The 72,089-nt window shown below is 35.6% G+C and overlaps 1 protein-coding gene and 1 non-coding gene across 2 annotated transcripts; one reads left to right on the top strand and one right to left on the bottom strand.

The window, feature by feature from the left end:
- The first annotated feature begins 18,354 nt into the window (after positions 1–18,354).
- On the top strand, positions 18,355–37,911 carry LOC131032587 (probable ferric reduction oxidase 1). The gene is made up of 8 exons (XM_057963605.2): positions 18,355–18,965; positions 20,132–20,225; positions 20,680–20,874; positions 30,316–30,553; positions 34,502–34,829; positions 35,790–36,033; positions 36,352–37,079; positions 37,509–37,911. The coding sequence occupies exons 1-8, from the start codon at positions 18,788–18,790 to the stop codon at positions 37,679–37,681; spliced, it is 2,178 nt and encodes a 725-aa protein (XP_057819588.2). The 5' UTR covers positions 18,355–18,787; the 3' UTR covers positions 37,682–37,911.
- On the bottom strand, positions 24,673–24,743 carry TRNAT-AGU (transfer RNA threonine (anticodon AGU)). The gene has a single exon. It is a non-coding gene; the product is annotated as a tRNA-Thr (tRNA).
- Positions 37,912–72,089: the final 34,178 nt, after the last annotated feature.

The raw sequence follows: 72,089 nt of genomic DNA on the forward strand, positions 1-72,089 counted from the left end.
ATCATTTTTCTGATAAGAGATCACATGAAGTGTTGTGAAATAAAAGCGGGTGTCAGAAGTGTCATCTTTGTCGTCACTCAACATGAGTGAATGAGTTGTGGTAATCATAACCATATTTTTAGCCATTTTTATATCGTTTTTGTACAAAAAGATTTGTATCTTCATGAAATAGATTAATCAACAAAGGCAGAGCTTTGGAGTTGGAAGTAATCTTCTCAGAATTAGCAGACACATAGTTGTATGAAAGGTGAGTAGAAAATCTTGGCCATCTCTGTCATTTTCATCTTACAAGGAAGAAACTGTTAATTTTGTTGCAATAACTGTACTGGGTGCAATTGTTGCTTGTTTTAATTGTGAAAATGAGACCCATCCCACCAAAAACAGGGCCAAAATCTCGTCTAGGTTATTCTTTTCTGGAATTTGGGGATACATCCCTAGCTCATGTGGATTTAGAGGAATTTTCTAGAAAGACCTAGAAATCCCTCTAGTTCACCTATCATGGGAAGAATTGTAGATAGCAGGTTGATAGAAGCTTCAGTTTTCCCTTCTGCCTTACATTGCCGTAAATTACTACTTGAGTGTATGAACAAGTATGACATTGTACATAGATGCATCAGAAATCAAAATGGGGGTGTTTTATTGAATATGAATAGAGAAACCATTATGGCAGTTTTTAAGATTCCCGCTAAAGAACCATATGAAGATTGGACAATAACCACCTCATATGGGTTTTTGTCAAAGAAGAAAACCTAGTACAAAAGTGTCATAGCTAGAAATTGACTCCTGAAATTCCAGAAGGGTGGTTCCACATTGCCAAAGCCCTTGATTGAGAGCATTTGATTAAGGAGGTGATGGATATTGTCATATTGTTGCATAAGGTGAAGGGGATTCAACAAGAATTTTATTAGGAAGACTGGATGTATTTATACATTCAAGTTATTTTGGATGAGATGAGATATATTGATTGGGCGGAATTAATTGCTGAAAAACTGCATGAGGGGCTAAGCAATTGCCTTGGAAACAACAATTTCTACATGTCTTCATATTTGTTTTACTGCTTGGCATGTGTCAGACCCTAGCCATGACTGCATCATGCAAAATGGTTTGATGGAATGAAAATTTATGATTACCACTCACACCTCCAGCTACATAAATATCATGAGGATTTCAGAAGATTTCATGATATATTTGCAGGGAGGCTAGTTTAAGAACTGTGAGGAAATGTGAATAAGTGGTTATCTAATGAGGCAATGTAGCTAGTGAGTACCTACGGGAGCTATTTCATTCAGTACCCTCAGTTCACTTATATTAGGTTTGGAGTGTTCAAAGGATAACCATTTAAATTGTCGAGGTTTTCCCTTGACCGCTTTGTGTTAATTGAATTGTGTGGGCAGCTTGCCCATAAAGATAAAAAGACTCTAGCTAGAAAAGATTCAAATATCTCTTTCCCAGTTGAGTTGGGTTACTATATCTGTTATTCTATCTTAGATGCCTTGAATATGGAAATTGATTTTAAGAAGTTGAATCTTCAACACTATGTTGCTCGACCAAACTTTGACAGCAAGGGATATGCTCATGCACATTTAGCTCTTAAGGAGAATTTCTCACATGTTTCACAGCTTGAAGATTTTTGGGAGGACTGTGGAGATTAATTTGAAGTCATATGAAGGACATTCTCCAGGTTCACTATAGAACAAATTATTTCCTTCCAGCTCAGAATGAATATAATAGGAATTGTGGATGATGGGGAGGATTTATTTGACCCACAATACGTAGAAAAACTACAGGGCTCCCCAATTCCTAAGGTAGAATGGGACAAGAAAGAAGATCATATTTAGATGAGTACTTTTCCAGTTATCCATAAGACTGAACAGTGGTTGAGAAAATAGAGACTGGGAAGACTTGTGATCAAGGATTCTTCTATTCAACAAGTTTCATTTAATAAATATGTGAAAACTTGGGATGCAAGTAGTACCAAGATTAATCTTGAGGTAAATACTATCAAAGGTTAGAAGAAGTCCCTTGTTAGTCAGCTTCTTGCTTGTGTTACCAAATCGAGAACCATTAAGGACAAAAAGTTTCTAGAGAGTTCAGTGGTGGTCAATCTGGAAGGGTCTCCAGAAGCTTAGAATAAAATAACAGAATTAAATATCGAGATACCTAATTTAGGGATTGGATATACTGAAGAACTTGAGAAAGACAAAGAAGGCACTGGAAGTGCACTGATTTTAGCCAATGTTGAGCAACCTCAAGTAAAGAAAGATGTAGGTCCTAGTACTCCCCATTGGTTGGATACCGCTCTTAGCAGCAAGAAAAGGAATGTAGTACATGTCTCAATTCCAATCAAGGACATGGTTAGCAAGTGCCTAGGAAGGACTCCAAAATCTAAAAGGATAAAGATGATTTCCAAGATTGATTTTGATGAGGATACAGGAAGTTGGACTACTAAGATAGCATGTCCTATTTCAGGTAAGGAAATAGAGAATCTGTCAGCCAAGGATTTTAATGTTGAAAAAGTTAATTTAGGTGTTGGATCACGTATGGAAGATGTGCACCATTTAGAGGCCTCCACTAAAAGGATAATTAACAGGACCTAAAAAGATGAGAAGGATAACCAAAATCTCAAAGAGACGTTGAGGCATATGGAAGAATATATAGATGTCATTCATAATCCAAATTCTTAGCCAATTTCCCAATTGCCTGTGTCATTCTATCCTAAGTCACTTGATAATCAAAAGCTTCTAGGACAAATCCACAAGAGCGAGATGGTGACCGAAATTTTCCTAGAATGGTTAAATGGGATCGCACAATCTGGCACATAATACTTTAAAAATATAAGCAAGGTATATGAGAATGCCATGGTTCTAATGAAAGAACTTGAAACATAAATTACTAATTGGAAGAAAGAGGAAACCAAATGGAAAGTTGTGGTAGCTCAAATGGCTGATGTATAAAAATATGTCATCATTAAATTTATGTCGGAAAAACTAGTAGAGGACCTGAATGATAACTTCTTTATATGTGAAGGACAAACATTGAATGACAGAATTTTGTGGTGGAACAAGGGTGAAATGAATCTAGTAAGTTGCGAGATGAGTTATCTCAACACGTTTTATCAATGCAAAATGATTTGAAGTGTATAGGGATTAAATGCCTGAAAGAAGATGGAAAGACCATAGAAAGCTTAGAAGTCATTACTCAATCATTTGAATGGAAAATTGACTATGTTAGAGAAACAAAGGCTCTAACCACAAACGACTTCTCAACGGTGGCAAAGATCAAATCCCTCCTTTTCCTGTGCATAGGACACTTGGGGAATCATGCAAATATTATGGCCTAGGTTCGATGAGATAAAGACATGTGGTGCTAGAGAATTTCACATATCGGAATCCCAAACTTTGTAGTTATACAGAGCTTCTCAGCTACTCACCTAAAATGGCAATGTGTCTCCAGCACAACACAAAACCAGCACAAAGATCCTGCCTCGTAGCTACAATCTCAGCCATGTTGGCCATTGAAATTGTTTCATGATGAACTCTAGGACAATTTTCTTTTAAAAGGTTAGTTTTCTAGTTACATTTCAAAAACCTAAATCTTGACTTAGGTCTAGAGTTATGTAACTCTGTGTTACCCTTAATTTTAGTTAGCCCATGTGTGGCTGTTTATATGTTCTCAACAGACTATGGAAAGGTTCGAATTTTGATTTTTCTAAAAAGCTTTCAGACTTGATACATTTTCCTTTACCTAATATTTCATACAGAAATACTCATTTATTTGTGAATGAAAGGAGATGATTATTTTGGAAGATTCATATCTGTGTGTTTGATGAAAGAATTGAATTTCTATTGGGGTTCATTTCTATCAAAATAAACTTTATTTATGATGAAATATCATATGTTTATGAAGAAAATTATATTTGAAAGTTTTGATGAATGTGGAGTGTGAAATATAGCAAAGTCTATGAAATTTGTCATTTTAGAAATTGATTAAAAAAATTGCATTTACAGCATAGTGATGTGTAGATGTGAAAATACCTCTTCGTACTTTTTGGTGAAAAGTATATCCATAGTTATTTTCTTTCTTTCATTCATTGAAGATTCAAAGAGGGAGTTGTACCTCAAAAAAATTCAGAGGGAAACTTTCACAAGTTTACCCAATTGTTTGGTTAATATTTTGTTCTTTAAGGGGCAACAAAGTGGTATTATATTAATTGCATCAAAGGACAAATCCGTTAACCAACATATTTTTAACGGCTCTGCTAGGGAAAAATAAAAATAAAAATTGAGTCAATAACAATCGCCTAGACATGAAGAAAATATTACAAGAAAATAGGACCAGTGAATGCAATTAAATTGGGAAGGGAGATTAATTAAATAATTGATAATTTAATTAATTATCTTCAAACCATTTTTAGGTGTATACACTAATGATATTTGGATCATGGAATTTGATGGTAGTTGTTCTACAACGGGCTCAAGAGAAGGAGTTGTTCTAATCTCTCCTAATGATGAGAAATTCCCTTTTGCTTTCAAATTGGAGTTCAAGAACACTAATAACACAACATAGTACGAAGCTTTATTATTGGGTTTAGAGGCGGCTAGAAAGAAAGGAATAAAGATTCTTTGAGTTAGAGGAGATATCGAGTTAATTGTTAAACAGGTGAGAAGTATCTTTACCATGAAGAATGAAAGGTTAAAACATTACATAAATAGGGTATGGGACCAAATTGAAAGCTTTGATGCACTTTCAATAGAGGCTATTCCTAGATAACAGAATACCCGAGTTGATTCTCTCATTGTATTGACTTCTCTTATGCTCCCTCATCCTAATTTTAAGGAGGAAACATATAGAATTGAAATAGTTTATCGCCCTTATGTGCCTGATATTTCTGAATCTTGGCAGGTGTTTGAGAGTGATAAATAGATTGATAATTTTTTGTAGAGCACAAGTATGTTCATGACAACTTTCTTTGAAGGTTCTGGCTCTAAATTTAGGGAATTTTGTCCTGATCCAAGAGATAATTTGGGTGAAAATATAATTTAGCTCAAAGGGAATAAAATTCCTAAGGGGTTAGTCTTTCTTGAAAAATTATTTGATAGGCATGATGGGTATAAAGGAAACAAAAATGTACCCAGTTCTAATGAGTCGGGAGATTATATAGGAGATGAAGCTGATCTAAAGTTTATTAATTTGGAAAAGTGTTGCACGCCTGAGGAGAAGCGTAGATTTATTAATCTCTTTCTAAGCTATAAAGATATTTTTTCTTGGTCATATGATGATTTGAATAATTTCAAGGATGGCCAGTTTCAGCATCATATTCCTTTAAAAATAGGAGCAACACCCTTCAGACAGAAATTGAGAAACTACAATCCTAAAGTTGTTGATGTTGGGATCTAAGAACACTGAGAGGGGGGTGAATTAGTGTTCTGCTGGAATATACAGTTTTTAACTTTCTACACTATGCATATACATACCGGTAAACAAATAAGCATACAACAAGAAGCAAATAAACCATCCACATAAATGAACATATAACAAACAAAATTTATACGTGGAAAACCTCAATGAGGAAAAACCACGGTGGGATTTGTGACCCACAATATCAGTTCACTGGCCATATGAAAAGATATTACATAAAACATGAATTACTTTGGCAGAAAGCTTGTAGTCAGTGAGACTCTTTAGCGATGAGCAGTATGCTCTAGACAGTGTGCCTTCCTACAAGTGCAAGATTCAAAATTATCGAGCACATAAGGGCGATAAACTATTTCAATTCTATGTGTTTCCTCCTTAAAATTAGGATGAGGGAGCATAAGAGAAGTCGATACAATGAGAGAATCGGCCTGGGTATTTTGTTATCTAGGAATAGCCTCTATTGAAAGTGCATCAAAGCTTTCAATTTGGTCCCAAACCCTATTTCTGTAATGTTTTAACCTTTCATTCTTCATGGTAAAGATACTTCTCACCTGTTTAACAATTAACTCGATATCTCCTTTAACTCGATGCATCTTTATTCCTTTCTTTCTGGCCTCCTCTAAACTCAATAATAAAGCTTCATACTATTTTGTGTTATTAGTGTTCTTGAACTCCAATTTGAAAGAAAAATGGAATTTCTCATCATTAGGAGAGATTAGAACAACTCCTGCTCTTGAGCCCGTTGTAGAACAACTAACATCAAATTTCATGATCCAAATATCATTAGTGTATACACCTAAAAATGGTTTGAAGATAATTAATTAAATAAGCAATTATTTAATTAATCTCTCTTCCAAGTTTAATTGCATTCACTGGTCCTATTTTCTTATTACAAGAAAAACATTTCAAAGGTAATTTTCCATCATACTTACCGGCTCCCTTAGGCAATCTCCAAGCAATAAGGGCTTCAAGTTCATCCAATTCTCTTTCTTTCTCTTCCATCTCTCTCTTTTCTCTTTCATATATGGATACCCAACATGAACTTTCTCCCAGATCATACTTCTGCTTCCCAGATCTAGAAGCTTTGAATGTGGTTTCAAATTTACCATGTGATTCTCCAAATTCACTCAACTCAAATGGAGCAAGCTTTTCAACCAACATGTCTCTGGTCATAGTAGTCACACTTCGGATTTCATCAATAGCGACTACTTTATGTTTGTAAGCAGAGGGAAATGGTCTCAACACCTTAGCAACAATCTCATCTTCTTCAAGAGTTCCACTAGCACATCTGATTTTCATGACAAGCTCGTTCACCTTAGCCATAAAGGATGTTATGTTTCCATCTTCTCCCGTCTTCAATACTTCATACTTCCCTTTCAAACTCTACAACTTAGCTACTTTGACTTGTGCGTCTGCTTCATACAAGATCTCTTACTTCTTCCATATCTCATGTACAGTCTTCAAACCCATCGCATTAGTCCTCTAAATCATTCAAGGTACTCAACAATGATTCCTTATCTCTTATGTTATGTTCAACATCTTTGATCTTAGCAATAGTGACTAGTCCATTATGAGGAACATTGTAGACATTCTTTGTAATCTTCCAATTCTCATCTCTAAGGCACTTCAAGTGAACTTCCATCTGGTCCTTCCATACAATATAATTGCTTCCATCAAATCTCAAAATCTCCTTCTTGAACACATAAGTTGTCATCCTAGATCTACTCAAGCAATCAAGCTTCTTACGGGGGATCTAGCTCTATTACCAATTGTTGGCAATAATAATGAAGGAAAATGAAGAGGGGGTGAATTAGTTTTCATAAGTACAATCTCAGATTTCAATCAACTGCAACAAGAATAAAGATAAACACAATGACAACAACACACATAACACACAGATTTTTTATGTGGAAAACATGGTTAAGGGAAAAACCACAGTGGGAACCTACCCACAATAAGATAATACTCTACAGCAGTATGTGTAAATATTATAATGGGGAATGCACATGCATTCAAGCACACTGCCCAGAGCTCATTGCTCAAAATGTAATGACCCAGAAGATTCCAAACCTTAGGGAAGGTTCACTACCTTACAATAATATTCAGACTACAATCTGGATTACATGAATTGCAAAGATAGCATCTGCTAATGCTTGATGACAGTTCCGGTTAAGCTCATGTATCTGTCCTGGAACAATCTCTGCTCAATACACCATACCGAAGGATAAATTCACTTATGTGCACATACACCACTCTCTGATAATGCAGACACCACATCAACACACAAATTACACGAGTATAATGCCTATTTATACATTTCATCAACCTTGGCTACAAGGTTGCCCAAACCCTCAACCCTCAATTACAAAATTACATCACACGATACATAAATAAACCACCAGACCAATGAAATGCCATAGATGACATAGCATGGACCTAAACCAAATCTCCAAACACTTTCTTGCCAAGATCAACTGCAACATGCTACACCACCAAAAATATCGCATAACACGAAAAATATCACTAGATCAACAAAATCACCAATGTCATGCACAAGGATTAATGTGAACCATCAAAAACACTCTCCTAAATCCACAACCAAAGATATGATCATACCGAAGCACAACAGATCAAATACCAAACTCTGCCAACTACAAGTCAAAAAGACCAAATCTCAAACCGGATCAAATGATATGATCAAGTGAACTTTCGGATCACTGAAATCAATAAAGATGGAGTAGAGATACTTCATTCCTAAGCCACAAATCCTCATCACCAAAACAAATCAATTCTATGTAATCATCAGAACACCAAACATGCAGGAATACGTTGACATCAATGACAACAACATATCCTAGCAGTAGCAATATCCAACATATATGTATATGCATATCCCTCTCCTCTTTTTCTTGTCTTAATATCTTTTTTATTTTATTTTTATTGTGAGGTTTGCTTATTATAATAATAAATTTTCACCTGCTCCTTTACCTTGCTCTATGTGCCACCTATCTTTCCCCCTTTTCCTAGATTTGCAAATAATCATCTTTATGCTTCTTAGCTATCTTGCATCCTAATGATGGATCACATAGTGTGATTTGAAATGTTGATAAAAAAGAAAATAAAATCACACACAATCAATTCACTTACAACTATGAATTGTGAAAATTTGATATTTTTAATAAACCATGTGCTCAAATCAACTCATGATGACTAGTTAGATGAAACCAACAAAATCCCAAATTAAATTTAAATTTTAAAATTTAAAACATTTTTTTTATACTTATAAATTTGACTCAAAATAAATTAATTAATTAATTAAAAATGAAAAAAATATATATATATAGAAATAAAGATAAACTTATCTATTTACACTTATACACTAATCATTATTCGAAAAACCACTCAACAAATAAAAAATACAAACATTTCCCCATACATAAGCGTGTGAGTGATGCCATATTTGTTAAATACTGACCAAATAGAATAATAATAAAATAATTAGGAATTGTTTTTTGCCAATCCATAACTAACAATTAGCATTGACAATGAAATGTGAAAAGATTCGGTTGCCACCTAAAACGTAATATCATTTACAATTTGATAAAGTGTCTTTCAAGAAATTAAAATGTTGATCAAACTTCAAATCAAATCAAACTTCACATCATATTACCCGTCAATTTAACAAACTTCTAGTTAGAACATCACAAATTTAAGAATCTTTACCTTATCTTAATACTTTAAATTATAAACCAACAAATTTGTCGTTACTTCGATTAAATTTGGAGAGAAAAGAATCCATCTTTTAGTCACTTTCACAATAAATATCATCAGAATGTTCTTCAACCGAATTTTGGGCTTATCTTTATTTTTTTTATTTTTAAAATATATTGCAGAGGCTTGTATTTACCTTAGAGATACCATTAGTTGTCAATGTGGAGCCACTTATTTTTCAATGCGAAAAGGCTAAAAACTTTTTAAAAAATGAGTGTGTGTGAGAAAGAGATTTTTCTCTAGAGAGTAAGCTAAAAATTATTGTTGATAAATAAGGTTAAAGTATAAGGAAGGAGGCTAATAGGTATCATAAAATTTTAAATGGTTTTAGTATTGGTTTCTAAGTAAATATAGTATGATCAAATGCATATAATTAGACAATCAATAAATTAGATAGGCAATATGTTCATGAAAATGATAAGATGATAGTAAGGCACGAGAATATTTAAGGATCATATACGGGCAAGGGGGAATAAAAAAGTTATCACTTAATCTAGTGAAGGAAACAATTCAATGTACGAGAGAGGAAAAGGAAAAATAAATGGGCGAAAAAAGCAAGGAGGGTAAGGACATGAGTCGGACTAGCAAAGGATGAGAATAAGGGGAAGAAAAAAAAAACCTAGGAAATTATCAACTAGGGTACAAGATTAAAAGTGAGACAAGTGAATGGAAGGCATGCGAAGGATTAAGGAGAATTAAAGCACGTGAATGGAAGGTGCTTGGAGGATTGAGCAGAATAAAAGAAAAGATCGAAAGTGCAAGAGGAAAAAAAAAATTCAAAAGGCTAAGCGACACCAAGAAAAAAACCTATACCAATATGGAAACTTGGTAAAAGCCTCCATTGTAGGAAAAACAAAACTCTCAATGGAAATAACACCATAACTTTTTCAACATTTCTATTAGAAACAACTAAACAAGCTATTCTGAATAGAAATTGTCATACTATATAGATTTTCATGTATGTTTATCATCCTCCCAACTATGCATATAAAGGAATAAGAACTTTGCATTAACCTATATCATTTCCCACATGCACATAGGACTGAAAATAAGCTTGGAGGCACATCTTTTCTAGCTAATCAACCACTTTATTATGCTCTTTCTTAACATGTTCAAAATAAAATATCTTAAAATGCCCTTTCAAAATCTTGCCTTCCTCAATAAAGCTACAAATATGCCATTTTTTATTTTTTCCTTTTTGTAACTTATTGATGACAATATTAGAATCTCCGTCAATGATCAAATTCTACATTCTCACATGAATCCCCAACTCAAGACTCAAGTTGATACCTTCAACTTTGACAATGTTGTTTTAGTTGAAGCTAGCAAATTATGTTCCAAAAGCAACAATATTTCCCTCATGATCCTTCATAACAGAATCTATTTCTAATCTAGGATTTAGAAGTAGAAATATTATGAAATTTTCTAATCTCAAACTAGCTCTTCAAAATATAAACCTTTGAAGGATTGGCCTTTTTAGATTTGGAAACTTTTAACATAGTGATACTATAGGAACATGTCTTTGAGATCTCCTTCGAAATTGGATCTTCATTCATTTATGTTGCATTGCATATTATATTATTCTCTCTAAACCACAGTTTTGAAGGTATGAATATTTGAGCCATATTCTATAACTCTTAAAGAATATATTTAGAGCCAACAAATAGTTCCAAGCTTCAAAACTATCATTGAATGGTTTCCCAAGCACCCATTTAAAATTAAAGCTATTAATGAGTCTAACAAAGAAATTAGTAGTTAGGACCTACACAATCCCTCCTTTAGAGTTGTTCCTATGTGAGAATCGTAGAATTAGAGGTTATCTATAGGAAGAAAGTAGCTTTGGTTTTATCCTTAGAGTGACAAATATTCTATCAACAAACATAATAAGGATTATTATAAGTGAAAAGCTTTTCTATCCTTTATTGTCCCAATAATTATCCATCTCTTTCTAGTGCCAATCGAAGAGATCTTCATCCTTGTTCCAAATAGGCTTGAACCTTCAGAGAATATAAAAGAGCTAAAACCTAGCTTCTCCTAAATTTTGGGAGACTAAGAAATAGGTTCCCACTTTCTTGAAAATCTAAATTCTTATACCTTCTTATCTTAGTAATCTTTCACCTTGATTCCCTAGGAAATCTTAAGAAGAGTTGCCAAAGTGAAAATTCATTTCACCTTTTTGAGGTAAGCTCAAAACTAATACTCCTCCCAAAAAAAAGTCTATGCCATTTTCAGTGATCTAAAAGCCAATTGATTGATGAAATTTCTAACTCCCTTCATTTCTTCCTCAATCAAAAACTATTTGGGATATTATCCCTTGAGAGAAACCTTATTTGGTTGTCACCAAATAAATAGTTATCTTAAAGGATTTTTTTTATCTTGGAGATAACTATTACTAGTGATCTATGTATCCAGAAAAATAGTTAGAAGGAACTAAATGAAGAAGTCAACTTCCTTGAGGCCAAGACCATCTACTTCTTTACCTTTATAAATTAAATTCCAAGAGAATATGATATTTAAACTAATCTCTAGTACCTAAAGGAAACTCTTACATAGTATAAGTAACATTGGATATGGTGCTTTTCGGGCCAATAATCAGAGAGAACCTATATATAAATTTTTTTTTTAAAGGACAACCCAACTAGTTGTAGAGAGCCATCTTCCCATACATTAATCCATTGAGGAGTTGATTGATGCTTAGTTTGACTTTTTGCATTACCAATGTTCCATGTTCCAACTTTGGGTGCTCACTTTTGTACACATGTTTTTTTATAGTCTATGGAACACACTTATAATGATTTATGTATGAATATGAAAATATTCTACACGATTTCATGCTATTTATATATTAAAAGATCTTATGGTCAACACTTTCATGTTCTTGACTTATGGTGTATGTTATATACCATGATTGTAATCTTACTACAATCACTTGGATCCTTATGATGTTTATGATGTCAATCATTCCTCTCATGCTTAAATTGCATGTTTATGATGTCCACTTATTTGTCTATGGTCCATATCTTGTTCAAAACATGTTATGTAATGCCTCGTGTTTGCATTTTGATATCATTATTTTTGACCCATTATCAATTTGTATATGTTATTATTGGATTGTGTGTATATTATCGTTCATTTGTATTAGCACTTGCATAGTGCATCCTTTGATATAGAACTATATCATTTTGATCATGTGGATATTACATTTTTACCATTGTACAATTGATTATACATGTTAGACTCAATTATTTATGATGCTTATGATGATATGATTATATTATGATGTATTAACCATAGTTAGGATGTTGACCCTGATTGGGGAGTTTTTATATGTGCTTCAACTATGATTATATGAACAAGTACCCATGTGATTTCTTGAGTGATGTGGGTATCAGATATTGACTCCACCTGGCTTCACAAGTCTAAGCATACCCTTTCCCAACTGCGATTAACAAAAGATAGCACACTAGTCATTATGTCACCTAGCCTTACCCATCGTACCGCATTGAAAATGATTTCCTTGTGTTTATGCATATAGCCCTCACTACAGTAATGGTAATGTTTGGAATAACCCATTACTCCCTTATGATCAACCAATAAATATTTTTTGTGCATATTTTCTTATTTGCAATTCATCATCAATTTTAATTATGAAAATGAGTTTTTATGTTAATTTAATTGCAATTTGATATTTAGTATTAAAGGGGTGCCTTATGTATATCGAACTTGTTTGCAAATGCATAATTAGCACAATGGGGTCATTTGGAAAATTTTAAAAGGTAATAGTAATTGAGTTTTGTATTGTGAAAATAAAAGACATTTTCAATGCTTAGTTTGTTTTGCATTTTCATCCTCTGAAAACCCTCCTACATTGAGATTTTGATTTGTCAATTGGGGGAGATCTAAAAGGAATAATTTATGGGTAGGAGCTTATTGGATTTGTCTTGGGGAAAATTGCTTGCTTCTTGAAGGATTCATCCATCAAAATGGTGTGTGCAAAAAGATTTAAGTTTAAACTTTTTATGAGATTTTGAGGTAGTCGCTTGATTTCTTCATTGATTTTCATTTTTATTATAAATGGTTGCATTTGATTTATAATATGATTTATAACACTTCTACAATTGAAACCAAAACCTTTCATTGATACAACAATTACATGTGAACAAAATTTGAAAACCTTTGTCCCAAGAAATGTTATGCTATCCAATTTTTAATTGAATGGTCCAAATGTGAATTTAATTGTGGAAACGTGTTGTTGGGTGCATGGGATCCAAAAGGTTATCCTTGGGTTTTTTATTCTTTCACTTTGATTATTTGGTGTTCTTGAAATTGCATCCATGGTGGAATTCCTTCATCCCTAGTTTTGTGAATTTTGTATGATATGAATCAAAAGTGGAATTTGATGATTTTGAGTTTACATTATGATAGGGAATAATGGAAAATATGTATGATATTTTAATCAGATATGTTTACATATGGATATGGTTAATTGAGCATTTGTGCATAAAATGGGAATAGTGACATTGTGTAATATTGCATTGAGTTTCATTTTGTTTCCTCATTCGTGTAGAATGGGATGAGCTCGGGGTGTGGATGTAAGAGTCTATTAAGGGGGTGTATCTCAATGGGGGTTGACGCCCAAAGTGGCCGCTAGGGTAACTCATTGGAGAGTTAGAGAAATAAAAGTGAAAATTTAATTAAATTACTAGGGTAAAATGCTTAATAAGATAATTTGGATGCCCCTCACATGTCTTGAGCACTATTTTAGGCTAAGGATGTATTGGGAAGGCTTTGTTGTCCACACGGTGTTGATCTAGCATGATCAAGTCTCCTCATCTTGATGAGAGGACCACTTACTTCTACATGAGCCATCACTTCGAGCTACATGATGACACTATCATTTCACAACCTCTAATATCTAGCCCTTAAGTAGAAATGAGTAGATCCCTGATATGGATGTATGGACATTGAATCTCTCTCTATTATTGATATTACTCGTATGATTCGTATGTCATATATGCATCATGTATGGCATGTGTGTAAGCTTAACTATCTTCGCATATATTATTGCATGAGTGTTTGGGTCATGGGACTATCTCCCTAAGAATAGTGGGGTGGATGTAAGGGTTCCACATGGTTAGGTGGCATTGAAAACCAACGTTGGGGATTGATGGACTTGGTTTTTTGTGGATCAACATCAAGGCACAATATCACTCTCTCTCTCTCTTTCTCATGCTTTCACATTCTTCATCTCAAGCAAATGTAACGTATGAATTTTAATTCAAAGCATTGTAAATATTATTTAATTGTATATTGGACACTCCTTGTGGAGATTGATGTAACCAAATAATATTGAAATGGATTTGAATAATTTATATGTGTTGATGTTGGTATTAGACAAGATTTGTGAGGTTATATTTCTTTTTTATCAATGTTGTAACTTGGTTAAGTGTATAGGAACACTTCAATTGGTGCTTAAAATGTACATATTTGTGTCATGTGGTATTTTGGAGGGTTTTTTTGTCCCCTCAAAGTGTTGTCATGTGATCTTGTAAGGATTTGAGTGGATTCAAGTCAATTTGGGCTCGTTTGGGGTACTCTGGAAGCATCTTGTAAAGTGTTGTAAAGTATAAAAGTGGTGTAGATTATGGTTATTATTGTGTTTAGGATTAGGGTATGAGGTTATGGTGTTTTTATGGTTATTGGCTCCCTCTCCACCCTCTCCTTACATGTGTCCTAGGTGCCTAGTGTTTGAGAGACTAGTTTGTCTACTATGTCTCTAAGTCTTTCAAGCATTTTCAAGTTCATCAAGTGTCACTAGGAATTTTAGTAAACTCCAATTCATCCTTGATGTCTAAGTGATCATACCCTAGCTTTAGTTCTCTAATTGGCTAGGATAGATGAACATTTGAAGGACTACAACACATTTGACTAGCAACCATTGACATTAACACCCAAAAAGGACACTAGCATTCCCAAAAAACACTAGCATGCCCAAATAAATAGGGAATACCATGCTAGTGTCCTTCTAGTGTATAGGTGTCCTAAAATGACACCCTAGTCCCTTAAGGGCACCCTTATCCAGTTAAGTTGTCCAACAGGGTTTTTGGGGTTCCAAAGGCTCAGTTTGACCTTAATGAAGATACTTGTTAGGCTTGGCCTATTGAGGAACCTTTGAGATGTCCTAACTATGTGTTGGAGTGAGTTTGAGTGGTGTCAATGGCATCAGTTTGTGATTTAGTGCTCATTGAAGGCCATCTATGAAACCTATGACCTAGGAGAAGGCCTAGTTGCCGAGTAGACTCTTGTAACTTCTTGGATGGTCTCATATGTGTTGAATAATCTTGTATAACTTGACTAATGTGTTTTGAGACCTTTCCCTATGCTCAATAGATATTTCCCAGTTCAAGTCTTTCACTTGTGCATAGTCACATGTAGACAAGTTATTGTAAGTTGAGGTTTGGTCTAATGTTATCCTATTTGTTGCATAATTTAAATGTTTCAAAAAATAATTATTCCATGTATTCTTATGTCCTTTTATCTCATATCATCAAGTGTTCCTTGGTGGGGCATTACATCTTGCAAGCTACATGTGCACCTATACATACCTTAACTAGTCCATGTGATATTCCTTATTCTATGACTTACCTATATTATAGAATAATATTTTTTATGCACATTTGTGTCTATATTTTATTCATTTTCTCCCACATTATCTTACAATTACAAATTTCTTGTTTTTGAATACTCATCACCCCAATAAATGATTACATACTTGATGTGCTTATAATCCCCTTTATCTTACCTTTAGAGCCATCTTCGTCTTATTATCTTACTCATATTGGGGACAATCCATTTTATGTGTACTTTCATACTTATATCCTACTCATTTAGGTTCACAATTCTATCTTTCAATTTGATTAAATTCTCATAGTGCATATGATCTTTGTTTAGCCTCTAAGATTATCCTTATCTCATGATTAGCCTATATCGGGGAGACACTTTGCTTTGATGATTATCACCAATTTGTGAAATTGCATGATTGTTATATGATGACACATATCTACCTATCTCACATGCTTACAAGCTTTATATACCCACACACTTATCATGTGATATCCATTTTTCACTTGTCACACAATTATAGTCATTATGCATAGTTTCACATTATTTATGATGCTATATGTTCTTGCATGCTTGTTTACATGCTACATGATGTGCTTACATGATTCAATTTCTTTATTTTTTTAATGTGCATCATTTATTCTCCTTATTCAATTCATTTCATATATTCAATTCAACCAATTGAAGGGGCATATATGATCACTAATGATTTTCATGATTGAGATTTTATTTTTTGACTTACATTAGATAGTGACTCATCACTAGATGTGGCCAAAACTTGATAGCGTTACATGCCCATAACTGAATGAAGTTCTATTGCATGCTCTATGTTTGAGTCACATTTCATGGTGATATTAATGTGCCATAATGCATTTTGCCATATTGGAGTTACATAATATGGTCATATCACATATTCCATAATTGAGTGGAGTTGCATCACACATGGCCATTTCAAGTATGCCATATTATAGTACCAAATTGAGTAGACTATTATCATCACTTGTTTTTGTATAAGAATAACTTTGAAATCTTCTCTATCTACTTTCATTTTCACATAAAATCAAATTAGTTTATAATTTATGCCTATTTCGATTATGTGATAGAAGCTACTTATTTAATATCTTTTTATGTTTTGCAAGTTTCTATGGAGCACTCACACAAAGGAGCATACCTAGAATTTTAGAATAAATTATACTTTAAATGAATCATATTTCTTTTTTATGAGTGTCCAAATAGCCACTTTTTATGTTGATAGAGTTTTCCCATGTATTTTGAAATTCATGCTCATGAAAGGTTCACTCACATCAAGAAATCAAAATGTAATGGTGAAATTTGCATACCTATGCTATTCCCATTTATTTTTGTGCCCCCCATGATGGAATATTTTCAATACAATTAAGAATTAACAAGTTGCACACTCTTGTGCTAAGTTTGACTCATGTCACAATCCCTATTTTCTTCCCCTAACACTCATCCTCAAACATTTGTCATTCATCCCCCACTTACTCCACCCCATTTGTGCATACCTCAATGTATTCATTCTCCTCCTCAAGATTTACCATTCCATTTCTAGGTTCATTTTTTAACCACTCGAGGTTAACTTTGCAATGTGTAGGAATGAAATTAAATTTCAAGGATTCAAATTCAAATATCTTTTTCCCTCATTTTTTCACTAGTTATTGCAATCCAACTTGGTACACATTTTTGGGACATGTTGCTATTTGTTGGTATTTAATGACAATCATTGTACCACTACTTCATATGTTGGATTTTACGAATAAAAAGAATATCTGGGGCACATTTCAATATCTAAGGGACACAACATTATATATTGTCCATCTCCATGTTTGCATACAATTCTTCAAACATTTGCTTGAAGTTGTAAATCCAATCAAATCAGGGGTCCGCCTTGGGAAAACTTAATCCTGACGATCTTGTAGATTCTTGTGAGGTGTTTATATACACCACAATTCTTATGAACACATCATACACCACAATTAGACGAATTCAATATGCTTTATAGAACAATTCAAATGTGTGTATCAAAGATCAATTTGATTACAATGAGAATCAAATTCATTGTACTTGAGATTGAACCATACAATTTTTTAGACATCTTTGAAATCTAAAATATTGAATGTATGATAACACATTTTTTATACCAAGACAAATAATTCAAACATAATGACAATATAAATATTCTCCTAATTCTGAAAACAAAATACCTTAATCTCAATATTATATCACATTTATTCTTCATTCATTTAATATTCAAAATTTAATTTCAATTATTTGTTCTTAAACAGAAAAAATCAACCTACACTTCTTTTGTATAGCAATTTACTCCTGTACAACTAAAACATTTGATTAAATGATTGTGCATTTTATATAATTAAATAATTTACCGCTTAAGGTCTCTGTAGCTAATTACTGAAAAAGAAAACCAAAAATGTAGGTTGAGATTTGACAAGTTGGTAGATTTAAAAATGGATAAACCAAAAAAAATACCAAAAATTGTTGCTATTTGGGGTTTTTATAATTCGAGATTCTGTAAATGTAGTTTTCAAACAATCCCAACAAAACATCATCGACCTTGACCCCACACGTCAAGCATGGTAACGAACGAGGCTTGCCTGATATTGTCCCTCAAAAACTGGAGAACGTCTACGTTACAAAATTTATGCAGAGTAAAATCAGACTGGCCATACATTGATTCAATGGAAACGGGGTTTTACACAAGTAGGACAGGTGAAAAAGTTCTCACCACCCTTTTCCAACTTGTAAGCAAGGGAAATGGAAGCCTTGTTGTTTATAGTAGAAACACGTGAGTGAACCTCGGGCGTTCACTATATAATGCAGGTACCCATGGAGTTATCACTGCTTGAAAGCACTTCAACTTTGATTGGGAGCTTTTTCATCTTTCTTCCCAACTTTCTGTTTCCGCCATTTTGCCTTGTGCTGGTGGAATTCAATTGGGAAGATGAAGGTGAAAGCTTTAAGCACCTTCCGAAGGACTATTACCCATTTGCTGAGACTGGTCATGTTCATACTTTTTGTTGGATGGATGGTTATCTGGTTTCTGAGACCAACGAAGTTTTGGGAGAGGTCTTGGGCGACTTTCATGAGCAAAACAAGTACATCCTATTTTGGAGTGGTTGGTAAGATTTCATAATCTTTTTCTCAGAAAACAGTATATTATTAGTTAATCATGTTTACTAGGGGTTGGTTTTCTGGAAGAATTCTGTTTGTGCTTCGTGGAGGTCTAGCAATTCATGGAGGTTAGCGTATTCTAGAAATTTCAACTGCCATTTCCTCTTCTTTGAAGGTGATATATTTGGTGTTGGAGATTATACTTCCATGTTAAGAAACTAACTGATTGATTCTCTTAAATGATAATTGTCAATTAGAACAATGGAACAAGGCCACTTCCCACTTATGGCAATGCCTAAGTACACCCATGTAATATATTATAGACCCAAACCCACCCCATGTTCTCTTCAAGTTCTTCTATGGGTTTGTTTACCTTCGTTCACTGGGTGATTCAAATCTTGGTGAACTATTGCCCCCATTATTATGCAATTGCTACTGATGATAATGCTGGTGTTAATGTATTTGGCTTCTTGGAATAAAAATGTCTCTTTCCATGGAATTCTATGAGCTCCATAACCTGTAGAATCACACTTGAGTTCTTTCTCAGACTAATTAGTTGTGAAGTGTACAGAGCTTCAGAGCAAAATGGAAATTAGTTGATATTCTGCTCAGAGCAGTATGAGGCAAAGACCTTACATGTCTTTTTTCCATAATTAAAAACACCCCTTCACTCAACCTAGGCCCTCTGATAGTAACTCCTGGTCGAATCCTCTTAGATGATAGCCAGAGAGATTACCAGTTCATGTATTTGTTTTAACTAGCCAAACGATCTTGAGGTTTACTTTGTAGGACTAAGAAGATACAAGTTCTGTCAGAATTAAAAGCTGCTATTCTTTGGTTGAAACTTAGTAGTTTGGCAGCAGGAGGTTTTGCTTCCCGGTTGTTTAACTCCCATGGAATAACCATCTAGGACAAGCGGCATCTGTATTAGAGCTCTATTTATGTTGTGTAAATCAAATCTTTAACTATCTTCATCATGATATAAGTTTAGTTTTTGACTTGACCTTCTTCATGTTGTAAGTTTTTTTTTTTAACTTGATCTTACCAGTTTTTAGGCTACTTCAAAAAAGCATAACAAATAACAGTAACATGCTGTATTATCTAACTGCTGAAAATTACGAACAATTATCATGCATTATTTGGTTAAGTTATTTACTATTTTTGGTTTATACAGGTCCAATCAACATTCTGCTTTCAGCTCCTATATTTTTGGTAGCTATTTTGGGGTCCATCTACCTCCACATATCCAGAAACCAGCAAACTATTAAGTAAGATTTCAACCAAGCTCATAAAGCTCTAAACATTCCTTTTGTTAGATTTAAACAACTGAATAAAGAGAAATAAAGGTAATCTCAATCTAATCTTGGGCTTAGGAATATTGGCGAAAGGCTTCTTACAAGATATGTTATGCATTGCAACACGAGCAAGCTTACAAACTCACAATTCAATCAGTGATTTAATTAAATCTGGTACATGAAAATATGAAGGGATAGAGAATATGCATTGTTTTCAGAAGATTCTTATATGGAAATCGTTTCATTGAAATATCTGATTAATTGTACACAATAAAAGATCATTCGCTGCAGTTACTCTCCTGCACCAAATGGTATAATGATAAAAAGAATCAATTCAAGAACCTGTTTGATATATTTTTATTAATTATACATAATTGTTTTACAGTTTACTTAATTAAGGCATAAAAAGTGTTGATTTCTATTTCAGGCCAAAAAGCAAGAAACGGGCAGTGAGCCTATGGACATATCCAATCATCACAGGAGGACCTCTTGGAACTGTTACTGGTGGAGAACTCGTTATTCTAATTATCTTTCTAGGTTTACTGGTGTGGAGCTTGTACTTTTATATTGTAAATGGTCTGGATGGAGTTAATCAAAGCGAGGTACCACCAGGGGTCAAACTGTAAGTAACTAATCTAGTTGCTTTACATCAAATACTGAATCTCTAGAGCTGATAAATACTCATCAGAAATGGAAAACCTAACAGTTTACAGAAAATTCTTAATTAAATTAATTTGAATGCGTTCTTGACAGAAATTTTGAATGGCACTTGAGTTCTCGTTCTAGATCCAAAAAAAAAATGTTTACCACCTTTACTATATTGTTGCATTTCACTGCCTTTACTATATTGTTGCATTTCACTGCCTTTACTATATTGTTGTGATTATATTACTAGTTCAAATGTTGGCAACCTTGTCATAGGCAAGGTTAAAAATGGCCGACTAACCTGAAACCCTTTGAGACATATACAAACACTACTAAACTCCAAATGAGACAACAACTGAGTCACTGACCATGTAGCAGAGCTGCAGAACAATAAAGCCAGCATTTGTTGTTCTTGTTGATCCCAAAGAGAATTGTACTGATTCATGCACCATTCACCTATGCAGAGGTAAATATATCAAACTAGGGAATGCACTGGACCTTGTCTCTTTTTCCATTATAAATACCTAACACATTTTTTATTCAAATGATAGATCAAAAACAAAAGATTTGTGAGTTATACAAATGAGATGTCTACCTAGTATTTTCTCCCCTTTTCTGTTTCCTTCATTCTAATTCATTTACTCTAGCAATTAGAATTCATTATTGTATTGCTTAGCCCTAGTAGATTATGCCCACAGTTGGAATTTTAAAATGTGCCCTTCAAATACAATGAGAATAATATTCTCCTGCAAAAATGTCTTGTAATGCACAATGGTGATCTTTACCAAATGAAAGTCCAGCCAATTGTTCCATTGAAAGTTTTTTGGGGTGGCTATAGAATGAAATGGCTGAAATGTTTTGTTCATCCAATGCAATAAGATTCTGCAGGTTGAAAAATTCAGAGTTACACAAATAAATTGATTCACGAGTGTGGGGTTTTGAACAAAGTTCTAGAGTAACCAATGTGATAATTTTTTAATAACATTTTGGATCAACATCTGCAATCGATCATTAGGATGAAGAAGTGGTGATGGATGACAGGTTGATTGAAGGTGTTGATTTGAAAACATTCATACCAGAACCTGTGTTCAAATACCATGTGGACTGTGGAAGCTGAAAATCTATAGTACGAGGGTTCTTAACCATCAAAATTGCTTGTGCTTCACGTTCACTTCTAGAAATCTTTTGAGGTTCATCAATATGATATCCTATATGCTTCCATGCTTCAGGGAGATCATTCTCTATAATGTTTTAAATTTGTGGGAGTAACTGATGATTGAAATTTGAAACGATTGACTGGAGAAAAACTTGAAGCAAAAGAAACTTGATAGAAGTTCCTTCCATGCTAAAACATATATAGTCTTCTAAGGTTGAGCTATACATTCATGATTCACTAGCCCATGTTGCCATCAATTTACATGTACAATGAATGATGAAATGAAATTCTGGAGCCTAAATGTTCAGGGGTTGTAGCTAAATGCAATCTTGAGGAAAGAGAGACTCTTACTGAAATTGGACAATGCAACACTCCCTCTATAGGGAACACAATTGAGTTTAGCAGGGACCTACAAGAACATTAAGAAGGCAAATGAAACAAAATTGAATGAATAGGTTAGAGCAATGTGAATGAGAGCCAGACTCTACTGAAGAACTCCAGGAGAATGTAACTTCTAAGTGATGTTTAACATTGCATTCTTCTATTTGTGTTTCAATCGACAGTGATCTGTTGAGCATATTGCCTAAGCACAAAACTATAATCCAACCATTCGTTGTGTGAATGTCTTGTTTATTTTATGCCCATTTACCCTATTTTCTTGAATCCTTGTTAGTTAAGGTAGAATTCTTTGATATAAATATGTAATAACTCTAACGCAAATCCATACATTCCTTTTAATTATTGGTAAAAGTAATTTGATAGACATCTTCTTTAAAGTTCCCTACATACTAGAACATATTCAGTCTTCTAAAACTGACTTACATGTTGCCATCGACTTACATGTACATACTCGTTCATGTTGCCATCGACTTACATGTACAATGAATGGTGAAATGAAATTCTGGAATCTAAATGTTCAATCTTGAGTAAAGAGAGGCTCTTACTGAAATTGGACAATGCTACACCATCCCTCTATAAGGCACAATTGGGTTTAACAGTGAGCTACAACGACATTAAGGAGACAAATGAATCAAACTTGAATGATTAGGTTAGAGCAAAGTGAATGAGAGCCAGACTCTATTGAAAAACTCCAGGAGAATGTAACTTCTAAGCTATGGTTAACATTGCATTCTTCTATATGTTTCATATCTGCAGTGATTTGTTGAGGGTATTTCTTAAGCACAAAACTCTAATCCAATCATTAGCTGTGTGAATTTCTTTTTTATTTTATTCCAATTTACCCTATTTGCTTGAATCCTTGTAGTTCATGGTAGAATTCCATGAAATAAATATGTAATAACTCTAATGCAAATCCATAAGTCTCTTTTAATTGTTGGTAACCCCATGGAATGGCATTCATGTTCTACTTCCTTTCCTTTTTCCTTTTCCTCTTTTGTTTGTGTGGTGGAAGAGAGGGGTGGCGGTTGGAAGCATCATTTTATATTACTTTATCAAGTACTGAAAATTTTGGCAAAGTTGTCATCTTTGAGAGATCCATTCCCATTAAGAGAAAATGATCTAGCATCTCTTCTCTTACACCAGTTTCCAAAGGGTCAACATTTTTTCTGAAGATGTCATTCTAGACAAAATATTGTTTCCTTAGTTCATCCTTAGGGATTCATGATCAAGGGGCTAACTCTTGTTCTTCATACAAGAATCAATTTGTAGGCAAATCCACAAATTCCTTAACTGCAGGGTATATCTGTACTTGAAGAACTTGTGAACATTTTACAGTCCATAGCAAAGCAAAAAGAGGAGACCGCAACATGAAATGACAGTAATCTATCCATATGGTATAGATTCAGTAGAAAGAGGTTGGCTGTATATTTTTAAGCACAGTAGCTGAACTTTGGTCAAACAACCGGATAGAAAATCTCAGAATTGAAGCTAGCTTAAGCATGCTACACAGGAGAATCTACAATGTCATTCATATGAAAATATACTTCATATACGGAACAGCAAAGCCCAGCTTGTTCCCAAGCTTCATCATTTGGTGGAAACATGGAGGGTTAAATTTTCTTTAAATCAAAAGATTATATAGGCTAAGAGAAAAATACTCTATGCAAAGAGCTTCACATAGCCACAATCACTGGTATAGTAATTATCTCAGAACCTAATAGAGTTCCATTATCTTTACTTCTATTCATGAATAATGAATTGGCCAATGTTGCAGGTCTAGATTGAGAAACTCTTGCTTGTCTGTCTGATGCAAAGTAAGCCTCAAAAACTTTTTTCACCTCCATTAACATATATGCATCAAATGCATTTAGACATGGAATGTACATTGTAATGAAACAGCTTAGCTTAAAGTTAAAAATCTAATAGCATGTAAACTAGCTCATTACAATAATCTAAGGCCTTTAAATTTATACATTTCCCACCTTATCAACTTTATTCTCTGGTTGACAAGTCTAATTGTTTTTTGATAGGATTTTATGATCTCATTCGTCATTATTGCAACCAACAAGAACAACCAAATATGTAGTTGACTGCCAGCAAACGAGACACATAATGCTAACATGTCAATATTGGTAAGTTTATACCGGCACACAAGAGTCAATTTTAAAGCATAAAAGGAGTAATTAACAGGTGCACTATGAGCACTATCTTGTTGAGACATGGACCAGCTAGGACTCGAACCTAGGACCTTCCAACACTGCTGGAGTGCTCTACCACTGAGCTACTGGCCCCTCTTGGACCAGTCCGTCGTCGGTCCGGGTGTGGCTTATTTCCAACACCAACACCCCCCCTTAAGCCACACCTCTCGTGTGCTTGGGGCTCCTAGCCTGGACTTGGCTCTGATACCATGTTGAGACATGGACCAGCTAGGACTCAAACCTAGGACCTTCCAACACTGCTGGAGTGCTCTACCACTGAGCTACTGTCCCCTCTTGGACCAGTCCATCGTTGGTCCGGGTGTGGCTTATTTCCAACACCAACATATCTTACATGCCTTGATGCCAAGATATGAGCATAGAAAATATATGAAGTATGAGCATACTAGGTACCTTTTGTAAAAATAGGAATTTAATGGTTATGAACCAGTAATGCTACAAATTTGGCTTAAGATATGCCATCACAACTGGAAAATAAAACAGTCCACTTTTATTCAATTGCATTTCTTTTATGCATAGATGAGGAACGTAACGCTTTTTGAACTCCTGAATTCACTAACCTCTATGCTTCTTAGCTACACCATATACTTTTTCAATCTGAGTGATTGATCAAAGCTCTGCTATTATGACTCAAAAATATATAGACAATCTCAATCCACTGAATCCATATGGTTGGGTTGCTGTCATTTTCATGTTGTGCGCTCCTATTTGTTTTTTAATGGACTGAAAATATGCACTAGTTCCCAAGTATTGATTGTTTTTGCAAGTATTGCCTAGCAAAAGATCAAGTATGAATCTCTACTGCTTTACTACTTGTTGATGTGTTTTTCATGCACATGCGAACACAGAATAAAATACCAAGGTATCTTATCCTCTCTTGAACAAAATTTCCTCGAATGCTGAAGATTTCGCCTAAGGATCATTCGAGAAGACTCCAAGGTTCTTATATGTAGGGTCTCTACGTGTGGATAAGCTCAATTCGGTCTGATGTGATTATGCTGGAATCACAAGTGGACTTACATTTGCCTGCCTGAACGTTTGATTTGCTGGAACTCAAGTCCTATCTACTCACTGGGATAATAAAGAAATAGCAAAAGGTGTAGGGTTTAGAGAGTCTAATCTAAGACCTTGAATGCAAGAAGATAGACAAACAACTAGTTGGAATCCTACTGGGCTGGGTCTCACTATCAGGTTGAACAATCCGACACCAACTCAGTGCGATCTTCTAAGGGATGCTTCGAATATATTCAAATCGTACACCATTAGACACTGAACACCATTCGAGTTAATGCATGAACAATAGACGTGTAACGACTCGAGATTAAGCTCATTTTATGCCAGTTAACCATGCAGGGCACACTTACAATCAACAAGAGGCTAGTGGTTTGGACTAGGCAGATTCCACGCGAGTACATTCAATAACTTCCTTCATTCAATCTAATTATTTACCATCTAAAGTGAAGATTCAACAAGAGACCATGCATATTGCAAAGAAACAACACACTTCACCATAACTTCAATGAAAATGGAGTTCATTTACAATCAAGGCAACAATTCCTTGCCTTCTCTTCGTAATCTACTCTAATTGCTATTATATTCACTATTATAGCTACTAACTCCTATTAGCTAACTCTTAACTATTAACTTTTACAAATGAAGAGCCAGAGCTTTGTATAGGGAGCTCTTTACAATTCAACGGCTATGATTGATTTACAATCAATGGCTGGGATTACAAGATGAAAACCCTAATTAGGGTTTGCTACAACAAACTCCTTTAGCCAATGAGAAAATTACATTTCATGAATGTGGACCAATAGATGTCAGGGGTAGGTGCCTCGAAGTTTGTGCCATCACTGGTGATTCAAGTACATTGAATCTGGACATGTTGAGGTGGAGCTATCTGACTGGAGGAATAGTGACTGGGATGCCACCTTGTCTTGCATTTGCCCTTACATTGACTTTGATTGATCTTCCTTCATCCTTGATGTACATAGTGAATGATGTAACCCCTTGACTCTCATATGTTTGATAAAGCCTCCTTATGGTCAGATCACTCCTTAGTAGCCCACTTCGCCTTGAAATGCTTACAAGATCTTTCTTCTGATATCTTGTGGTTTCTCCATGTGGTAGAATGAAGATCTTGAGGATAGCTTGCAACTCCTCGAACACTTGAAGTCTTCCAATGCTTTAGAAGCACCTTGAGTCCTTCTCCATGCATCTGAAGTGTCCTTGATGATGATGGAACTTGAATAGGTCTTCCTTGTCCTAGCCTGATCCTCCTCCATCTTGATTTTATTAATCTGCAAAACAAACAAAGGATGATTAAGTATACATGATATATTTGTTCTAACATGATATTTCTCACCTTAAATCATCAACAAGAAGGCATTAGAATGAAATTCGCTTAGGATCCTCTCTAGGGACAGGCCCTATAGTGAAATTCGCTCTGAACCCTTTGGAAGGGTCAGGAGCGAAATTGGACAAAGTTGCTCAATTAGACCTCATTTTCAACCTTACCTTACCAAGATCAAATCATTCGCCTCCAAAATTGTTTAGGAATGGGTTTTTCTCAAGGACTTAGTCAAAACTTTAGATCTCCTAGGAATTTCGTTCTGGACCCTTTGGAAGGGTCAGCAGCAAAATTTGCATTTTAGCTCAATTTTCATCATTTCTTTGCCTCAAATCTCTTCTCAAGGCAAGAATACATCAATCTTACGCCATAGGGACAAAATCTAGGCTTCAAACAAGAAGCAAAATAGTGTTTTAAGAAATTTCGCTTTGGACCTTGGCCAAGGATAGGACCTATAAGGAATTTTGCTATGGACCCTTTGGAAGGGTCAAGAGCGAAATTTGTGATTTAGCTTCAATTCCATCACTTCATTGCCTTAAATCACCTTTCAAAGGCAAGTACATATCAATTCTTTCCCAACCATGCCTTAGAAATCAAGATCTTGGTCTCAACAAGGAGCAAATAGAGGTTTTAGGAAATTTCGCTCTGGACCCTTTGGAAGGGTCAGGAGCGAAATTTGCATTTTAGGACGAATTCTTCACATTTTGTGACCACAACTTACCCAAAGGCATGCCTAAGGATGCCTCTAAGTTCAATCCACCTCAATCAACTCTAGGCTTGATACAAAATTGGGAGCAAAAGGAGTTTTTAGGAATTTCGCTCTGGACCCTTTGGAAGGGTCGGGAGCGAAATTCATGTTTTAGGTTCAATTTCTTCATTTTTCCCTCAACTTTGTTCTTAGACTTGGTTTTTACATCCTTCCTTCATCTTAATCAAATCCATTTTCCTTCAAGATGATGTCAATTCAATGTTTTTGATGACAAATTAGGTCTTACTAAGGATTTCGCTCTGAACCCTTTGGAAGGGTCAGGAGCGAAATTTGTCCTTTAGGCTCAAATCTTGACCTTTTCATCAAATTTCCATACCCGAGCTTATCCAAGGCGTCTCCAAAGGTGAACTCAAGTTTATTTCCCCCCAATCCATGCCTTAAAGTGAAAGTTTTGCCTAGAATAGGAGTCAAGAGGTAGCTAAGGAAGATTTCGCTCTGGACCCTTTGGAAGGGTCAGGAGCGAAATTTGCAAAAATGCTCAAATTCTTGTCCCTTTTCCAAAATTTAAAGTCTAGGCTTGGTCGTTAGGCATTTCCAAGGGCAAAATAGGTCAATTTTACATCAATCAGTGCCTAGAACTTCATCATTCATCAACTGGACCAATCTCAAACCCTCAAAGATGATATTCACTCACAAAGCTTCATTGACTTCCTCAAACTCAAACAAGACATAACCTAGCAACAAGAGCAAAGCCTGACCTAGGGAAGGCTTTCAAAGAGACCCTAGAGACCTTGACCTAGACCACCTACTGACCAACTTGAACTCAAGCAAACCTTGCTATCCTAATGATCTTTTTGACAACTCTCCAATGCAAAGGTTAATAGTCAAGACTAGGCAACCAAGCAAAGAAAACTAACCCTAGAAAGCAAAAAGTAGGGGTCCCCATTTACAATGGGGCGATGTGTGAATACGTCACAACAATACTTTATTCAACTGATTTGTTTTAGCAATTGACAGCTTATTAGTGACACTGTATTATCAACATACTAACATATGGATTCTTTTCGTAGCACAATTTGTGCTTATCCCAGTACTCCACCAATCATGAATTAGAAAGGAAAGTTGAAGAACATGCTTATTTGATATTTTAGAGATATGCCTTTGGAATGAAGAGGTTGAAAATAACAATGCCATTACAACACTCCCCAATATGTCATTTCTAATAGACAAGAATAAATTGCATTAAATTCTATATGCTTCACATTTAAGTTAGTTAATATTTATTTTCTATGGAAAATGCAGTTCCTAGTCATCTCCCATATTGAAGCAAAGGATCATGGTTATTCATGCGTGCGAACCAGAGTAGGGCAATATTGTTAGAAGATTAGTTTCTGAAGCCTTTTATGTGCCTTGGCAACTAGTCCTTTTGTGCACATAGATGCAAGTTCTATAGCAAATGGCAGGGAAAATTTTATTTTTAATGTTATGATAATGAGCTTGAGACTGTTGCTTCTGTTATGATAGCAAAACCTTATCTGTCAATATATAAGCAATTTCTTCTACTTAATATAAATTATAACAATTGCTAATATCATAATTCAACTTACTACTAGCAGTCGTAACCTCTTAATGTTAAGAATTCAAATTTCAAAAAGATTTAATTAGTTTATTGCAAAGTTCTCAAACTCGGACTCGGCAAGGCCAACTTGACTCGTGACTCGGCTATGACTCAGCAAAATAAAAAAAACCCTTGAAATTTAGAGATTTTTAACTATTTAAAACTCGTTTGATGCACCCATTATTGAATAAAGCTTAAAGACACTATAACATCATCAAATAGAAGCTCTAGCTCATCTGTAGCCTCAGCCTCAAAGTAGTCTATCTGCCTCCTACAAAGGCGTCTAAGGTAGGTCCTGGATGACTAAGTAGCTGTGAGGTGCCACAATGATCAACATCAGTTGTGTCTGTGCCGGATCGTGCTCTATCCTCCTCCTTTGCCATAGCCACAGCCTCAGCCTCTCTGTCTGCCATGTTTGACATGCTGCAGCACAAGTCCTAGAGCTCGGACTCAGCGAGTTTTACCATAACTTGCCTGACTCGCCCGAGTCCGAGTCACGAGTTGTCAAAACTCGCCGAGCTTGGCTCGACTCGCCAACTCGGCAAACTCCCCTGACTCGCGGCGAGTTTGGGAAATTTGGACTTTATTGTTATTAGCAGAATCCAGAAGATTCACATTACTTATTCTTAGGGGAATTTGACTTTTGGCATTCAATATCCATAGTCCTAGAAAAGTATGATTCTAGAGACTATTGGCTAATTTTGAAGGTTTCTCCTTTTAAAGGGAGATTCTCTTTTCTTTATGTCAATGCTTCCTATTTGGAAGCAGAAAACATTATGTATCTCTGGATCAAATTGTATCCCCTTCTGACAGGAAATATAATTTTGAAAATATCTCTGATTCATTAATTTCCATTTCTATCTGCAGCTCACATATTTTAAGATGTTAAGCTCATCTTAGTTGTCATAATTGCAACTTATTGAGGTTTCATAAACATAATTCTAATTTAGCTCACATAATGTCTTTGCAGGTGGGAAATACAGTGCGCTATTATTTCAGCTCGTCTTGGATTAGTTGGAACCCTATGTCTAGCTTTCCTCTTCTTCCCAGTTACTCGTGGATCTGTCCTGTTGCAACTTCTCAACACTTCATTTGAACTTTCAGTGAAGTATCACATCTGGATAGCTCATGTGACAATGGTGATCTTTACGGCTCATGGGGTTTCCTATTTATTGATATGGGGAGCCACACATGAACTTCCTGGCAAGGTACTTACATTTTCCCTATAAACATGATTTAAAACGCTGCACAATCAACTACTTTTGTGGTATATCGATTATTTTTGACAAGGGATTTTATCAAAAGGTTGCAGCTTGCAATTCTTGTTAGATATGGGAATTAAAGTTTCTAATATTTAAAACAGATTTGTTATTGATTAGAATTGTCCTCAAAAGATAGAAATGCAAAAGGCAGGTTTATATAGTTGTGGTGTTTTCTGGTATATGCCAAAATCTTATACATAGTAGTCAGTATGGCTGACATGTAAGATGTGCTTTGCAAACATGCCTCTTTATCTAAGACGTGTCCAATAGTGTTTCCATGCTTATTATGTCTAGTTCCATGAAGCAATATCAAATATATTAACAAGCATTACTATAGAAATGAAAAATGATGAGATTCTATCAATCATAAAGCTTAGTAGCCAGATTCTGGACAAGACAGAGAGTCAAATCTAATTGATTTCATCCGACTTAACAAAGGACTTGGAAGATCAGTAAAATTATTCTTTTTGATTTAATATATCAAAATAAACACAAGTCAAAATATGTATTGAATAGAAAAATGTAACTCGGGAAAAGATATCTTAAAAACAAGTCTACTGTTTGAAATCTGAGTCTGTTTTTTAGTTTAAACAGTCTCTCCTCCCTGTGAATTGATATACTAGAAAAGCAATATAAGAAAATGAATAAATAATGTTTTATGCATTTATATGTCACCGGTTGTGCTTAATCTTTAAACTTATTAGGTCTTTCAGGGACTTTTCCTACCTATTTAAGCTTCCTGAGTCATTTGAACTCGTTCAACCTTAGACTCAGCTTGTATTGCTGAATAGGAGCTGAGTCTAGGTACCATACATGAAATTAGCAATTATAGATAACACTAGTAAGAATCTTCTGAATGTGCATTAATATTGCAAAGCAAAGAAGGAATCACTTTTTAAACCAAAACTGAGATCATCGTGTTATCCTTCTAGAACATTGTTACATAGGAATGCATCACAAAGGCCTGAGAAAAAATATCCTGTCCCCTTCATCCCCAAAATAGGAACTCCTGACCTCACCCTCACCATCATGCCTCTTATCCATAAGAATAAATAAATAAGATAAATAAAAAATATATAAACAGTCTAATTCCTAAAGGCCTCTTGTTATCCTGTTAGTGCCTTTCACATATTGAAGAGGAGATCAGTTTTTGAAATGGAGTCAAAACAGTCAGAATATTTTTCTTTAAGAGTACCAACAAACAAGAGACAGAAGAAAACAACTGATAGCAGTAGAGAAGAAGCATTTTCTATTTTGATCTTAATGAAGGCTCTACATTAGTTGTATTTCAGGTATTGATTTGGTAATGAAAAATATAGAAATTAATCCATTTTCATCATTTCTTACTTGTATTTTTTAGCAATTAATTATTAATTTTTAAAATATTTAAAATAGTTTTCAAATTATTATGTCATTGGATATATTTGTGCTTGGGATTCCTCAGCTGAGGACTCTGATTTCACTTCACATCCTTGGTACTTAGACAGCCTCCCATGTGCCACTGATATACATCTCCACACCTTACATTCCCAAGTGACCAAAAATCAAGGGCTAAAATAGTTATTAACCTCCATTAAAATATATCGAAATTCCACTTAATGTGTTTATTTTTAGATCATTCTTTCCAAGTTAGCTGGTAGAGATGCCATCCTAAGATATAGCTTTGAGTAACTTTACCAAACATGTTCTTTCTTAACCTACGTTACCCCAAGTTTCCGGGACGAGGGGACAGGGGCGGCAATTTTTTCTGCCAAATTTGGGGACGGCAAAGGGGACGGCTATATAAAATATAGGGAAAATTTAAAATATATAGTAAAATTCTAAATGTTCATATGAAAACATGGATAAAGCATGCATCTATAGTATACATTATATTCATATGAAAACATGGATATAGCATGTGTATGATACTATGAAAACATTGAACATACAACATTATCAATGGATTCAATACTCAATATGCACTCATAATTCAGAATTTCAATTCATTCACATTGTCAATATGCATATCATAATAGATATTAAAGAAATAACATACAAAATGCCCAAAGGCTACACTGCTGCCATATTGTTTCATTGTCAATTGCGATATGGAAATCAAAATAGTACTAAGTAAATACTAAAAAGCAAAGTATAATATTTATTATTTAATTTATTTTCTATTTATAAATTTTAAAATTTATAATATGAATTAATTTAAAATTAATAAATATTTGATATGAATTAATAAATTTAATGTTGCCTTTTAATTTTTGATAGAGGGCCCATGTTAGGAAAATAATAAAATATAGATAGTTGTATTTTGATTTCACAATTATTCAAATTCAATAATAAAAAAATTGATAGTTGTTTTTTAATTTTTTTCAATATAGAGGGCCCATGTTAGAAAAATATAGATAGTCGTATTTTCAATAATTTTTTATAACTATTTTGAAAATTTTGAATTGATAGAGGGCCCATGTTAGAAAAATTAAAAAAAAAATTGAAAATACTTTTTTTTTTTTTTAATATTTTTCCCTAGCCCTAGATGTGGGGGACATCTAGCCATCCCCGGGACGACTGGGATGTCCCCAATTCGTCCCCAGCCGTCCCCAGGACGTACGGACGTCCCCAACAGCTAGGGAAGCCGTACCCCCATTTCGAGGACGTCCCCTCAAAATTCTGACAATTTGGGGACGTGGGGGGGATGTCCCCTGCCCGTCCCCAAGTCCCCGAAACGTCCCCAGGACTAGGACGGGGGTTTTCAGGTTGGGGACGCGTCCCTGGGTTTCGTAGTTCTTAACCCCTTAACTTCAAACACTTAATTCCCTATGACCATATATATGTTAAAGAAACGGTACATGTAACATTATCTGAAAATAGTAGTCAAAATCTTTGAGCTTTAAATTACCAAAATTTATAAATAGATTGAACGACAAGGTCTTGAGTGGAGGTGATGAATTTATTGTAGAAATTGATATGAGTGTACTTGACACAATATCTTACGAAAGACACTAGATGCATAGTCATTTGCAACAAATGCATCACGCACAAGAAAGAGTTGCTCATTATAGGTTCATTGTCTGAACCACCTTTGCTAACTTGAAGGAATCTAATTTGGGAATTACAAATTGTAAGTGCTATCTCAATCTGTGTGTGGGGTTATAAATTGACTTGCCACTCTGAATTCCAAAACTTGATCTGTACAGATTGTGTTGCAACACATGATGAGCATAATAAATTAGAAACTTAGATGGCAAACAAACAATACCTATCGTTTCGTCATTCCAGAGAATGAAATTGTTCCCAATTTCTATTGCGGGGCTTGGGTGCTGGTGGCGGGACGGCGGGGGACGTCGCGTCCCCGTCCCCCCGTCCCCGAGACATTTCTGACAGGGGGACGCGCCCAAAAAGTGGGGGGACGCGTCCCCGTGGAACACTGGATAATAGAAAAAGTGGAAAAGTCTAATTAGAATCTTCACAAACACTTCAAATATGGTCAAGGAACAAAACATCCTGGTACAAAATGACAAGAGAGATATACTTACTTTCATTCTATATATCTTTTATCCTAGATCCACATTACTTTATTCCAATCGCATCCTTGCATCACTTCCAGATTGAATAGAAATCCCTTAGTAGCCTATACATGCCCATGCATGATTCTTTCAAAGGCAACCTCAATGATATGCATAGAAATATTAAAGTTCTAGTTTTTTATTAATTGTGCACATAAATACACAGCTAAACGTTTATCCTGTAATATAATAATCATTTAAATCAAAATGTGATGTTGACTTCATCAAGGGAACACTCAACATCACATTTGTGTCATGTCCAATTTAAGTTTTTAATAATTAATTCTAAACATAGCACTATGAAAGCATTGGTAACATAGGTTTTTCTGATGTGCAGATGTTTTCCTGGGTTAAAATAGGATATTCAAATATAGCTGGAGAGATTGCTTTGTTGGCAGGCCTGATAATTTGGTTGACATCAATAAAACCCATCAGACAACGTTTCTTTGAAGTATTTTACTACACTCACCACCTGTATTTGATATTCATTGTCTTCTTTGCACTGCACGTTGGAGACATGGTACTCTCTCTTGCGCTACCTGGAATTTTCCTTTTTTTTCTTGATCGTTACCTCCGGTTCCTCCAGTCACAGAAAACTGTACATGTTATATCTGCCAGAAAACTGCCTTCAAACATAGTGCAACTGGTTATTGCAAAGCATCCAAGTAAGTATACATGCCTTATTACCAAACTTAATTTGTTTATGTACAAATAAAACCACTTTTTATGTCAATTCATATTTTTCTTGCATAAACACTGGATTCGTGAATCAAATCACTTTAGGGCTCATAGACTGGAAAGTAAAGCATCCATTATTCTGTGTTTCTATGAATTGAGTTGCTTGCATTTATACCAGATTCTCATCTGCATATAACTTTGTTATTCTAACAAAATGTTTAAACCATATTTGAAGATATTGTATTCCCCTTTGAGCCTCAGAAGGAGTTAACTGATCATTTATTTATCTTATAGCAACCATTTTCACAATATTTGACAGCAGGCTCATACTGACATTTATAGAATTTTTTTGAAAAGGTATCAGAGTATCAATATGTCTGACAAAATAAATTTCGATTAGAGGAGTTTTCAACTTTTCAGGTTTTTAAAGGATTTTGAGATTATTTCTCTTAATATTTTTGTTCTGCATTAATTGTCATTACAGAATTGTCCAATTCTCTAGGGAATAAAGTAGAGTTTCAGTTTGATCATTGTATGTTTTCAGATCATTGGGGAACGAAGGGATGGTTAGGAAGTTTCTGATTTTGTTCAGTTTGAACTTCGAAGTTTTGATCTGCCAATAAATGTAATTCTCAGCTACATTTTAGTATTCATTTTCTATTGACAAGATACTAAGGCTTGTCAAGGGATAAGATTATCATTTAATCAGGATTTTAATCAATCTTTGTATGCAGAGATTGTTAGCTGGAGAAGGTACTAAATGTAGCTAATTAACTTAGAAATCTAAAACTTATAATTTGTAAATTACCTTATTTATACAAAAACTTGCTATCCATATACATCTGAATATGGGAAGATCAACAAGTCTACAATGGAAACACAAATTAAGTACATACAATGTAAATGAGTCAAGACACTCTTCAACTAAGCAACTGCTATGCATGCAGGTCTGGTGTACAACCCTGCGAGTGTTATTTTTTTGAACCTTCCTTTTATATCACGTTCAGAATGGCACCCTTTCAGCATTGTTTCTACTTCAAGCATTGACTCTGACCGATTGTCTATACTAATCAAGTGCCAACAAGGATGGACCAAAAAGCTTGACAACTGTATAAGCTCACTGGAGAGACCTTCGCATCTTCAAGCAGCTATTGAAGGTCCTTATGGTCCAGCTTCCAGTGACTTCTTAAGGTATTAATTAATCTGTTCAATTTCAAAAGTTATACAGTAAAGACAGGGATATCATCGTGTGCAAACGTAAGCTGCAGCATATTTTATATGGTGCATATGTTTGGGCATTTATCAACCTAAACTAAGACACAGCATATGCCCAAAAGTTGCTGAGAAATTGGAAAGCCTTGATAACTCCTACAATTAGGTATTCAAGAGGGGACACTAGAACTTGGCCAGGGACTATCAGAAAATTAAAGAAGAATATGTTGAAAATAATCCTTTTTCATCCAACATAAAATGTAAAAGACCTAATTTTATATATGTTTGTGTCTGCAGGTATGAAGCATTGATATTAATTGGTGGAGGGAGCGGAATAGCCCCACTGTTGAGCATTTTATCAGAAACATTGCATCAGCATCACATTAACAATGGAAACCATGTTCCCAGGGAAGTCCTACTCATATACTCAGTTAAAAAAACTGAAGAACTGTGTGTCTTAAATCTAATATCTCCCTCAACTATCTGTCCAAATTATTCTGGGCTGTTGAAATTAGAGGTGCAAGCATATGTAACTCAGGAAGAAACCCCAGATACTGAAATGGGAAAACTAGATATGGAGGGAACACCTTCACCCACCGAAAACAATGACCACATCAAAGAAGAAAAAATCTCCGAGGCAGATAGATGTATGGGTTCTGTGCGTTCTATAACAAGCACAAACAATACTATATGGCAGGCAGCAATAATTGCTTCTGCATTGGTAGGATATCTTATATTGAGCATCCTACTAAATCAGTTCTATATATATCCAATGGATTACAACACTTACACTGTGTTCCCATGGTGGGCCAGAGGACTTATGACATTTCTTTGCATGAGTTTGGGGATTGTGATCTTTGGAGGCTTAGTTTATATGATCTGGGAAAGAGATCAAACCAAGAAATTCCACAAGTCGACAGAGGAAATGTATGAGATGCAGACTAGTGGCGATGTAGGGGAACAGCAAATCGACACCATTTTAAGTGGATGTAGCATCCATTATCAACAACGGCCTAATCTTCGAGGTAATTTCATTTCTTGTGCAATCAAATTAACTTCAGTCTGGATGGAAGGATGCCACCCCCATTGTTTTCTCACCATTTATAACTAAGCAAGGCATGCGCATGTGTAGAAATTTGGACTAGGGGCAATTCAGAAATTTTATACTGGGTTTACATGTGTCTAGCAATAACCTCTAAAGAATTCATGAAACGTATAATTTATTTTTATTTTTATTTATCTAAAAATGTCAGAAAAGTTTTAACTATCTCAAAAAGAAAGTCAGAAAAGTGCAAAACCGTGCACACTTTCAAGTTTATAGTACTCTAGACGTTATATACCCTTTGTTGTATCCACTGTTTTATATGGCTTTGTGTTGAACTAAAACATTCTGTTAGTTTACTTGCTCCAAATACTTATAATTCTTCTTTGTGATTGGCATGTCAAATTGGAAGACCTCATTGGAAAATTTGGTCTGAAAATGGAGGGAAGAACTGTGGGTGTGATAGTGTGTGGACCAGAAAGTATGCAGGAGAGTGTAGCATCAGCCTGCAGGCGTCACAACTCCTTACCGGGTTTCAAATCCTCTGCTGCACTGGATTTTCACTCCATCAGTTACACTCTCTAGTCAAGTCTTCCCACAAGATTTGAAATTCTTCATGCTTTTCCTTCTAAAGTGCGCCACATTGCATGCAAGAAAAGATTGTACTTTAAGCATTCAGCATACTTCATGAATTTGCTTATATTCATAGACCCCGTAGAATATTGTTCTTCTCTTTACCAAATTGTGTAGTTTGCCTGAGCACTTTGTAATTAATCTGTAAAGAAATTAATAAGATTGATATAGTTTGAGCCATTGTGGAGGTTTCAACTTTTTCTTTGTCCAGCCTTCCCTTACGGTATCAGCTGAGCATTCCCACTAATGGATCAAAGTTTTAAAATTTATATGAAGTTTTAAGATTTTGGATGATGTCAAAATACAAAAGAATAGGTGCCAATTATTTGGATAATAAATATATAATGAAATTCATATTGAATGCATTTAAAAAAAAATTAAACACGTAAACGAGGAACGTGGATCCCCTTGCCCTCTGTATTAACATTTGATAATAACAAGCACATATATTCAAAATCTTGCCTTGACCTAGCCCATAACAAACCATAAACATAGTCCCAATTCATCCATATTTGAGATACAGAGCTAAGCATTGAACTACTTGATGACCAAACAGGCTATTCCCCATCTAAGAAGGCGTTAAAAAGGAAACATTGAACAAAAAATCAAATAAACTGAACACCGAGTAAATCGGCCACGGCAACTTGATCCGGAAGGCCAAAACGAGCACCACTGCTGGACTATCCACCTTCAACGATCTTGGGCTTGAAGACGCCCAACAAGTGCTCCTCGCATTAGCATTTTCGCAACTCTGCTTTCCTGGGCGCCTGCTCTTTGTCTTGCAGAGGAGCAGAGAGGAAGGACTTTTTAAATATAGATAAATCGATTCTCTCAGAACCCCTCCACCTCCCCTTCAATAGCCAGAGTTTAAATTTTCTCCACCTGCTCAACTAAAATCAAAAACCTCTGTTCTAGATCATGGAAGTAGCCCATTGAAAGGATACCCCAAAATTCATCCCCTGTGATAGGAAAAGACATTTCTAACTTCTGCGCGAAATTCGACTCTCACAAAGCAAGAGGCCATCGTCCTTATCGTCGATTTGTCAGCGAATAGGGACAATAGATTGGAAATGAACATCAACAGTACTTGAGAGTATACCTGCGTCGCCGATAATTTCTCTAATTACATTCTTGACCGCTCGATTTGTAACTAAGATTATAGCGAGTCTGGCATAAAAAATGGGTTCCCTTGAACTCAGCAGAGAATAAGATCTCGACAAAAACCTAGATTAACATTAGGATTCTAGAATATCTGCTTAATGAAACCAATGAACTGCTGCCGCCCACGGCCCACCAATGATAAATCTCATGGATTCCATAATACATCAATTACTTCTCATTGACTTGGATGCGGTGCTCTATCAACGGTTGTTTCAATCTTCTTTGCTGTCATCTTTTGATATCTAATCTCCCCTTTCAGTAGGAATCATCAAACAATTCGTTTCAGCATTTAAGATTACGAAGATAAAACCTTTGTTACCACTAATTTAGCTAAACTAGCAATTGCGCACCTTGGCAATAGGTACGAAGAGATGTAAAATGGTAGGACAATGATTTCGTTCGTGTAATGAAGGTTTCAATTATGCATCAACTCACAAGGATCCAAACATACCTCTAAGTTAAGAAGATAGTTAGGATCCATTATCAATAAGTAGAGAGGGAGAGATAGGGTTAGAAGGAGGCAGCAAGAGAGGGAGTGAGAATGTGAAGGGGGCAAGGATATAGAGATAGGGGATCAATATATAGATAGAGATGAAGATGGACATGGACATGAAGAAGGGGAATGAGAATGATATTGACATGGATATAAAGAGGAGAGGAAGAGATAAAGAAAGTATATATATATATATATATATATATATATATATATAGAGAGAGAGAGAGAGAGAGAGAGAGAGAGAGAGAGAGAGAGAGGGATATAAGGAGATATAGAGAAAGGGGGGAGGGAGAGAGACACAGAGATAGATAAATAGACAAACAAATAAAGAGAAGTAGAGACAACGAGGTGAGAGAGAGAGTGATAGAGAAATAGGGAAGAGAAAGGGAGGGAGAGATAGAGATATATGGGAAGAGAGATAAATATTTAGGTGAAGAGAAAGTGACTCAAAGGTAGAGATAGAGAAATAGATAGGGGAGAGGGAGGGAGCGAGAGATGGGTAGAAATAGAGGGAGGGAGAGAGTTAGGTAGAGAGGGAGAGAAAGAAGAAGAGGGGAGGGGGGGGGTAATGATAATGGGATATAGTTAGAGTGAATGAGAGATAGAGTTAATAAGATATAGATGGAGAGGGAGAGGGAGAGGGAGAGATGCAAAGACAGAGATGAAGGGGGCAAGAGTGAGAGATAAGGGAGGTGATAGAGACAAGTATTAGAGAGAGATAGAGAGGGGGATAGATAGATAGATAAAGATAGAGATAAGGAAGGATATAATAATATATTGCATTATAATTATATGTTAATTTAATTTATAGTACATAAAAAATTAATATTAATTATAATAATTTATATTTATTTAATAATTTTTATTATAATACATTATATATAAAGGAATTATTTTTAAAGATAGGGTGGAAGGATGTTGACTTTGGGAGCACTTTCTTGTGCAAGCTAGGGGAAACCATAGCCATGCCCTTTTTGTTGTAACAGGTACGATCGAGGTTTGTGTTAGGGGTGGTTGCTTGTGGACTGTGACGGGGTGGGGTCAATGATTTTTGGTGGGGCTTTGAAGTGGTTGTTGAGTCATGGGGTAATCAAGACTTGAACAAAATTCCTCTATTATGTTCGTGAAAAGGTCTTCATCAAGTTCCTTGTTATCTTCATGTACAATATGTTCAAGTTCATGACCTTGAAATATATATGTGTTCTTTTCATCTTGTTCAACTTGACTGGTACCTTCATACATATTCATCTTTTCACATCTCATGAGTTGATTATCCTCCTTTACCAACACCTTAGCAAAGTGGTTTTCATCCTTTTGCTTGTTATTCCCCATGGTATTTGGCGTGGTATTTTCTTTTTGTTCAACAACTTTCTGGTATTGCATGAAATAGATATGAGAGTCACTACTTGCATCTGCCTCCTCCTCTTAGAAGAGACTAGTGAGATCACTTTGTTTAGGTTTAGAGTTCCCCACAACCACATTTGTTGGTGGTGCCTCAAGAGAAAGCCTTTCTGATGGTGAATGAATCTTGTTTAGATCTTGGTTGCATAATTGGAAGCGTTATTTGGATACAACCTGATTGGAATGTCTTTGTAAGGGGAAGAGAATACACCTTGAGCCATTTTATTTTTGAGAGCAAGCAACTCATTAGCCAACCTTTGCACCATGGGATTTGTTCTCTTAGTAGACAATGATTCGAAAGGATAATTTTCTCTGGATCCGTTTGCCTCTATCTTTATCTTTCCTACAAGGATAAGATTATCTTCAATGTCAATTGCTAAGGTTTATGTAGCTACAAGGTCTCTTGAAACTATCCTTCTCAACGTGAAACTCACCTCAGGCAACTAAGTGTTGATCAAGAAGCACTTCAAATTTTCAGCAAAGGGCTCTTGCATGGGTTCATGTGGGTCCTTTTTCATTTGAGTCAGTTGTGCTAACAATGCATGCACATCCTCTACAGACTTGAACCTTTCCTCAAACTTTGTTCTAAGATTAGCCCAATTTGTGATGGTTTGTGGTGCAAGATGGTAGAACCAATTTGCAACCACACCTTGTAGAGTTTCAATGGAAAGTCTCACTGAAACATCCTCAAGTTCCACATCAACCACACCACATTCAATATAGAAGGCACCAATGTGATCATTGGGATGTTGTCTTCCATCTCCAAAGAACTTGGGAAAGTTCTTCCTCAAACCATCATGAAGAGCATGTAAAGGTGGAGTTAGATTCAACGAACCAAAAGCATTCTCTCAAGGACCTTGGGAAGCAATTTTACATGTCCTTGATAAAAGCTTGACAAATTAAGAAAATAAATTACAATGAATAGGATGTCGATATACTTCAACCAAAAGCATAATGCCTTTGGATGCATATCATATCCCCAACAAAACCAAAAATTGTTGGGTGAAAATTTTGTACATCTAGGAAGATATGCAAAATTATGGTTTTAGTCACAACATATGAGTTAAAAACTCTCTTATTTCTAAGGGAAGGCTCCCCCTTTCCTACTATTACAAATTAACTTTAACATATAAATATCGATCTAACTTGGGTTGGATAACATCATTTTCTCCTTTTAAGAAAGATGATATTATTTTCTCTTCTTTTTTTTTTCAGAAAAGACTACAACTTAGAGTAACAAATTCAAAAACTTTCAAGAAATTTCAACAATTACAAACAATAATTTTACAATATAAGAAGCAAAGTTTCCATAAAAGCACAAAGTCTTCTATTGCTTCCTTGAGACGAGAATGTAGAAAAAAAAGCTCAAAGTCTTCACTCTTCTACTATCTTATCAATCTTCCAAAATGATTATTATATAAATAACGTACGACATATAACAACTTAAAGTCTATCATTATAATGCACTTCTAGATTTCTATGAATAGGAACAATTACAAGAACACAGTCTTGTACCTTCTTATCATGAACACATAACTACATATGCTAATTTAACCCTCAATATTTGCAGCACAAAGTCTACAAAAAAATAGATTAAATCTCTTTCTGACAACCTCACTAGAATCTCAAGTATATGTAGAAAAATATATCACTGTGACATAAGAACATAATCAATATATGAACAAAGTATCAACACGAAGTTTGAAAACTCAAAAGTTCTCCTTATATTGCTTCAGAGTCAAATTTACAAGTATAAAACAAAAAGTTTTTATTGATGTAAATTTCTACAGAGTTTTTCTTGCTTGCCAAAAAGATTCATATTACATAGAGCACCTTCCAATATATAGGAGAGGGGTTGAGAGCAAAAAGTGGGAGAAGTCCAACTAACTAAGACTTATTTTACAGCTAACTATGAATTATTCCAAATTACAGTCCTATTGTCATTCAACTTGTAAGTTGTTTACATGTAATTATAAGTTACAAGAGTACAAGTAATATTACTACTTGCAATTACAATTTTTGGCATTACATGTAATTTGTCAAAGGAAAATTACAAATGCATAATTGAAAATAATCTAAGTGCCCGAGACACGACTCTATTTACATCATCCTTTGTCTAAGAGGTCTTCATGCTGCTACAAGATACTAACACTTAAAGTATCCAAGATCAGTGAAGGTATTTGTCTAGGAACATCAACTTGCATCATTGATAGTGAAAGTCATTGATTTTTATCGCATAACACTATTTTTGTTAATATTCTTCATGCATTAGGACCCATTGAAATTAGGTCTCTATGACCTAATTACAAGTGCAAAAGTATTTAACATTCTTAAAATATCAACTTTCAATTTTCTAAAACCCAATTGTAAGTAATAATGCAAAGGTAAATATAAAGGCTTGCAATCGGGTTTTAGAAACCCAATTGCAAGTAATCACAACTTGCAAGAAAAGACAAAAACCTATGTACTTACAATCAGGTCTCTAAAATGCTATTGCAAGCAATCAAAGTGACTTTAGTTGTAATCGGGGTTTTGAAACCTGATTGCAAGTAATAAGGTTTAAGCTTGTATTTCGGGTCTTAGGACTTGATTTGTAAGTTATAGTGCAACATAACTTGTAATCTAGTTTCTGAGACCCGATTGCAAGTAAAGTTAACTTGCAATTTGAATAAACAATTTCGTCTTGCAAAGAGGAACTCAAAACCCAAAATTGAACAAAAAACTAAGAAATCAAAAACAAAGGCCAATCAAATCTTGGACAATGATGATAAGCACACCCACTGATGATTTAATATTAACAAATATGAGTTTTAAACCTTGTAAAACATGCCTTAGAGAAGAAAACTACAAATTTTAAGTAAAAAATTGTAGAGGTTGTCTATTTTTGAAAATTCAAAAATTGAGACAACAAAACTTAGTAATTTTTCTTGCCTACAATAATTGCACTAGTCTAGATAAAATCCAATAAAGTTGAAAGATAAAATAACATTTATATATTTTCTTAGTTAATAATTGAACCCATATTTCATTAATTTAATGAGTTTGATCATGTTTTATTTCTAGAAAAATCGTAATAGAGTTAGATCAATCATGACCATTTCAAGCCTTTACCAGTTTCTTCATTCCTAGCATAATGACTTAACTATTCATGTCTTAGCCCTAGATAAAATTCATTAGAGTTATAGCAATGACAATGATTTTTCATGCAAGCATTCTTCCAAAGGAACAAGCCTTAATGACTTAACTATTCCTTTCTTAACCCTAGATAAAGTTCTTTAGAGTTAAAGCAATGACATAATATTTTTTTGTGCAAGCACGCTTCCAAAGGAGCAAGCAATACACTTAGTTTTGTGCCTATTTTGAGATATAATTTAATACTATTACATATATTAATAAATTATAGAATTTTCTATAAAAAAAAATATCATTCCCATACCATTATTCACCTATTCTCACACATTATTAAATCCCTTATCTATATCTTATTTGTATCTAAACATATTTGGATACATACCTCATTTATTTTCTTGCACCCATCCTTATTATTTTATTACCCATCTCGATTTTCGTAATTTTTTTTCCCAGGTCAATCGAATAAGTGTGCAATTGATCCCACACTTGCAAATTTCATCCCCACTTTTCTAAAATTTAAATCTAACTTGAATTTCATCCATCATTTTCCCACCTAGAACTAAATAAACTCATGTTTCAATTCTATGCACTTATATTTGAAGGCATTAAATTACATTCATTTATCAACATCACATTAAATAAAAATCATTCACATCTAATGAAGCTCTGTTGTAGGAACACTTCCATTTTTGCACTAAAATGAATTAGAATTTGAATATTCATCCTAAAATACTATGCATGTTTAAATATTATTGACCTTGATTATTCACATGACTATAAAGTTAGTCTTTTACATAGGCTAACGCAGGAGAATGTGTGCCCTTGTGAACCAAAAACCTATTGACATTTAATGTCATTTGGTAGAACTCTTACAAAGTTAGGGTTTATTATGTATATCTAAGGTATTTTCTTTCCTTAGTCCATAAGCCCTAAGTTATCTATGCTCTCATTTTTTCTAATTTGATGTTGACTTTTTGTCGCCTATTCTTGGTCATTAAGTTATGACCTTAAACTATTTTAGTTGTTATGTCATTGATCCCCTCTTCTCAGTGCAAATCATTTATTAGTGTTTTCGCATGTGTTTCAAGTCCTTTATTTTATGTTGATATCCCCTAGGAAGTGATCCTTTCCTTGTCCAAGTGTTAAGTTCTTATTGTAGTGCATTTTGTAGGATTATCATAGGCTCTTGATATGTACTAATGGGAACACTTGCAATATTATGAAATGCCACTAGGTCTATGCATGTTAAGTGAGCCTCAATTCTTTGGTGAATCGATCAAAATATGCCTTACAAATCTACAATGATGCAAGATTTGGATATGTGTATGGGCCCATCAATATGCTCGGGCTTTTCCTAATGAAGGCCCTTGATGGTGGAATGCACATGATAATTTACTGCTCATTCTATGCTAATTGTGGGATATAAGAAGATGGGCCCAATTACAATTTCTATGGCATGATAAGTTGGCATGTGTCACAGGCTTGCCAATATACTCAAGATTGTTCCAACAAAGGCTTTCGATATTGTGGTCCACATAAAAATTTATAGATCTCTCTAGGCTTATCATGAGATATAAAAAGATGGGCCCAACTATGGCTATGATGGCATGATAAGCTTACATGTGTCCCTCTTTCTCATAAGAAGTTTCCCATTACATGGGCCTTGTAATGATGACTTGTAAAGTGGTTCATTTCTTGACAACTCTTGAATGGTCAATGACACTCAATATATCACATCTTCCAAGCCAAAGATATTCAAATCAAGTCAAAGCTTGTGATCATCATTGATCAAGCTTGCACCAATTCAAATCAACAACCAACATTTAAACATAGAAATAGTTCAGTAAATATGAGTTTGAATTGCACCAAGTAGTTGCAAAACTATTTCCTTTTAATTCAACTCTTGTTATCTTTATTTCAAAATAAATGAGAAGATGAGGCCATGCCCATTAAAATCTTGCAGGTGCCTCTTTTATCTCTAGTAGACCCTAGACTATAGATTTTGTGGGTGATGTTTCTACCTTGCAATCAAACTCAAGATCATTGATGCTAGGGAATGATTGAGTGGCGGGCATGTCTTTCCTAACCTCCTTAGTCACCCAATATTAGATTTTATGGAGACTCTTATTAGATATTCTAGACAACATGTGAAGCTAGGGTTTCTAGTTCCAAGCATGTCCTATTTCTTGTACCTTTGGCTCCCATTAAATGAATCAATAAGTTGTTAAGCTTCATTGTAAAAGGATCTTCCCTTAGTTATCAGAATAACCTTATGCACTCTTACATATTTGTCCTCATAATTTGGCCTATGCATTCGAATGAATAGTGTTGGAAAATTGGAGGAATTGATTATGTCTTGCATTGATGTTTGTCATTGATGTCAACACTAATTGTTTTGTTGTCTACTAGCTTCCGGTAGAGTGGTTGGATTATGATGTTGATAAGGAGATTTGTCTTCGGTTTGGTCTGTCTTGTGGAATTGGCTTGGATTGGTTATTCATGTGTTCCTGATGCATATCACATTAAATTGGTTTGGGATTTGATGATCCAGATGATATCATATGTTCTAGTAAGCCTTTTGGTCACCAGTAAGGGTTTTACCGAAAACGCTTTGATGAAGATCTTTTGATGAATCTGATAAGTGGTGGTGCAGCTTCTAGAAGGTTATCAGGGCTGATGGTTATCATGTTCATGTTCCAGTTGTTCGTGGTGTTTCATTTGGTTTAAGGTGACCTATTTTGGGTCTGGTGTTATTCTGCTAGGTTATGGACTGGTTTATGTAACATGTTGGGTGATGCTCCCGATGCATCACCGATTGGATTTATTGTTTGGATTATGTTGTTTCGGTCTTAGGCCGACTTGGTTTATCATTGGTTTGCGAGATTATGTAATATATCTGTTGTATTATCTTTTAGGTGGCTGACCTAATTGTTTAGGTCCCGGGTTGGTATAAATATGATGTAAGATCTCTTTGAAGATCATGTGTGGTATGGGTTGTGGGATTATCTGTGTGCGAATAAATTTGTAATCATATGCAGAGGTTTTGGTCAATCATAGGTGATCGAATTGGGTTTGTGAAAGAGGTTTAAGACCTCCGGTATTGAGCTTAACCATAACTCTACTCAGACATATGAGATGCTATTCTTGCAGTCCATTCATCTTTTCGGATTGTAGTCTAGATTTCCTTGTAGTCAGTGAGGCTCCTTTTGCGATGAGAAGTGGGCTCTAGGCAGTGTGCCTTCCTACATGTGTAGGCCCCTCTTATTGTAATCACATACTTGTTGTAGGAGTATTATCTGACTGTAGGTAGGCTTCCCACCATGGTTTTTCCCTTTTCTGGGTTTTCCACGTACAAATATCGGTGTTATGTGTTATGGATGGATGGTAATTATTCTGTGATTTATGTTTGTGCTTAATTATTATATCTTTTATTCCAGTATTTGGTTTATGCATTCCTGTAAAAAATTTTGGGTGCTTAAAGTTTCATAATTTGTTGACAATTGATTCCCCCTCCCCTCTCAGTTGTCCACTAGTTATCCTAACAATTGGTATCAGAGCTTGGTCCTCTTTGCATAAGCTTAACCACTTGAGGAAGATCCTATGGTAACTAATAATTCAATTGCATCTATTTTCTGGAGAGAAACCCCTAAGCTTGATTCAAAAAATTGCAGAGTATGGAAGATTTAGATGGAGACTCATTTGAGATGTATTGGGAAAGAGATTTGGGAGATCATAGAGAAAGGCTATACTCCTCATAATCTGGCATCTGGTAATCCTCCTCCGGATAACTTGGATAAGGACATTGAAAATGATTAACAAATAATGGATTTAACTGACCAATCAACTATGAAGGCTATATGGGATTAGTTGGAGGCTCTGAATGAAGGTGACCCTACTGTTAAAATTGCTAAACTTGATGGTTATCGGGTGAGGTATGAGAACTTGAAGATGGAAGAAGATGAAAGGATTACTGCTTTTATGGAAAGAGTTAACGAAATTTTTATGGGAATTCAGTGTTGTGGTGGATCTCTGAGCGAAGATGAGATTGTTTCTAAAGTATTGAGAGCTTTGCCATCGACTTACAAGATGAAGGCTACTGCAATTAATGAGTTGAGAACAATGGCTAACACTTTTGTTAATAGGGATACTTTGGTTGGAAAATTATCTGATTTTGAGCTTGAAGAATTTGGTCCTCAAGGAGCTGCAAAGATTGAATCTTCTTTTCATGCACCTACATCATCAACCGACAAGAGTGACTAGAAAGATTTATATGCGAAGGAACTAGATGAAATGAAGAAAGAAGATGAAGAGTTTGAGAAACTTGAAGCCCTATTTTCTAGAAGAGTACCTAAAGGTCCGACATGAAGTAAGCATGAAGGAAAATCACCTTTTAAATGTTTTGCATGTAATAAGATAGGTCATTTTGCATCTAGATGTCCTGAGAGGAAATCAAGATTTGAAGAGAAATCTAGAAGATCTTTTAGGCCTAACTATGATTATCAAAACAAGCATAAGTACCGGAGAAACACAGACAAATCATATTACTATGCAGATGAGGATGATGAACCGACACAAGATTCAACTAGTGGATCCGGTAGTGGAAAGGAATGGGTATTTTTGGCTATTAAGGAAAATGCTCCAAAACCTGTCATTCAAAATAAGGAAAAGGCCCTTGCTGCTAAAATTGAAGACAAGGATAAATGGGTTATAGACAGTGGATGTTCGCATCATATGACTGGAGATAAAATAAAGTTTTTATCTTTGTAAGAATTTGATGGTGGTCTGGTTAGATTTGAGATGACAAAGCATGCATGATCAGAGGGTGATAAACTATATCATTGGATGGTAAGCATAACACTGATAATGTTTATTATGTTGAAGGTTTAAGGCATAATATTTTGAGTGTAGGACAGTTGATGGATAAGGGATTTCAATTACACTTCAAGGATGGAAAATGCAAAATCATTAACAGATCTGGATTGGAGATTGCAACTGGTACACAGACTAAAAGTAACATTTTTCATTTGAACTCCAGTGAGAAGACATGTTTGATTGCACAAATAGATGAGAGTTGGCTATGGCATAATAGGTTGTGTCATGTGAATTTTGATTGCATTGTAAAGATCAGTTCAACTAAGGTTGTTAGAGATATAACTAATATTGTGAAGCCATATAATCCGGTATGTAAGGAATGTGAAATGGGAAAATAGGTCAAAACTTATTTTAAGAGTATACAAGACAGATCTAATGATGTTCTTGATCTTATTCATATTGAGTTTTGTGGTCCTTCTAGAATAAAAAGTTTTCAGGGTGATAGATATTTTATGCTAATCATTGATGACTATTCTAGAATGATGGAAGCTTTTGAAAAATTTAAGATCTTTAAAGATAAATTTGAGACAGAGACATGATTGAATATTAAACGCTTAAGGTCAAATCAGGGTGGTGAATTCACATCCGGTGAATTTAACAGTTACTGTGAGAACCATGGGATAAGGAGATAGTTGTCTACACCCCGAACACCTCAACAGAATGGTGTTGTGGAAAGAAAGAACACAACTATCTTGGATGCAGCTAGAACTATGATGATGGAAGCTAATCTGCCTCATATCTACTGGAGAGAAGTTGTGAGCATGACGATATACACATCCAACAAAGTTAATATCAAAGGAGACACCGGTAAGACACCTTATGAGTTATGGTTTGGTCATACACCTTCAGTTAAGTATTTCAAAATCTTTGGTAGTAATTCTATATCAAAAGAGATGATTCCATTGGATGTGATGAAGGGATATTTCTTGGTTATTCTAATGAAAGAAAAGCATATAGATGTTATAACAAAAGATTGCAGAGAATTGTGGAGAGTGCTAATGTCAAGGTGGATGTGTTGTACAAAGGTCAAATCAGAACTTATGAGAGAGAACCGGAAGCGGAAATGATCATAACTGAACTGGTAACACCTGTACCAGAACAAAATGTTGAACTAGCTACTCCGACAATATCATAAAATTCAGCAGTATTTGAAGATGAGAGTAGAGGAACAAAAAGTTAGAAGACTCCTAGGAATGTAAAGATAAATCATTCAGAAGATCAGATCATTGGAGACAAGAACAAAGGAGTAATGGCAAGAATAAGGTTGGCAGCTAATGAGGTATGTTTAATTTGTCAAGTTGAACCAACATTAGTTATTGAATCTTGTAAAGATGAATGTTGGATGAGAGCTATGGAAGAGGAATTAGATTAGATAGAAAAGAACAACACATGGACTTTAGTTCCCCGACCTAAAAATAAGAATGTTATTAGAACTAAATGGGTTTTTAGGAATAAATTGAATGAGGATGGACAAGTTGTGAGGAATAAGGCTAGATTGGTATGTAAAGGATATTCTAAGAAGGAAGGAATTTATTATGATGAGACTTTTTCTTCGGTAGCTAGGATTGAAGTTGTGAGATTATTTATTGCTTATGTTGCCCATAAGAAATACAAGGTTTATCAGATGGATGTTAAATGTGCATTTTTGAATGGAGATCTTGAAGAGGAAGTTTATATTGAGAAACCTGATGGTTTTTCACTTTCAGATGACAAAAACATGGTTTGCGGGTTAAGGAAAGCGTTATATGGATTGAAACAAGCCCCTAGAACTTGGTATGCTAGATTAGACAAATATCTTTTGAAGCTTGGTTTCACTAAAGGTAACACTGATAGTAACTTATATTATAAGATCACTGATGATGACATACTGATTGTTGAAGTATTTGTTGATGATATCATTTTTAGAGGTGAGGATAAGTTATGTATGGAACTCTCTGATAATATGAAGAATGAATTTGAGATGTCTATGAATGGGTAGATGAAATTTTTCTTAGGTTTGCATATTACTCAGAATGATAAAGGCATTTTCATATATCAAACTAAGTATGCTAGAGAGTTGTTGAAGAAATTTGGTATGGAAAATTCCAAAATAGTTGGTACTCCTATGGTTACAAGTGAGAAATTGACAAAGAAAGATGTATCAACTCCAGTAAATCATACAAGGTATAAATCTATGATTGGAGGTTTGTTATATCTGACTCAGACTAGAACGAATATAATGAATGCAGTTTGTATTGTATCAAGATATTAGAGTGATCCTTGAGAGAATCATGAGAGTGTGGTGAAAAGGATTTTCAGGTATTTGCAAGGAACAACTGAGTATGATTTGTGGTATCCTAAAAATGATGACTTTACTTTATGTGCATTTATAGATGCAGATTGGGATGGAGATGTTGATGACCAGAAGAGCACATCCGATGGAGCTTTCTTTCTTGGAAAGAAACTTGTTTCCTGGATCAGCAAGAAACAGTCATGTACTTCTTTATCTACTGCTAAAGTTGAGTATGTTGCTGCTTCTACTAATTGTACACAAACTTTATGGATGAAGCAAATGTTGAAGGGTATAAGGGTGGATTACAATGAACCCATAGTTATTCACTGTGATAACTCTGCTGCTATTGATTTATCAAAGAGTCCAGTATTTCATTCTATGACTAAGCACATTTCTATCAAGTATAATTTTTTGAAGGAGAAGGTGGAAGCAAATGAATTCAGACTGGTTTATGTGAACACTAAAGACTAGATTGCAGATATCTTCTCTAAACCTTTGCCTAAGGAATCATTCGAGTACTTCAGAGACAGATTGGGGGTCTTTTCTCCTCCGATAGAGACTTGAGTGATGTTGATTGGCATCAGTCCAATATGCATTTATTAGTGCTATCATTCATTCTAGATTAATGTGTTGATGCTACTACTTAGGGGGAGTAGTCAGCTGTGTGGTTCAAAGGTTTTATGATTTTTCTTTGATGTTTATGTCAGATTTCCGACATTGATGTCAAAGGAGGAGAGATATATATGTGAAAAACAAAGCTTAATAGGGATATCATTCACATGGGGATTTGGTCTTTGGTTCAGAACTTTATTGTCATATCATCTTGGAGAGTTTGATGGATGTATTCCATTGGGGAGAATTATTTGGCATTTCTTGACACTTGGATGATTTTCACATCTAGTGTTGCCATCAATGCCAAATGGGGAGATTGTTGGAAAATTGGAGGAATTGATTATGTGTTGCATTGATCTCAACACTAACTATTTTGTTGTCTACTGGCTTTCAGTAGAGTGGTTGGATTATGATGTTGATCTGGAGATTTGTCTCTGGTTTGGTCCCGCTTGTGGAATTGGCTTGGATTGGTTATTCATGTGTTCCTGATGTGTATCACATTCAGTTGGTTCAGGATTTCATGATCTGAATGCTAAAATATGTTCTAGTAAGCCTTTTGGTCATCGGTAAGGGTTTTACCGACAACGCTTTGATGAAGATCTTTTGATGAATCCGATAAGTGGTGTTCGTGCAACTTCTAGAAGGTTATTAGGATGCTAATGGTTATCATGTTCGTTTTCTAGATGTTTGTGGTGTTTCATTTGGTTTATGGTGAGCTATTTTGGGTTCGGTGTTATTTTGCTAGGTTATGGACCAAATTATGTAACGTGTTGGTTGATACTCTTGATGTGTCACCGATTGGATTTATTGTTTGGATTATGTTGTTTCGGTCTTAGGCCGACTTGGCTTATCATTGGTTTGCGAGATTATGTAATGGATCTATTGTATTATCTTTTAGGTGGGCGACCTAATTGTTTAGGTCTTGGGTTGGTATAAATATGATGTAAGATCTCTTTGAAGATCATGTGTGGTATGTGTTGATATGTGGTGACTGATTAGCAAAGTACTGTACACTCAACACGTATCCTCGTCAGGGTTTGGGGTCAAAAAAAATTTTATCATTTTTTTTGTTGATGAAAACTGACATTGTAATAAAACCCTAAAAAGGCCGACTTTGTTTGTTGCCCTAAAAATGAATGTTATAAGTGGCTAGGATGCTTAAGGCATTGTAAGGTTGATGTACTGTTTTTGCCAAATAATAAGAAAGATTGGACGACTGTGTATGGTGGACGTAACCCATTCTGGGTGAACCACGTTAAATCTCTGTGTTATCTGTGTCCTGTTTTATTTCTTTATCTTTTGTATTTAAATCTACATATAATTGTTAGTTCATATTTGCTTCGGATCTGCTTGAAACCCTAACAGTATGGGTTATGGGATTATCTGTGTGCGAATAAATTTGTAACCATATGCAGAGGTTTTGTTCGAACATAGGTGATCGAATTGGGTTTGTGAAAGAGGTTTAAGACCTTTGGTATTAAGCTTAATTGGAATTGTACTCAGGCATAGGAGATGCTATTCTTGCAGTTCACTCGTCTTTTTAGATTGTAGTTTGGATTTCCTTGTAGTCAGTGAGGCTCCTTTTGTGATCAGTAGTGTGCTCTAGGAAGAGTGCCTTCCTGCATGTGCAAGCCCCTCTTATTATAATCACATATTTATTGCAGAAGTATTATCTGACTATGGGTAGGCTTCCCACCGTGGTTTTTCCCTTTACCGGGTTTTCCACATACAAATATTGGTGTTATGTGTTATGGATGGATGGTAATTGTTCTGTGATTTATGTTTGTGCTTAATTGTTATAACTGCTATTCTGGTATTTGGTTTATGCATTCCAGTAAAGGTTTTGTGTGCTTAAAGTTTCATAATCTATTGACAACTAATCCCCCTCCTCTCAGTTGTCCACTAGCACTGGTTATCCTAACAAATAGAACTTACCATTTATACATACCCTCTCTTTTGATATGTTGTGTAAAATCTTGTTACTTCATGTTTGATGAAATGTTTTATTATCTTCTATGTTCTCATACTATGTTAATATTTTTATGAAAAACTATCTATGAAATCTCTCTCCCTCGTCACATTTGTCAAACCCTAACCTTCATGTCTACCTCTAAGAGGTGATATAACAGATAACTATTTATATATTTTGGCGAGTTTGTTGATTTTCTATGAAGCATTCAGTAGGAAGAAACATACACTAGTGTTGGTGTATCACCACCCCTTCTCATTTCTTACATTCTTTATCACCCTTTCCTCTAGCAAGTTGATAAAGTAGGAATATAGTAGGGGTTCTTGGTGTTGGGTTGGAACGATACTATTTCATATAGATTAAAAAGGAAATCAAACTTCTCCAAATATTTTTCCTCATCTACAAGGGCCCCACACAGTGAGATCATTTTCATTGTGTTATTGGAATTTTGGACTTGATCCAACAAGGTGCAATTTCATGTGACAACAATTTTCAACATACCTAGTGAGACCAATTCAATAAGATTCAAGTTAACTATCACATAAGAAAGTGGTGCTATTATTAGTATTTTATGGCCTTGAAGAGGCATACTTGAAGCACCTAGCAACTTTGCAATCAAATTTTGATGTTTCTATTTGTAAGTGTAGACACCTATTTCTATCCACCCAATTAAATAAATGGTATATTTGTTTAATTATCAACTATAAATTAAATTAATATTTGATTGATTCATCCTTACCACATTATTTTATTAATTAAATAAATAAAGCATTTTTTTAATCAACCCTCCCTCTCACATTTAAATAAACCCTTTATCATCACAATCACATACATTTAAATTAAATAATTATCATATTAAATTTAAATCCCCTCACCCACTTGCACTTTCTAGAAAATGCAAGTTGCACACTAACCCTCCCCTTAATCATGTCTAAACTCCTATTATGAGCCTAATCACCCTCTAAGAGTTTGCACATTCCTAAACCAAAGGATTAGGGAAGAGCCACTTCTCAAACATTTAAAGCTCTTACAAAGCATTAAAGGCCTTCTCCCTTCCACAAGCAAACTCACATGGGTCTTTGACCAATCTAACCCACCTTTCACCCTTGCACATTCCCACAACCTTTGTTTAAAGGCTTATCCATTAACCCAAACATCCATGGTAACCCTCAATTCCCCTCAAGCCTTAAAGGCTTTGACCAATCTAACCCTGTAACCTTTGCACATTCCATTATCCATTATCTCTACCATCCATGGTAACCTTCATGTCTCTTCAAGCCTTTAAGGATTTGTCCATCCCATCTAAATTATTCCCTTGTTGACACTTGTCAACATGTGATTGGCTTAAAAGAGAGCACATGGATTGAGGATCAACACTTCCTCAATCAATCCTAACCCTTCCTCAACCAATTCAATCTCAACCCCTCATTTTCCCATTTTGCCTACAAATAGAACTCCCATTTTCATTGTGAGGATCAATGTTTTCCATTTAAGATCAATTTATCCATTGAGAATAAGGTTTTTCATTCTAAAGAAGGTTATTCCATTGAGGTTATCATTGTTGAGAGTTTAGTAAACATTCTCATTGCTTCTTTGCATAGCTTAGATCATTTGCATCTATTTTTCATAGCAACACTTCTTTCCATAGTCAACCATCTCCCATCCTCCATTTGACATCCTTTTGTGCTAGTGATCAAGTTGAGGGCATACTTCATGTAGTAACGAGAACTTGGAGAGGAGGAGGACAAGGAAGAGTCATGGCATAGGGAGCATCATGTGGAAGTATCATATTCATTTTGTTTATTTATTTCATAACTAACTTCTTGTGCTAATCTTCTTTGATAATTCTTTGAATGGATTTTTCTTCATGTAATGCTTATGGTTGAAGGCTCTTTACTAACATGATTTCATATTGATTTATACTAGTCTCATTTCTATTTCATTTTAGTAAGCATTATTAAAAAAGTTTTATATCCCTCAAAAGCTTTAAATTTGAAGAAATATGATGAAAATACCTTCTATTCCTCTCCATTTCATCATGTAAATTTTTTGCCTCCACACCAACAATATTAGGTGATAAATGCTACTGGTTTTTTCTCAAACAACCCTGCTATAACAAGTTATATGCATTTTCCAAATGCTTATCTTTCTTTTGTTGGCAATTGACACTCATCTAGCGATTTTCAGTAGCTTTCGGTAGCTGGATATTGGTTTAGGGTTATCATTGATGGAAACTCTTCGTGGTGATTCAATTTGGCGATTGTGATTCCTTTTTTGAGAAGTTGGTGTTAACCAGTAGACAACCAACCGGTAGAATAGGGTATTTCGGTAACATGTTGGTCCAGAATAAATTCCAATGATTGCGGTGATTTTATTGATTATTTTTGTGATCTCGGTGTTTGGGAAGACCTTTAGGAAGTGTGTGGTTATAATCTTTTGGTCCGTTACTATCTTTTGTTCATGATTGAAGCTAACTTTGAGGTACACGTTACATCTCTTGAAGTCGACTTGAAGGATATTGCTTTTGTGTTATGACCGGATATATAAGATCGATTTGGCGATTGATTTTCAGTGTGTAAGAGATGTGATGATCAGTTTTGGTGCAATTGAGCGCAGTTTCATGTGTGCATTTTTCTTTTAGACCAACCAGTAGCTGACTGAGATAGAAATAGGGTATTCAATAGAGCAGAGACAGTTTGAGATTCCGAGCTTAACCGAAACTCATTTTTTCATAGTCAAATGCTATTTAAGATTTCATTTTATTATACTTTCTTATTGTAATCAAATTGTAAGTCAGTGAGACTTCCCTAAGGGTTGTAGCACTCTGGGCAACTTTATTTGAGAAGTGAGCCTGAATGCAAGTGCATTCCCCATTTATGCAATATTTATGTACTCCTGGCCATAGTATATTAATATTGTGGGCTCTAGCCTCACCGTGGTTTTTCCCTTTTTGGGTTTCCACGTAAAATTTTTGGTGTTGTGGATTTGTACATTTATTGTTGCATGTTTATGTTCACATCTATTATGCATTGTTAAACGGTGGATAAAGAATAATTTTGTGGTTTTAACTTCCAATAGATCACTGATTCACCCCCCTTCTCAGTGATCTTTGATTCTAACAATTGGTATCAGAGCCTAGTTCCTCTAAGGAAGCTTAACCGCTTGAGGAAGATCTAGGAGATTGATTCAATGGATTCTGATTTTCAAAGACAACTCAATGTGGCACTTGAGGATCTTGATGTAGCCAGAAGTGAAGTCTGTACCTTGAAAAAGAATTTGAATGCTGCTGATGAATTCATTAGCAAGCTGAAGGATCAAACAGGTATCTGCAAAGAAAAGAGAAAGGAATTAATGGACAAGTTGAAGGAGAAAGAAGATCAGATCCTAGAATACCAGGATAAAGTTGATGAGGCTAACAAGCTTGAGAGAGAGAATGCTTCTTTGAAGAATGAGATGCAATCCATTGTGATGAGATTGATTGAGGAGATTGAGGACTAGAAGAAGAATGAAGAGAATCTGGCACAATCCTTGAAGGAAAGAGTTGATGAATTCTTCAGGCTTACCTATGAGAATGAACAATTGAAGCTTGAGTTGACACAATCAAGAAATAATGGTCAAGAACTTGAAATACAGGTTTCTACCTTGATAGATGAACTTGCTACTGCCAATGAATACAAAGAAAAATTCAAATCTAGTTCAACAAGGCTTGATGAGATGCTGGAAAGTCAGAGACATGGAAAGGATATGCCAGGTCTAGGATTTGAGAAAGGTGAATCCTCCAGATCTGGACAAGGCAATGCAAAACCTGATCAAAAGAGGAGAAAGAATCCTCTGGTAAGACAACCTAATGCTCATAAATTCGATGGTAGATATTTTACTTGCAACAAATTTGGTCATATGGCGAGTCAGTACACAAATAGGATGAATAATGGAATGATGAACAATAACAATATGATGAACAACATAAATAGTGTTTCTACCTTTACTAGTTAATGTTTCATATGCAATAATTTTGGACATAAGTCAAATGTGTGTAGAGTTGTGATGAATAAATTTTAGAACAAAAGATGTTATGCTTGTGGAATGTTTGGACATATTTCTAAACAATGTAGGATGAGATAGAATCAGATGAACTTCAAATCTATGAAGAATAATGTTGTTTGTCGAGCATGTAACAAAACCGGTCACACTGCAAAGTACTACAGAAGCAAGAACAATGCTCTAGTTGTTGGAATCCAAAAACACTGAGAGGTGGGGGGGGGGGTGAATTAGTGTTCTATCAGAATATAAGATTTTATCCTTATCAAAGCATTCATTCATCAACTGGTAAACAAAAATACATATAACTGAAATAAATAATGCAATCACATATATGAACACCATAACACAGAGAGTTTATACGTGGAAAACCTCAATGAGGAAAAACCATGGTGGGATTTGTGACCCACAATATCATTTCACTGACCATATGAAGAGATATTACATATAATAGGGGTCTGCACATGCAGGAAGGAACACTGCCAAGAGCACACTGATCATCACCAAGAGTCTCACTGACTACAATCACTTTCTGATACAAAACTGCAAAACTGAACTCATATAATGCATCTGCTATGCCTGATTGAGTTTCAGTTAAGGATCTGACTGTTCCAGTTCTTAAACACTAAACCCTTGCTGAAATAATATAAACCTTATGAGTACCTTAGAAATCATCTACAGATCATTATAGAATTGCTTTCGCATACATATGATCTCCCATACATAAAATTTGCATTTCAGATCTTATCATGAATGTTATTTCTTACATGACCTAATAGATTGACTTATATACCCTTACAAACATTTATGCCATATATCGACTTCCCATACCAATACCTAGTTTGTCGGTTACCTTTGAAATCCTTGATGTCGGTGAAGTGTCTGTCGGATGTTGGTGAACAAAAATATATTGCCAGTGTTTCCATCAATGACAACATAAGAAACCAAATGAGTGTCAATTGCCAACAATCTCCCCCTTTGGCATTGATGGCAACACTCATGTGAAAAATGGTTTCAATCTGCCTTGCCAATCCTGGAATGTGATACTGCTCTCCCTGAGCTATATATGCCATCTGAAATCCGATCCATACATATTTCACCTTCTATTTTTCACATACATCACTCCCCCTTTGGCATCAATGCCAAAAACTGGTACAAAGAATGAATAAATCAATGAAATTCTGTACAGGGGAATGTCTCCCAAAATACTTAATGGAGTTGAATGAGCTTGAAAATTTTTGAGTAAGCATTCTTCAAAAACTCCAAGAATGTGTCCCAACTAGATTTGAATGTCCCTAAAATTGACACAAGTCCATTTAGGGCATATGCATGAGATTATTTTTCCTTGAGTTCTGTTGGTGTGGGATTTCCCATCATATCTATACACTCCTTCTTATGTACATATAGTGTGTCCAACCGGGGACTCACTAACCCTCTAAGCTCCTTAGCTCTCTGTATGATTTTATCCATGTCTCTTTCAAGATCTGAAATTTTGACTTCCAACAACAAAATTTGACCATCTACAGATGTGGTTAAATAATTTAATCCATCAAAGTTATTTACAATGCCTGCAATTGTATTTTGAATATCTTTAATGCTTTTGTCTATACCTGTTGTGAGTAAACTTGAATTGCAACATACCTGGTAAATATTTGTACATTGCCTCAAAGCATCATCTGTCATTTTCAATCTATCTGCTATATGTACTTTGTCCAATTCAATCAACTAATCAAAAGTGGTCCTCTTGGCCTGAGCAAACCAGTATAGAGCATGTCGGTTAGAGATCTACTATAGCGATTGAAATTCCTTTGAAATATGCTCTGTCAGCATCTTGATCTTGCCGGATGGGCTTGCTCCCTTATCAATTTGGCATTCCGGGACTAACTGATGCAAAATTGGAATGGAATGATCAATTATTTACTTTTCCTCAGTCACTTCCTTGATAATTTTATGAGCTGCAACCATCATGAGTTCGGTTGAATTCATCTTTGTTATGCTATTCTGCTCAGCATTTGCAGTGGTAATTGCCAACAATGTAGTTCTGTCTTTCGGTTCTCTGCTAGATTCCTCTCCCTTTTTCTCTGATGATTGTGCAGAAACACTTCTCATTTTGAAGTTCCTTTCCCTTCTCTCCTTCTTGATTTTTCTCTTTATCTTTCACCTCCGGTTTATTTTCTCCAATATCCTCTTCTTTTGCACTAGTGGCTATGCCACTTGGTGCAACATATGTTACTGTCGGTTCCACATTTGTTGTATCCATAACCTATTCATTTTGATCTGGAGGACTATTGTCCTCAACATCTATAACTTGTTCATTGTGTACACTAGCTTTTTCTGCCTGTATCTCCTCTTTATCCTGTACATTTGCTTCTGCTTGAGATTCTACATTTAATTCCTTGGCATCTTTCAAAATTGTGGAACGGATATCCACTACACCTTTGCCTTTGCCATCAACTGGGATGTCTAAAATGTCATACTTAGGATTAGCTTCTGGTGATGTAAAGAAATTAGGGTTGTCAATAAAGAATTTAACCCATGCCTCATTGGTTTCATTGATTATTTCTTTGAATCTACCTGTCATAAGGCTAACTGTCCTATGCTTGCTTCTGAAAATCATTCTATTAGTAGTTTCAAGACACCTATCCATCTCCTCCAGAGTAATTGAACCATAATTAGTTAATAATTCTTGAACATTTATGTACTAGTCTTCCTCCATAGCAGATAATCTTCTGGCATTTAGATTATTATATAATTGTGTCGGTATTTTCTTTGCAATCTCTAATAAAGCCTTCTTATATATCTCTAAGTGTAACAAAACTACTTCCTCAATTTCTTTTTGCTCATCATCATCCAAATGTTCATAAAAATGTTGGATGTTCTTTAACATACCATCCCTTGTTATCTCATCTATTAACTCAGCACAAGACATAGGTGGAATAATAGTTACCTTACTGGTTTCAATAGCTTCATCTATGTCTTCCTTCTTATTCTTCTTTCCAGATAATGCAAGAGTTTCTTTTACTGGCCTTTTATTCTGAGTAGGCTTCCTTTTAGCTGGCTAACTTGTTAGTATCTTAAAGGTTACCTTCCTTATCGGTTGCTTCCTTGTCTTCTCATCTTTCTCCTTTGGAACTTCTTTTTGGCATATGTGTAGAGTATGTTGACATGATGATATTGTGTTGTCATTGATGTCAATATGCTGAAGAGAGAACTGATAATATGTTGAAGAGTGAACCGGTTTATTGAAGTTAAGCAACTGGCAAAGTGAACCAGTATAATGTTGTGAACCAGTATATGTGCAAAAGGTGAAGTGGTACGTTTGTCCAAGTGAACCGGTATATGGAATTTTTTCTATCAAGGTTTAATATGGTATGACTACCGGTTGGTAGTGCCAGCCTCAGGGTTTTTGGTTGAAGTGTTTTGAGCCTGTGTGATTCAATCGATGGCATTGTGTGATGAGTTAGCATTGTAATGGAGATCAGATCGTGTTGCCACATTAGCCTCATGTGCGTGAAGGATCTTGCATTAAGGGGATTGATCCTATCTACCTTGGGAATGTGCGAAGTCCCTGCAAACGGTGAAGAACGCATGATGGGTTATCGCCTCCAACAAGCGGTGAAGAACGAATGATGGAGAATGTATTGAGATCTGTTCAAGACCGTTGTATTCAAATGCAAAGTGTTCAATGGTCAGAATTGAACCGACTGAATTGCTCAACCTAAATGTTTAGGGTTTAGGGTTTATGCTACTGACCTATCTGTTTCCTATAAGGTCGATGTTGTATTTCATGCTGATGTTGTTGGAAAATGTTGTGTGTATCTAAGTGCAGAGATATGTGATTCTTGCCAGACCAAATAGGTGAATTGATACCTACAAAGTGTGTGTGCAGAAGGAAGAAACTAAAATGGATCTGCATTGGCATTGAGTGCTATTACCTGATCATTTTAATACCCGTTGATCTCTAATCACTTCAATAGTTGGAAAATCCCTTAACAGGGTAGCTTTAACCAGCTTGCTGTAAATCCTTTAACAGGGCGACTCAAAGCCATTGAGTTCATAAAATCCTCTAACAAGGTAACCTTTACTAGGGTTTAACCCTTAACCGGGTATTCTAGCCATGCCTTAACCGGGTGATCCCTAACAGGATCAGTTCCTAACAGAACCTGTTGTAACAGTCTTTAACCGGACTAGGCTCCTAATAGAGCAGACTTCTAAAGAGTTCAAAAATAGCTTGTGGGTATTCATCCCCACCGTGGTTTTTCCCAGTTGGGTTTCCACGTGAAGAATATGTGTGTCATGTATGATGCCTCTTTCATGTGATGTTTTGTTATTTCCTGTTTAGCGGTGAATCATGTTGTTCTAGTAAATTATTGTATCTCTGATGATAGATTATCTGTTTATGGATAAGGATAAAGTGGAAATGAGGGAGTAGATTGTATGGAAAGCTAAGTGTTGCCGGTTTATGTCTTTCACAATCTCATTATGTTTAACTGGTAGTAATCTGGTTTAGACCAGTATTAGTGTTTGTCTGTCAAGTGCACTGTTTGCAATCAAACCGGTTCAAGAAAAGTTTTCGTGTCTGTACTGATTCACCCCCCCTCTTAGTACCGGTTTGGTACTCATTGTTCATCATTGAGTTATCACTTCTACCTTCTTTCTCTGCACCCTCTTGAAAGATAGAGTAATTTCATCCTCAGTCTCAACATCTGAAGTAATTGGTGCAATGAGAGCTTCATGTTGTTTCCTCTTCTTGACTTCTTTGGCTAACGAGTCATCAATAATAGTCTGAATATCTTTTGAGACCTTTTCAACAAATTGACTTACTTTTCTCTGCTACCTCTCTCTCTTCTTCTGATTAAATTCTATTTTAACTTCAAGTTCTTTTTTCTTTGCAGTTCCAAAAGATTTTTCAGATTCATCTACTAGTGCATCAATAAGCATCTTAGCATATGCATCCAAAATGCTTGGATCTACCTCAAAACTCATTGCCTCAATCCATATCTTCCAGGGTATCACAACTTCCATAAGAGTTTCGTCCTTTTTCACCATGAAACAAATTTCAGTTAAGTATTTCTCAACTATGTGCTTTGGATTTCTTTCCCTTGACTTCATGGATTTCTGAAATGATTTGAAGTATCCCCAAACTTTGTCATCTCTTTGGCTCCCCAAACCGGTGATAACACCCTTAATCTTCCTACCTACCGGTATATCGAAGGCCCATTGCCTTTTGTTGCCCAAACCCAGTATCTCATTCAAGAAGAAAAGCATTAGGCACACTATCAGATTTCCATACCGAAAAACTCTTTTCTTTTCTCCCTTGATCTTTCCTAAGTTCATAATCAACTCCTCTTTCATCCATTCACACAAATCATACTTTTCATCCTTCTTCAACATTTGATAAGCAACAAAAATGTAAGAGCTAGAAACTAAGTGAAGTCGATTAGATTGGGTTACCTTGTAACCTATAATCATACTGACGAATTTGACATCCTTGTCAGTAATGGTACTGACTCTCGTTGACCAATTATCAGAGGTTGCACCTGTGAGATTTTTGATTTGATCATTTGATATCTTCTTCTCTGGCTTCTAACATATCTGAGGTAAGCCGGTGATGGCCCTAATTTCTTCCTTCATGATCTTATGGGGTCTACCCAACCAAATAAATTCACCATGAACTCTTCTCCATACGTACCGGATTATTTCATCCTCAAACTCAAGAATATCCAAGATTTCAGTTAACCCTAGGTCTGCAATATGCTTGATGATTCCAGAGTCGTTCAATAGTTCAGATATGTACATTGATTTGATCGCAGTTGTTCCCAAGTCCTCTAGATTGCAGTGGATGTCCTCAACATAAATAACAACTTCGGGAACCCTCGAAAAAACATCAGTCGAATCATCTAGAGTTGCAATATGAGGGCATCTTTTGAATATTGGTCTCAAATGGTCCTTAACCTCTACTACAGTGGGATTTACAATGAAAGTAGGGACAAAAGAAGAATAATCCTCCATTTTGAATGAATGAATTGGGAAAAATACCTAAAAATAGTCACCAGTGACAAACCCTAGATATCTCCTTCGAATGCAGTTGAAATCGTTGATGGTTTCTTCTAATTGCTCTGTATCACTCTGAATGCAAGGTGAACATACTGAAGTGAATTCTTCCTTTTATCCTTAAAAAAAACCCTAATTCGCCATCGACACAAATGCCTTCCGGTGAGACATACCGGATAAACTTTCCAGATGTCTGAAACTTCCTTCCAGATCTCTTTCCCGAGAAATATGCAGGATTTTCATGAAATTTGCCTACCCCTAAGGCATTTGCCTCAGTTGCTGGACGAGCTTCTTGCCGGTGCAAGAACATTTTGCTTTGTTGGTTGAGTAACTAGAGCAGTTTCACCTCCCGATTGATCATCTGACTTCCCGACCCATCTCTTGGTATGATCACGTTGGATCTCATTGACCTTTTGATTTCCTTATCATTTGATCCATCATTGCTAACCAGTGGATTTTTGCTTCTACAAAACTTGGCTATGTGTCCAATCTTGTTGCATGCATAGCATGTAACATTGTTCATTTGAATTGCTTTTCTATATCCAAAATAATTGCTTGACCTACATTGATTAGCCATGTGTCCAAACTTTCCACATGCATGACATTTTACATTCGTTATGCAATCTTCTATCTTATTGTAGCGTCCTAAAATTGCGACACTTGCAATTTCGACAGCATTTGGGTCTTCACGATGGCGGCGCAACGTTGAACCTAAATGGAGACCCCGAAACCTGTTTACAACATCAAAAACTACATTTTTCCGCACCCTGGCCTGATCCCCCCTTGCACCCTGCTGTCCCGGGAGGTGGGACCATGGCGCCCAGCGCCCTGGTCCTTCAGGACTAGGGTGCCCAGCGCCCTGGTCCCCCAGGACCATGGCGCCCAACGCCCTGGTCCCTAGTCCTATTTTGGGCCCGGTCTCTTTTGGGCATCGGGTCTTTAAGTTTGCAAATTGGAAAATAATGTTTCCTGGTCGGCCTAAGGTCGGGAAAATCAGTCTATCAACCCTAATTGACAAGTATATAAACTTTTCCTCTCCTAGAAAGGAAGGAAGAAAATAAGCATGAACAAGACGCGGAAGCGATATTCAAACATCCAAGCATTCAAGCATTCCTTCAAGCAATTGAGCATTCTAAGTCTCCATTCAAGGCTAGGTGTTGCATTCAAGACAAGGATTCAACCATTGAAGAGGAGATCACATACAACATACAACATACTACATACATTACACCTTCGCATGTAAGAATACAAACATTCTTACAACAAGGTATCAGTACTTGTTTACATTACAAACATTTACATTTACAGCATTCTCATTTCTTGGTTAATTCCAAAATCGGGGTTTGACCTAAAGGCAAACCCCTCATCCCTAACCCCCCAATCGTCCTCTCTTTTCTATGTGTAGGTTGCAGGTACGCGGCTGTAATTGAAGATCTGGAATCCTTGTGCAGAGACGAACAGATCCCCCTTCGTTTCGTGGATTTTTTAGAGGACCGTGTGCACGCCGGGCGCCATCATCCCGTCAACTTTCACTCAAATTTGCAGAACAGCACCATCTCGACATTTTACTGCTAATTCTAGGTCCGTAGCTTCGTCCCATATCCCTATCTCTATTTATAAGCGAATCTTTCCTACTTTACATGCATTCCTAGTTCAATTTTTCTATCTACATTCTTTACAAAAGAGGGTGTCCTTGATGTCACAACCCTTGAAACTCATATAGAATCCAATCCTGCATTGTGTGGGATTGGATCTTGTGGGTTTCAACCCCTCTTTTGAATGTAAAGTCTCTCCTAAGTGAAAACCATCAACCCTAGTGACTCTCCCTTCTCTCTCCTTGGAGTTGGGGAGGGGAGAACAACTAGGGTTTGATTTTTCCGCTTTACATTTATGACCATACTTATCGCATTTGGAACATTGACCAGGGAAAGAGTTATAATTCTGATTTGCTTTACTTCTACAATGTCTAGCCATATGACCAAATTTATTATAAACAAAGCATCTACCATTAAATTTGTGAGCATTTAACTGCCTTACCGGTGTCATCTGGTTCCGATTGTTCTAATCATTATGCATACCAGATGTCTAATCTTCATTTGTAGTACCTGAGCTCCGACCTTGTTCAAAATAAAGTCCTCTGGAGTCTTTATTCTACCTTTGGCTCTCCAATAATTCATTAAGATGTGTTGAACTAGCCTTAAATTTGTCCTTATACTCATTTGCAATAGTCAGATCATCTCTTAGGATTGTCATCTATCTTTCAAGTTCTTATTCATTGTTTTCGAATTGCACTAATTATGTTCTCAACGAATCATTTTCATGAGCCAACTTGTTGCATTCTTCAGATCTGTCCTTCTGTGATCTAGCAAGGTCTTCTTCCTTTTTCTTTTTGTCTTCAATTTCTTTTGCCATCCTCATAGTTAGGGCTTGTGTTTCATTCTTCATAACTTCATTTTCTTGACTCAACTTCTGACATAGGTTCTTCAGAGTATCCTTTTCTTCGTCATCTTGATCTTGCAATTGTTCCCACAGTTCCTTCCTTTTGGCTTGAGCATTAGATAGCTTTTCTTGTAAAGTGATAATGAATTCTTTTGCAGATCTAAGTTCATCTTCCAACTTTATGTTCTTAACTTTTTTAGCTTCAAAAGCTTCAAGAGCAACTTCAAGTTGTTGTCTTAAACACATCTCCATGGATTTCGGATCTCCCTCAAGAGGTCAGGCTTCCACTGAGGCACAATTATCTGATACCAATTGTTGGAATCCAAGAATACTGTTTGAATCGGTGTTCTATCAGAATATAAGATTTTATCCTTATCAAATCATTCACTCATCAACTGGTAAACATAAATACATATAACTGAAACAAATAATGCAATCACATAAATGAACAACATATCACAAAGATTTTATACATGGAAAACCTCAAAGAAGAAAAACCATGGTGGGATTTGTGACCCACAATATCAATTCACTAATCATATGAAGAGATATTACATATAATAGGGTCCAGGACATGCAGTAAGGCACACTTCCTAGAGGACACTATTCATCACCAAGAGTCTCACTGACTACAATCACTTTATGATACAAAACTGCAAAATTGAACTCATATAATGCATCTGCTATACCCGATTGAGTTCCGGTTAAGGATCTGACTATTCCGGCTCTTAAACCCTAAACCCTTACTGGAATAACATACACCTTATGAGTACCTTAGAAATCATCTATAGATCATTTCTGAATATTGCTTTCACAAACAAATGATCTCCCATACATAAACTTCGCATTTCAGATCTTATCACGAATGTTATTTCTTAAATGACCTAATAGACTGACTTATATGCCCTTACAAACATTTATGCCATATGTTGTCTTACATACAAAATGATAATACATGTCGGCTCATTACAAATATATATGAATTATAAAATGCTTTGCCCGATACTACCCTCTGTTGGATCTCCAAGTGATCTCAGATTCCCATACTAGTACCTAGTTTGTTGATTAACTTTGAAATCCTTGATGCTGGTGAAGTGTCCGTCGGATGCCGGTGAACCAAAATATGTTGCCATCAATGACAACATAAGAAACCAAATCAGTGTCAATTTCCAACACCGGTAGACAAGAACAAATCAGGCCGCACATATGGCTAGTAGTGTACATGACAAATTCATATGGCTAGATAGGCCGCACAAAATCACTAAGTGATCCATGCTATAACTGGTTTGGTGGAAACTGGTGTGTTGCCCATCTTGAGGAAGGTATCAAATTACACCATCATTGCTGCAACTAGATCAAAGTTTGATAGCAGAGCCATGATGGTAAAGGATATTATGGAGAATGATGTAAAGTTTGGTTCTATGGTGGTGGGATATAAGGTCTACCAGTCCAACCAGTACAACTCCATCTCCGGTACTGCAATATACTCTGCATATGAGATGCTCAAAGAGGATAAGTGGTATGACCTGTCCATAACACTTTTAAATGAGTTATTGATCAATCTTAAGAAAATTAAGCAGGAAAAAAGCATACTTTTAAATATGGAACACTCCTTGTTTTCTTGGCACTATACTTTCTATAAGAGATACCTAGTATCAATTACAAGGTCCAATGGGCCTATGACCAACTGGTGGCCATGCAGATTAAGGAAGGTCTATGGGCAATTGGTGATGCTACTATGAGGGTATATGCCCTCTGGGGATACTTCAAAACCTTCCAATCCTTAATGAAAAACAACTAAATAATTCCTATGGAGGTGGTTGGGAAGTATGAGCAAACCATCTACTTCATGGTGGATAAGGATCAATGCCTTATGGAAGTAGTGGGGCCCCAGATTATTTGGATCATGCCCATGGGGTATGAAGTTGACTTCATTACACTTGAAGCCTATGTGCAACATTACCTGAGTCAACCAGTGGATCCAAAGGAAGGGAGATTTGGGACTTTTAAGGAGAAATATCTTCATTTCAACCAACAATTTACTACCCCTCCCCAGAAGAGAAAGGTGACCAAGATGGCAGAAAAAGTAGCTACTCAGATTAGCTTCACCAAGGTAGAGGTAAAGAAGGCAAGAGAGAAATATACTTAGAAGGAGGCAACTAAGTCTGCTCCTACTCTGGTGGCACAACCTGCAGATCATACCCCATCTAGAAAAGGTGTATTGAAACAAAAAGAAAAAACCAAAATAAATTTTGTTGTAGTTTCTTCAATGGCCTCAGAGACAAAGTCTGAGGAAGAGGCAACTAGAATGAAGAAAAGGGGTGATTTTTTTAGATAGGTGAGGAAGCCCCGATCTGGTGGAGCACAACCAAGCAAAAGGACTAAATCCAATCCTACTCACTCCAAAAGACCCCAAAGAAGCAAACCGATGAAGAGTCAATTGGAAAAGATCTTTTATCGGGGAATATAGAAGGTAAGTATACAATAATTCCTCCACTGTCAACAGACCAATTGATTGATGAGATATTAATGGATGGAAACTTGAAGAATCTTCAAGCAAATTTTGACAATTTTGATGATGGTGACCAAAGAAAAGTAGAGGAAGCAGTAGTATTATATTTACATAATTTTAGTAAAACATTGATTGAGTTGGAGAAGTCCATTCCAAAGGACCTGTACAATATTATTGATGCTAGCCAGTAAAATGGAAAAAGAGATTAAGGAAAGAGAACTTGTAAATAGATGTAAATGTATAACACATGATAAAGTTAACCGATTGATTGAAGAAGCAAATAAAAAGGAATTCTGAAATAAGAACATAATAAGAAGGTTGATGATAGGTAATGTTGAGGAGGTTAGACAAGAGACAAAGGAAATTTGGAAGGAGATCATTCAAAATGACCCTCTGTATAAGGATGCCTTCAAATCATCTCAGCCGGAAGACAAGCAAGGTGATTCTGGAAGTCAAAAGGTTGAAACTCAGTCTGTGGATCAACCAGAAGACCAAGGTAACACCAAAGTTTATGCTAAGACTGGTGACAATCCTTTGGTGATTGAAAACACTGCACTTCCTGTATAGATCGATATTGAAGATAAGGGTGAACCAAAGGATGCCGAGTTAGCTAAGGTGGACAAATGCAAAGGCGCAGCCGATCTGACAATTTCCACTCCTCTGGTAATAGGGATTTCACCCTAGATCAATCTTGATGGATCAGTTGATCTTGGTAAGTTATCTCCTGCAGAAAATCTTATGCTTGTTGCTGCAATCCAAGCTCAAGCCAGCCAAGACCTAGTGAAATCTGAAATTGAAGATAAAAAGTTAATTTTGATGTCCATTGATGTTTTGCAGAAGGTGGCTACAAATGTACAACTAGATTCAAATGACAACCCCTCCAGTAAATTGATTCAATTTATTAACAATGTAAATATAAATTTTGATTCTTTGGAGAAATCAGCTACTCAAAAGGTTTTGGATAGATTTAAGGAAGTTAGAAAGCAGACATTCAGATGACAGGGTGACATTGAATAAGAGAGTGCAGACCATTTCTGACACATTGTCAAAAGCTGGTTAACTGTACAAATCATGTCTCATTTTGCCCAAATTCATTATTGATATTGATAAGCAAGTAAATGACTCTCAGGGAAAGCTGGCAAGTATTTCACAATCATTTGATCCTAATGTAACTCTTCTTGGCATATGATGATATGATGATAACATATGTTGTCATTGATGTCAATAAGTACAGGTGAACTGGTATGAAGATTGGAAAAAGTTGTTATTGATGTTCAAGTTGGAGAACCGGTATGAAGGGATGAAGTGAACCAGTGTCAGGGTTTCACTAAGTGTGACTACCGGTTGCTAGTCGTAGCTCTAGGGTTTCCAGTTTGGCAATCTAACTTGTGTGATGCAACCGGTGACATTATGTGATGAGTTAGCTAAGAAATAAGGATGAAATCGAGATGCCACATCGGTTTTGTGCACATGAAGGATTTCCTTGAGGATCTTGTATGTGAAGATCGATTGCATTAAATGTCTACCTCAGGAATGAACATTCTTCTTAGCGGTATGAGAAGAAAGCGTGACGGGTTATTGATTTCCATGTGCGGTGAAGAATGGATGATGCAGAATGACTTGTGATCTGTTTGAGATTGTTTTATTCTATGCAAAGTGTTTGAACGGTCAGGATTGGTCTGCTTGTAATTGTAAACCTAAAATGTTTAGGGTTTAGGATTTATGCTATTGACCTAATTGTTGTCTATAAGGTCGACGATGGTTGTTATTGTTTGTGTTGGCAAATGTTGTGTTTGTATCCGAGTGATGAGATACTTGCCAGACCAGTGAGTGGAAAACTATAGAGTGTGATTGCAGAGTAGAGGAACTGAAAAGGATTTACCTTAGCATGTAGTGTTGTTATCAGATTAGAGCTTTACCTGCTATCTTCTAACCATTTCAACAGTAGGAAAATCCCTTTGCCGGGTAGCTTTAACAGGCTTATTGTAAATCCTCTAATCAAGTAACTCAAGATCACTGAGTTCTTCAAATCTTCTAGCAAGGTAACCTTTAATAGGGTATATAGCCATCCCTTAACCGGGTGATCTTTAACAGGATCGGTTCCTAACATAACCTTATTGTAAAGTCTTTAACCAGACTAGGCTCCTAACAGAGCGAGCTTCAAAAGAGTTCAAAAACAAGCTTGTGGGTATTCATCCCCACTGTGGTTTTTCCCATTCGGGTTTCCACATGAAAAATCTGTGTCATGAGTTGTGCATTTTTCATGTGATGATTGAGTATTCTTTGTTTAGGTGAATATGCATGCAAAGCTAATGGTTATGGTATTACTGATACAACACAAGCATAACTATATTGGTGAAGTAGTTATCAAGTGTTGAATGTTATTTGAAGTATTCAGTTTTATTGGTTTGGTTGTCTGAAGTCTTATTGTGTTTAATCGGTATTGCCATGGTTAAGTTCAATGATGAAGACAACCGGTTAGCATTGTTTTAACTTGATAAGTTGTTGAGAAGTTTTTGTTTGTACTGATTCACTCCCCCTCACAGTACTAGTTAGGGTATTTGTTGTTCATCATTATTCATCAACTCTAACCAAGAACATTGAAGGACAAATTATAGCTTTAAATGATCAGATCTCCAGTTTTCAAGCAAATAAAGAGATAAATTTGAGGAGAGTGGGTGAGCTCTGGAACTTGATTGTTGTCCAGATAGATACTATACTGAGCAATAAAGCAGATTGTATGAAGGAAATGGCCCAACCAGTCCCATCAGACTTAAGAGTGTTAGAAATTCATGCCACTGTATTCAATGCATTTATCACAAATCTGGATAACCTGAAGAATGGGTGGGATACTCATTTGGGATTTTTGAAGACCATTTATGCTGACCTATTCAAATATTTGTAAAATATTCATTTGTATATCAGTTTTGGGCAGCATGGTATCTTTGGCATTGTTGTCAAAGGGGGAGAGATGAGGTGAAAAATGTATTTAAAGAGTGTATGGTATGGTGGTGCAGACTATTGGATTGCTTATCTAAAGAGGAGCCTTAGAATTCTTTTATTCTTTCCTTCGGTGATCAGGTTTCTTTCACAGGTTTCAACACTTAGCCATTTTTCATAAGTGTTGTCATCAATGCCAAAGGGGGGAATTGTTGGCAATTGACACTCATCCGATGATTTTTGGTAGCTTCCGGTAGCTATATATTAGTTTAGGGTTGTCATTGATGAAAAATCTTCGTGCTAATTCAATCCGGTGATTGTGATTCATCTTTTCAGGAAGTTGGTGTTAACTAGTAGACAACCAACCAATAGAATAGGGTAAAATGGGGTATTTTGGTAACGTGTTCGTCCAGAATAATTTCCGATGATTGGAGTAGTTTTGGTGATTGTTTTTATGATCTC

The sequence above is a fragment of the Cryptomeria japonica genome, chromosome 2 (assembly GCF_030272615.1).
Source record: "Cryptomeria japonica chromosome 2, Sugi_1.0, whole genome shotgun sequence".
Lineage (NCBI taxonomy): Eukaryota > Viridiplantae > Streptophyta > Pinopsida > Cupressales > Cupressaceae > Cryptomeria > Cryptomeria japonica.

Bases quoted from the DNA above. Each gene is read 5' to 3' on its own strand.
- LOC131032587 (XM_057963605.2), top strand. From the start codon at position 18,788: ATGAAGGTGAAAGCTTTAAGCACCTTCCGAAGGACTATTACCCATTTG. The intron at 34,830-35,789 runs GTAAGTATACAT...CTATGCATGCAG, and splicing joins GGTTATTGCAAAGCATCCAA to GTCTGGTGTACAACCCTGCG. The intron at 37,080-37,508 runs GTAATTTCATTT...TCAAATTGGAAG, and splicing joins ACAACGGCCTAATCTTCGAG to ACCTCATTGGAAAATTTGGT.